Genomic DNA, 72,089 nt, shown 5'->3' with positions numbered 1-72,089 from the left:
AGGGATATCTATTGATTATAGCCGTGTAAGGGCATAAAATGGTAATATTGATTCAGGCTCCTAGATAAAAACACTACACCTACTCCACGATTTTATGTCCATCAATTACTAAAAACTAAGCAATAAAGATGCATGTGTATTCCAACCCACCCCAAAATACATTTTGCATTTGAAATGGTGTATGCGAAATACACGGAAGATTATAGGTACTGTATGTTTTTAAGCAGTGTAATCATTCAAAAAAATTGCATATATCTTTAGCTGAATGATTTGCGAAAATTACACATGAAATGTCTCTAATTACAGAAAAGAAGGTCAAGACTATTTCATCACATATAAATGAAATTGCTTGTGAGTGTGCTAGAGGCTGCGGTAACATAGATTAACTAAAAATAGAAGCTCTGTTCTTTATGAATAGTTCTACTGTAAGCAGAGTACATGTGCCAAAAAAAAAGGTAAATATTTTGGAATTTGGAAAAAAATAATTTTGTTTACAGGGGAAAAAATAGTTCCAAATGTTTTCAATAGCTTTTGTTTTTCAAAGCTGAAGGCTGAATTCAGAGTTCATGGGAACGCTGTGTGCCGGTTTGCTTAAAAGTTATTCTTTCGGTTCAGGGGAGAATATTACTTCAGATAGATGTGCAAAAAAACAGTCTACAGCTTCAGGTGAAAGTTCGACCAAGGATGATAATGCTGTAACTGGGCAGTCGTGAGAATGATTGCTGTCATCGGTGTCGGGATCAGCAATGCTCACAGAAGGTCGTACCTGGGTGATGTTGCTCTCATTTCTTGCTTCACTGCCACCACCTAATTGTAGTGGAGAAGTCTCAACGAATGCCGTCATCAGGATTGGTAACCGCTGGGGACAACACGATGCAGGAGCCATTACAGGACTTAGCAAAGTATCGATATCCATTGGTACTGCTGATTGTAGTGTAAGACAGGTGTCCAACACGCATTCTTCTCCGCATAGCATACATCGAAGCACAGGTAAGATGCAGTTCTGACATATAGGTCTGAAAGAAACCAGGTCATATTCAGATCTCTTAGCCGGGCTAATCCAAGGACTTTAGTTATGCGGTCCCGGTAGCCTATTGCTAGGATCGTTTCTTCCATTGTTGCTGGAGTCATGTCTGCGTTTTGGCTTGCCATATCGGAGCAGAAGGGTCAAAAATAATATTCCTGCCACGAGTCCCAAAAGTAGTGGTAGGCCGCTAAAGACCGAATGGACAAAATTGGGAAAGATGCCCAGGACTGCTTCAAAGGGTGTTAACAGTCCCGAAAAAATTGTCTTAAATACATTTGCGATACCACTGGCATCTGACATATTTAGGATTTGGCTTAGCATTTCTACAAAATGCACGGGGCAATTAGTTGATAAAAGTGTATGTATCTCTGCCGTTGTCCTTGCAACTTGAAGATCATACCATTTTTTTGATGACGAAATAGGCACAGTTGTCTGTAAAAGCACAGACTTCATTCTGCTTAAAGCATCAATTCGTATAGAAGAGATATTCAACGGAGGCCAAATCGTCGCCTCGGTATCAGTAGGGACGGTTGGATACAATGCTTGCATACAGCAAGTGACCATGGAACTAACGCTTACGAGATATGCTTTTCCTGGCACCATGCCAGAACAGCTGTGGTCCGTTATTAGAACGTAACTCCCGTTAGAAAGTTGTCTCAAGAATGGCTCTATTTGTGTTGCAGGTGTGCCATGCTGGTGGCATGAAAGTTTATTTGAAGTCCCCTCGCAGGCCCCATGTAAATTAATACCTTGGCACAGAAGTATACTGCTTAGTGATTGTTTACAATTATTACCACTAAATGCATTTTGGTTTTTGTCACTATAACATGTATGTGTATAAGGTAATTTCCATGATGACTTAATGTAGCCTTTACCCAACCTTTCATACTGGCCTGCTGGTATATACTCTTGGCATTTTTTAAATTGGAAAGTTGTTATCGGAATTGTGATAATTCCGTGTATTATCCATTCAATGACAGGTCTTTCTAACATTGTCAATGGTAATCTCTCAAGTTTTTCAATGCTCAGAATCGTATAGTCTGCTCCTTTTTGTGCCAAACTGATTTGTTTATCAGTAAGGTTAAAGATAGAGAACAATGACGTTGTGTTGATTAAACGCCAAGGCACATATCCTGAACGCAGATTTTGCAACGTCCAGCCTAGCTGTACAATAGAACGTAATTGGAACTGACCATGTTGTAACATTAGCAAGTCTTGATCTATTATATCTATAGCAGATGATACAATACTGTCCAGTGAATATATTCTGGAGGACAGAGTCATTAACCCATTGACCACAACAGAAAGTGATTTTTCCAAATTAATACGATCAATTTCTCGTATTTTCTCTGCAGTCTCAATTTGAGTCACTTTCCAAGCTTCGTTGTATGCAGCGTATATACTGGCCGCTATGAAACGTTTTTGACGCTGTTTGCGTGGTCCCATTATGAAATCGCACACGTCAGCACCATCTTTAAGTAAAGTCAGGTGTTGCTTAATTTCTGCCAGTGTGGATGTTTGTAGCCATTAAAGGCATAATTTCCCTACACTGTATGTTGTTACTATCCCTGGATGTTGTCTCTGGGAGTATCTAGGGTCTGGTCTGGTCATTTTTAACCCCTGTATTTTGTTCAGGAATCTATCTTGACATTTATTTGTGTCTGTTGGCCAGATTAACCACTTTTTTCAATCAGGATGTGTTCTATTTTGATGTAAAATCAGTGATACGTCTATCTCAATATCTGTGGTTGTGTTATAAGGTATTGGCTTTGGAATAGACGGTTTGTTTAAGTCTTTTATCTTGACTAGGCCAAGACAGGTAGTTTGTTGAATGGTGTCATTCAAGAACATTATTTGTTCTGGGATCATGCAGGCTCAAAATAGTGATTCTAGGCCTTGTACCTGCCATTCTTTTGTACCCCAGATGGTTTTTGTTTCAATGTTGTTTTTCCAAAAATCAAAACCAAATGTAATCATTTTTTCATAAAATGTTTCCGAATAAATCAATTTAGTATTTGTCAGCATGTTTTTGTCCCTGTTTTATCAAACAGTTTGTAATAAAATGTTACTGCATCACTTGTGTTAAACCCTGAGAAGTATAGTAATTTCTCATAAAATGTTTTTGAACTGCTTTTAGGTGGAGTTGCACAATGTTCCCATTGATTATATTTAAAAACATTTCTAGGTTGAGCAGATTTATGCAAATAGTGTCCTGCATAGTGGTTATAGCAATACATCTGTTCATAATTCGATGAAGCTTGTAAATAATCATGTTCTGTAAATTTTGCTTACATTACTAAATCTGACATCATATTATTTATGCTTTCAAAGTCCCAATCATCAGAGAATGTACTTGGTTTTACAAAATCACTTAATGAAACCTTAAACTGATGAGGATATTTCAAGAGTTCGACTGGTCCATATATTTCGTAATCCGTTTTGTCCCAAACTACCCCGCCGGGTATTGGAATTGCTGTTACATTCACTGATGACAGTTCTCTTTTCTCGATGTGAGATGATTTGTGTGGCTTTAGGACCAAGTTGATGTTCTGACTTGCTGTGTCCATTGTACTGTAATAAATTTTCCTAAAATTAGAACTAAAATTAGGCAGAGTAGGAGTATGAGTACCCCTAATTCAATCCAATATTCAATCAATGGTGCATTTAGATATGCTTCTTTGAGTTGATGAAAGAGTTCTGTTACTTTGTCTTTAAAGGTCTTTGTTGCTGGCGTTACTTCAGGGTCGCTTTGATCTTCAGAAAAGTTATCAAAATTGATGAAGTAGCCAGATGCAGTTCTGTCAATTGTTTGGATTGCTTTTTCAATTTGTCTTTCATTAGCACAGTCTGAGGCTACATCGTTGTAGACTGGTGTTTCGAGATGAACTGTTTCAATTTGTGTTTCAAGAAGCACTAGTTCCATGGCATTGTTGCATAGTCCTTTTGTATTCACTGCAGGTTTATCAAATGTGATTAGTCTCTCAGTTTGAACCTCTTGGATAGTAGCACATTTTGGTATTCTACTATTTCTTGGGAGTCCACTGGGCCTACTACTTATTATTGGCCACATGATTGTGGTTTTACCAGGTCGATGGATACAACTCGGTTCTCTTTTTTACCAGCAAGGGGCGGTAGTACAACTGATCTCGTTCCGTTGACTGCTAAGACAGGTACTGCTTTTCTGTAAGAAGGCCCAAATTCCTTCTTCACCAAATTCCTTCTTCACCGCTATTTTCTCTCTGACCAGATCCCCAATCTTTGGAATCCAGACAGGACTTGCTGGGACCGGTGGTGTGTCTTCAGTGGTTGTTGGCTGTTGTTTTAACTTTATGTTGCTCAGGGCTTTTCTTGTTTCATTTAAGTCCTGTAAAACAGCCAAACAATCTTTAATGTCAAAGCATTTTTTTTTACCTTCTACCACTGAAGTTATACTATCTAAATCCTGAACATACATTCTAGTTCCGAACAATAGTTCGTACGGGCTGAAACCTTTTAGAGAATTTCTTGGTAGATTATTAAGACTACGTTGGACACTTGTTAAATGCTGGACCCACCCATCACCCAAACCTAATACCTTTGCCGTTATAGATTGCTTTATGTCTCGGTTTTTTCTTTCCACAATCCCGTTTCCCTCAGAATGGAAGGGACAAGAGTACCACTACCCAATGCCCATGCTGGTCATGGTCTCCTTATACGCTCGAGAGCTAAAAGCAGGACCCTGGTCAGAATGTAGCATGGCAATTGCGTATGTGCCGATAAAGACTCGCAAATCTTTTATAACAGTTCTGGCGTCAGCCGAGCGCTTGGGCCACATCCAAATGAATCTCGTACAGGAATCCACTGCGACCATGATATATTTATAGTTACCATCCCTTTATAAGGGACCACAGTGGTCCAGGTAAACACATGCTAATGGTTTATCTGAGATTAGAAGGGGTGTCTGTGCCGGTCGTTTCACTGTTGATACTTTCATTCTTTGGCATATTTCGCATTCTAGCACATATTTCTTAGTTTGTATTCTCATGCGCGGCCACCAATATCTTTTTATAATGATATTGTGACAGAAACACCAGCGTGTGCAGAGGCAAGCCCTTCGTGTGCCGCTGTTATTAGTCCTAACCTGTGTTTCATGTTTGGAATTACTCTATCCCCCACTCCAGGGATTCGAGCAAAAGGAACATTATTCGTATCGGTTATGTATGAGTACTTTTCTGGAAAGCCTTTTGGGAGTGTTTTTCTATCATCTTTTACTGATGCACTGACAGCTTGTAGTATATCGCTGTCTATTTTTGTTTTTGACCAGGTGATAGCAGCTACGGAAGCTGTTTGCACAGCTGCCTTCACGGCTTCATCAGCCAATGAATTCCCCGCAACGTGAACGCCATCACGTTGATGACTCAGAGTGTGTATCACGTGAGTCTTTTGTAGTTCTTTCTGTAAAAGAACTACTTGTTCCCAAAGCCTTTTATGCTTGATTGTGCCACCTTTTGCATCTTTGAACCCGTTTTCAACCCAATTATGCAAGTACTCATTATAAGACTGAATGCAATAATATGAATCGCACACTATAAGTGTGGGGAATTCGCGATCGGTATTTTCAAGCGCCATCTTAAATGCTAGTAGTTCAGCTCGCTGAGCTGTACAATCTCCTACAGATTGGGTTTTAGTGACCAGTAGTCTAAATTTTCCTTTGTGCCAACGACCTTTAACAATCACGCACGCAGCACTGTAAGCTTGTTTACCCCCAACTGCGGGTTGTGCTGATCCATCTGTATATATTATACATCCGTAGTGTTCTAGAGGCAGGAGTTCGGTTGGCAGAGGACATTCATATTCATATTCTAAAAATTCTTGTGTTTTCAGATTAGGATCAAATTCATATACTACGTCTGTTGCAGCAAGAGAATTAACCCATTGGATCCATCTCGGATGTAGAGCTTTAGCATTTGGAATGCTCGCTTTTGTTACCGCTTCTAGGGCTGGTATCGGTGTAATGATTATTATTCGTTTACCTTGTGCTAGGGCCCTTTCTTTTGCTACAGCAGTCTGAACCGCAGTTAGAATTTTTTCCGTTGAACTGAATTTTATTTCAGCTTTTGTGAACAAGTGTGATTTGTAAATTATTGGTACCGTTTCTCCCTCATTAGAGGTCAGGTACGTGAATCCGCATCTTCCTGGGATGACTCAGATTACAAGGTTGCGTGTATTGTCACATGTTTCTAATTTTGTTTTAGCTAACATATCTGTTTGCAGTGATCTCAAAATTTCTGTGTGTTTCTGAGTCCAACTTATTGGTTTGAAATCAGGTTTTATTAATTCGTAGAGAGGTTTAACTCTCTCTGCATAATTTAGAATGTAAGTTCTTCCGAAATTCAGGAAGCCTAGAATCGATTGTAAGTTCTTCAGCGTTTTTGGTGCTTGGAGTACAGCGCACTTCTCTAAGAAGTTGTCTGTTAGGCTTTTGCCTTCACTTGATAATTCGTATCCTAAAAATAGGACAGTTAGATGGGCAATTCGTGATTTTTTAAAGTTGAATTTGTAACCCTCTGCTGCAAACCCAAGTATTATGGTGTTCACTCTTTCCAAGTGAGTATCCAAGTCGTCGTCTGTGAGATAGATGTCATCGACATAGGATAATGCCTCATCATCATACATTTGTAGTAACTCTGTTACTATTTCTGTTACTATTTCTGAGAATAAACCTGGGCTGTTCTTGAATCCCTGTGGAAGTCGACAGAAATTTTTCTGTGACCCCATTATTGAGAAAGCGGTTAAATACCTGCTTTCTGGTGCGATATTTTGACAAAAAAATCCATTAGAGATGTCTTATGTTGTTTTGTATTTTTTGCGAACTATGTTATTCATTAGTGCCGCACTGTGCGAATTTTGTACCGCAAATGTTTTGCAACATGAGTTAAGGTGTCTGTAGTCCAAGACTAGACAATATGAATCGTCTGGTTTGGAGACAGGAAACAAAGGATTGTTCATTTGAGAGGTGCATGTTTCAATCACCCCTTGGTATTCAAGTTGATCTAAGATTTCCCTGACCTGTTTTTTAGCTTCTTGCTTAATTGGGTACTGCCTTTGTGCAGTTGGTTGACTTTTTAACTGGATTTTGTGCGGAGGAGAGAGTCTTCATCCCACCCTACGTGATTCTTATATAATGCAGGTGCTTGAGCTACTGCCCATTTTCTGGCTTATATATATTTTCTATGTATCGAAATATGATTAGAGAAGGCAGACATAATCATTTCTTTGCCATGAGGGCACTCCCTGACAAACTCTGGGGGCCAATCTTTCTCGGCTAACAGGATGTCATAGCCTTTTGAGAGGTTATCCCAAAACAGACCCCTGTACCTTCCTAGTCTTATCTCCCTCTATACCCAATGTTATTTCGTATATTTTATGAGGTTCGCTAACTCTGGTATCTGCAGTTTCCACCTGCATGTATTCATTCGTGTCCACTGTCTCCAGATGATTCATCAGGATCTTGCGAGCTATGGTGATTTCTGCTGCGCTGTCTAGCATTGTCTATGCCCACTCTCCGTTTTTCAGCTGTGTCCTCAGTCTCCTCGGCATGTTCGATTATTTTAATACTGGCTACCTTCTTTTTTGGAAATTGTAATTTTTTACTTTGAGCAGGTTCCTTGTCTTTGGACTTGACGTGCTCTTCCCTGTGTTCTGACCGTCCTCTTCTTTCCGATTTCTGCGAAAAAGATCGAGAGGGACGTATATCAATATCTTCATATCTATCAGGCTTTTTCAAATTATCCCTATTTCTAAGGTTGTATCTTTTTTCAGAGGGCTCCTTTTGGGGAGACTGGTGTTCTCGGCTCGGAGCTATTTCTCTCCGCTGAGGAGAACTTCCTCTGGACTGGAAACCTTTTTCTTTGGGAGTGGATTGTTTATTTCCATCCCAGCTCTTTTTAGGAGTGTTTAGATTATTTTTAATAAATATATTTTCAGGATTTTCAAGTAGTTGGGGTTTTACTGGTTTCCCACCCAAACTATCTCTACCTAGTTCTTCATAGCATTTTTCTATGATTCTAGCAAGCTCAATTGGTTGATCTGTTATATCTGTTTCTTTTAATTTTTGGCGGATCGCCAGAGATGCTGCTTCTCCTTTTATGTTGGCTAATAATATAGCCGAGACCTGCTTGAAGTCTTTCAGTAATTTCATACCAAGGGTTAAAGCAGGTTCTGGACTGTATTCATTCTGAATTTATTTTAGCACATCTGGTATTACCGCCAGAGACGGAACACCATGTGTTTTTGTGTAAATGGAAGCAAAGACTGTGCCCCAAGTGTCACAGTCCTCCACATGTGGTGCGACCCCCAATGGAAGGCAGATGGTCAGAATTCTGTGTTTCTCAATAGGGGTAGTATTCGGGAATACTGCCTCTATTTGAGTTATTATCTGTGCTAGCCAGAATGGAATTTGTTCCCGTTTTGCGGGTGTTTTTCCCAGACATGATTGTATGTTCTGTGGTGTAATTTTATTTGTGGTCCCCTGATGAGGGGTCAGCTCTGGAATATTAACAGCCGGTTGGACTGTTGCAGTCCGCCTTACATATTGGACTAACTGTCTGTGAATTTTAATTAGTAATTTTAGCTGGGCTAAAAGTTCCTTGTCTGACATTTTATCGATGTCAGGATGTGGTGTGTAGCTGGCTAGAACCGGCCATGTTGCTCCTGGTCTATATAGTGGACCGAGCCTGGTGATGTGGTCATTATGTTTTAGGGCGCCTTTAAACCAGAGCAGGTGCTCTTGGTAATTTTGTGGTATTTCAATATCCTCGAAAGGTGTATATTCTTCCGGTGGTTCCTCTATTTTGTAATAGTGGAATTCGTGTGTTGTAGCGTTTGCTGCTGGAAAGTTTATCCATGTATAGAATACCTCTGTCTGCCGATATTCGTGTACCTCTATCACGAAAATGACTGTACCACCTCGTGATGACAGTCCGTTTTCTATAAGTTTTAGAGTTATAGTATCTCTTATGTTTGCCGGGATGATAATTGCACCCGGTTCATTAAACCCTGTAACATCGAACCCCGTTGATTCGCATCTACTGCGGCTTCACCGGTTTCGTTGTTATCGCCATTTTCTGACATTGTTTTAATAAAAGTTTGCAGAGCAGGTTTCCAAGGAAACAAAAGATTAGGTGCACAATATTTTGGAACACTGTATCCTTCAACGTTGACTAAACCAGAAACTCTACATAGGAATCTCTTCCTACTAAGTTCCGGTGGATTTTAACCTTTCACCCACTCCAGACGTCTGTTGGAGTAATTACGGGAGAAAGGGTCTGCGTGAAAAAGCACAAATGAGTTACTCTAACGTCTTGCGTTAGTTTTATCGCCTTACCAAACGTTGGGCACCATGTAATGTAGTTCCTAATTTCCCTATAGGCCCAGCGCATTGGAATAACATAAACAGCAGTGTAGACGTAGGACTGAGGTCATCTAGGTCTCTACTGACTATGTTAGACTTAATTTAGGTTTGTGCCAGCTAGCTCAGAGGTCACTGGAAACTTTCTTGACTGAATAGGAAGTGATCAGCTTCCCTGGCTCAGACAAGAAGGGATTCAGCTTCCGACAACCGCATAAACATGACAACTTTCCTCCCTCAGAATAAGAGTCAATCTCTAGAATCCTGTGAAACAATAGACAGCTATTTCACTCAGTCAGATGTGCATTTCTTAGTTTCACCAGAGTGCAGAGAATAGAGAGACTGGCGTTTTCAATAAAAGTTATTATTTAGTGAGCAGTCTTCCTTCTGATGCAAGAGAAATGAATTGCCAAAATTTCAATACTTAATGCAAAGTATAGTACGTACAGTAAAAGGAGTATTATGAAATAATACTGTAAAAGCATTGATATGGTTTCTTAGCCATAAGACACTTTAAAATGGATAAACTATATATACATATATACATAGGCTAACGTGCTCAACTGGTGCTTCTAAAATACGCCTACCCCGGTGTACCTGACCTAAGCCTAATACGTGGGAAGGAGTAAGTAAGTAGCAGTTTAAGTTAAGTAGGTTTTTGCCAAGAATCTGACTCAAGAATTCTCTCTAAGGGTAAGTAAGCACTGTACCTTGGGAATAGAATGTAGGAGGTCTGGTATCTCGGTCTCAGGACTCGATATCCCAGTCACCCGCAAGGGTAGGCTGGAAACGCCGGAGCTGGATTTTCTCGGCAGGAGAAAAGACAGCGTCTTTCTCAGCGCGTCAAAGAGGAGGGGCAGCGTCCGTGGGCTTCTGCATCTGCTGGGCTCTCGGCAAGTAGATTAGCTGCTCTGCTCCGAAACCACCACCGTGTGTTTGCTTAAGGCAACGTTGGTATATTTATACCTGAAAGGTGCCGAGTTTGACGTAAGGTTTGGACATAAGACGTCAATAAAGATGTCACTAAGAACTGGCCGTTCTTACAGTGCTCGCAGGAGTTCTATTACAAATCAAAACAAAGCAAGCCGGGATTTCCCAGGTTGCTGGAGGTTTGGTGTGTTGAAAGAACTCGTTGTGCTTTCTAGGAATCTAAGGAAGTAGCTTTTGCCATGCCTTGGGCTGCAAGGGCGATTTACTGAAATATGGATCTGCTTCTTATGCCTTTATAGGGATATCTATTGATTATAGCCATGCAAGGGCATAAAATGGTAATATTGATTCAGGTTCCTAGATAAAAACACTACAGTAATGTAATTGTAGACTTGTAGAGCACAACTATCACTCCAAGGAGCATCATAGCGCTGAGCGGATCTCAGAGGACGAACAGTACTGGGTGGCTATGCAAGCAGTAAGGTGTTTAGATAAGGGTTCTATATAGGGCATCGGGGGCAGAGAAAATCCAGGTCTTTAAGGATTTCCTGAAAAGTGTCTCGGACTGAACCTGTCGGAGCTGGTTAGAAGGCTTGTTCCATGCCCTGGAGCCAATCATTGCGACCACGACCAAGACCAAATTAAGCAGTTAACAAGTTCCAATATTAAATAATCCCACACAAGACGACATATAACGCAAGGAGAAGGATAAGAAAAGGAAGTCAGGATTTTGCCCCACTTTTTCACTTAATGCATTTCTTAACGGGATTGAGGATTTCAAAGGTCATCTCTAACAGAAAAGCCTTGTCAAGCATTTACAGTCCCTAAGATTCCAGACTGCAAAGAAGAAGGACAAGCAGATCCTTTGGAACATGTAGTCCTAGTATCCTTCTAATGTGACTAAGAAATTCCTTCAAGACATTTTAGATAAACAGGCATAGTAAATATTGTTCATGAGCCACCTTTTGCTATTACACCTCAAACAGACATCATACATGTTGGGTAAAACATGGTGAAGGCAAGACAGATTAAGATACCATTGCAACAAGACAATTTATGCTGATTATGGGTAGGGAATGCCTTGATAAATTCTTTGCATCTGCTTCAAGAAGGGTCGGCAAATCCATCTCATCTATGGGTCTCTTTGAGGTTTCTGCCTATCAGTAATGACAGGTCCATCTACACTTTTGCTGACTTTGAATCAGAATTTGAAGCACAATATATGTAGGGCTGGGAGTTACTCTCAGAATTTATTGGATCATAATTACAAAAAAATTAAAGCAAAAGTATTTGAGATTGCATAGAATTATGCAAGGAGCGTAATTAAGCCTTTATCATTATTTTCTTAGCAGAAAATTCACCCTTACATCTAAAATTAACCAGAGGATGCATTTTGAGCTTAGAAAATAGAGCTATATGCAATAGAACATGAACAGTAGCAGCCAGGAGCCATTCACGCTTGCTAACTTCATGGTTACTGTGTTTCTGTTGTAGGAATTTTGTACAAAATCTATACTACTGTTATAAAGGATGAACTTTGAACCTTTGAGGCGGGTAAACTCGGGAACCACAGCGCCAATCCACACACCGTTGTAATCAGCAGGGTGTGCAGATGGACATAGGCTATATAAATGTAATAAATATACGTTGTTTAAAAAATTTTCCACAAAAAAAAAGTAGTCCCTTGGAAGAAGCGCCGGCTGCGACGTGCGTGCTGACGTGAGGAGTGCGGGGAGGAGCAGCGTCCAGGAGCGCGAGGAGGACCGGCGGACATGGCACGGGGAGGAGTGGTGAGGAGCGGCGGACAGGCGGTTAGGAGCGGCGGACAGGCGGTGAGGACCGGTGGACAGGCGGTGAAGAGCGGCGGACAGGCGGTGAGGAGCGGCGGACAGGCGGGGAAAAGCGGTGAGCGGCGGATGAGGTAGCTTATTTATTTATTTATTTAGGAGCGGTGAGCGGCGGAAAAATGAAGCAAAAATGACAATCGTGAGCAAGAGGAAGCAAACGGAGCATTCCAAAAGTGAGTCAAACGGTGCATTTCAGGAGGAAAAAGTTATGTGTGCAGGTTACAAAAGCATACATCGTGAGCAAGAGGAAGCAAACGGAGCATTACAAAAGTGAGCCAAACGGTGCATTACAGGAGGAAAAAGTTACGTGTGCAGGTTACAAAAGCGTACAAAGTAAACATAGAGGTATAATACTGCATTACAGGAGGAGGACGTCTGCAGGTTACAAAAGCGTACAAAGTAAACATAGAGGTATAATACTGCAATATATGGAGGAAGGCTCCGGGGGACCCACGGACAACGTCTGGACGGACGGGGCCCTGAAGCCTAATTGCTCCCGGACAACGTCGGGACGGGCTGCTAGTTATCAATAATTATGCAATGGGCGTAACTTCTTTAATATTATCACCCATAATTCTGCAATACTGTGCCTCCAATTATCAAACCGCTGACTAAAATGCAATGGTTTATGGAGGAATGGAAAAGAAATCAAGAGGTATCTTTCCCCAATATGACTTCATACCTCCTGCTTCATTTGCACTGGGATTGTTAAATATGCACTATGGGGCACTGCCATTTCTTCAAACATGTCAGGTTCTATATTGACCGATTTTTTTTTCGAGTTCAAGGGCCAACTTTACCACCAGACACAAGGTACTTCCATGGGGAGTACTTTTGCTCCGAGTGTGGCATTCCTTTACGTGGCAGCATTCGAGGGCAAGCACATCTTCCACCACTCCAATCCATACCATGAGAACATCTGGTTGTGGAAGTGCTTCGTAGATGACATCCTGATTTTCTGGACAGGCGATAATGAGTCATACGGGGATTTTTTTCAGTGGATTAATAACCTTAATCCATATCTCAAGTTTACAATCACTGCATCCCCAACCCATATAGCCTTCCTTGACCGAACAATCAGAATTGAGGGCAGCAACCTCAAAACGACTATGTACAGGAAAAGCACTAACCACAATAGCCTCCTACATTTTAACAGCCATCATCCTAAAGCCCTGAGAGAAAACCTGCCCTTTGGACAGTTTTTAAGGGTGAGGAGCAATTGCAGCACCACTGGGGAATACAAGACTCAGTCCACAACCCTAGCAAATAATCTAACCGCTAGAGGCTACCCCCAAAGGAGTGTCTCTCTTGCTAGAAAACAAGTGTGCAACAACCATAGAGAAAGCCTCTTGGAACAGAATGCATGTGAACAAACTAACACTGAACCTATGACATGTGTAACAACCTTTACGCCAGCCTCTATTAAACTGAATAAAGTTCTGATGAGACACTGGCATATCCTAAATACAGGAGTCCTGAACTTTAAGCAACCACGCTTTGCATTCAAACGCTCAAAGAATATCAAGGACATGCTCGTTCAAACCAGACTAAAGAAAAAAATGACAGTCCATCAGACGACGCTATGGCAACTACCCGCGGTCAAGGGTCACTACCCTTGCGGTACATACACTGCATGTGCCTTCACCACAGTGCATAAAACTATCACACTGAACAATTCCTTCACTTGGGAAATGAGAGGGCACACAAACTGCAATACGAGCAATTGCATTTACCTGCTGACCTGTCCGTGTGGCCTCCACTATGTGGGGATGACGACCCGCTAAATCAATGTACGAATTGCAGAGCATCGCAGCAACATTAAATGCAAAAGAAGCAATACCAAAATGTGCGCTCACTACCTGGAAAAAAATCACTCTCCTGACTCTCCTGAAATGGCTAGTTCCAGAAGCCAACCCTAGAACATCTAAACAAAACCTTTTCACTAAGGAACAAAGATGGATAAATCACCTATCCACAGACAGCACTGGCCTTAACGAAGAAATCCCTTGGAGTTCCATTAAGACTTGAGATTTTATTTATTTATTTATTTATTGACATTTGTAGAGCGCGGCGAATACCCGTGGGCGTCTCGGCGCTAGTTAAGGGATGGATCAGCAACTGGGGTAAAGAAGATATACAAGGCTATTGGTCAAATAACCACGTCTTTAGCTGTTTGCGGAATGTGAACAGGGAGGGACTTGCTCGGATATGTGCAGGAAGGGTGTTCCAGAGTCTAGGGGCGGCAACCAGGAAACGCCTGTCGCCCCAGGTGACTGTTCTAGTGCAAGGCACAGCCAAGAAGTTCTGAATAGAGGAACGAAGAGATCGGGTTGGGACATGATGGAGAAGATTCTGTTTGAGAAAGTGGGGACCTTGATTATTGAGTGACTTGTAAACAATACACAGCGATTTGAATTTGATACGGCTGCGTATCGGGAGCCAATGGAGATCCCTAATGATGTCTGTAACTGGTGCGAACTTGGGGATCCCAGCCAGTATTCGTGCGGCTGCATTTTGGATTGACTGCATCTTATTTGTCACTCGGACTTGGGCATTTAAGAATAGAGCGTTACAATAGTCCAAGGAGGACAGGACTAGTGAGCTGACCAGTGTTTTCCCGGCCGTGTTCGGTAGGAAAGGTAGTATTTTCCTAATCATTCTCAATTTCATATGAGCTGAAGCCGCAGTTTTATTCGCATGTGCCATAAAATTGAGGCCAGCATCGAAGATGACGCCTAGATTTCTCACTTTGCTAGCTGGACTCGGCAGGGAACCGAAAGATGGTGGCCACCAGACAGGTGACCAGCCCGGGGAGAGGTGACCGAAGATGACCACTTCAGTTTTTTCTGAATTGAGTTTCAGACAATTCGTGGCCATCCAGTCACCTATTGCCATCATTCCTCTCGTGAATCGATTGGCCACTTCCTCCCCGTCCCCTTTGATAGCCAGTACCAATTGGGTGTCATCGGCGTAGGAGGTCAGGCTCATCCCAAATGCTTTGATGACATTTGCAAGGTCCGACACGTAGATATTAAATAGTGTCGGACTCAGGGATGAGCCTTGAGGGACCCCAAACCGCTACAGTCAGATCGCACATGTTGTATTCCCACATAACGTGCGAGTACTCCACGAACAGGGAACAATCATTTATTCTGGATTTTGCAGTTATGCAGATAACCTAGCTCATCCCTTGCCAGTGCAAGTCTTCTTTAATTTGCATGACTGACTACACAAACACTGTACTTCATGATGGCCAGGGGTAGTGCTCGTCTAACAAATATGCCCTTTGACAGCCCACTAAGCCAACAGAAGAAGAACCTACTAATACACTTTGTTACCCACTACAATACAAAGCCGGCACATTGACAAATAAATACTACACCACTGAGTCATGACCGCTTTACGTGCTTCACTTAATCAAGTGACCTTCATGCAATAGTCACTTAACACTCCCTTGTTGATGATCAATGATATTCTTGATACCTAATACCTAATCTGTCATCCAATAACTTTCGTATTAATAGAATGCATCTAACCAATACATTGCGACACACATTATTGCACACTGCCACAACAAATTATACACCACTCTGTAATGGACACCGTAAGCGCTTCACTAAATCACGTGACTTCCAGGCAGTACACAGTGGCCTGGTCAGTGACACACCCTAATGCAGAAAAACATGACCACCCGGCAACCCACCACCTCCCGGACCTCGTGGCGTGGGTAGGTCACTTCCTACTTAAATTCAAATTTACTTTCTCTAGTGCAAGCAAGAGAGAGACTGGCATGAGTAAGTTCCTTCGCCGGCTTGACAGCGCCACACGCATTGCGTGCAATAACTGCCCAAAGTAGCCAATCTAAAACATTTATTTTACCGAGGGACAAACTCACCGGCTTTACCACACCGGTTTATACTTCATTGTGGCAATTTTTAACTAACATCAGTGGGGTGCAGAGCATTGATTATACCCTAGTAAGCTAAAGCACACTAATCATGCCGATACTGATCTCACTTTGGCATGTTTGTATAAATCAAGTGACCTTATGCTCAGTCCACAACCCACAGTCTATGTCCGGAGCAAGTGGGTCACTTTGGTCATGTGTATATATAAATCAAGAGACTTTATGCTCAGCCCTCAGCCCACAATCTATGTTCCATGCAATCGAGTCACAGCAGACAGTTTAAGTTAACCCCTTATCTAACGGGTCAACTTTGTGTGGACACTGCTGTTGACACATGACATTATACATAGCGAGGGCTCCTTGAAGATCATTTCTCCTTTATAGTTAACAAACTGAGCTGCATCACTCAGAGAGCTACAGAGTGATTATATCATTGATCTTATATTTAAGTGATGCACTGGCTTCATTGGAACATGATACCTATGCCCATAATGTCATACCAAACGTCACTGAACACAGGACTAACATGTGTATGAACATTACAGTACACAACAATCTAAACAAGCGGTTTGTCTTATATACGATTCGTTACTGGTTTGCATTCATCCCTCTGTGTGTAGCCCAACATACATGGGAGCTTAAGCCTGATGTGTTGACCACCGGGTACTGTTGAAGCCTGGATACATGACACATTTAGGTGAGTCCACAATGTTTTTCAGCTGCTTTGTTTTAAAGTTTCCACAGGGGCATACAACCACCATAGCTCACTCTGGGTACCCACCACCTTGGTTTTATTGATTTTACTGTCCTCTAGCGTGGAAGCGCTCACCACTGATCATATTTAATTGAGTTTGAAGTCACCAAATGGCATTTTCTTATATTGTTTACCAATGTTTAAACCTGAAATGTATGCATCCTTGTCTCTCCAATACAGGTAGATCCAGTTTACCACAGGTATATTGACACACTAGACACTTTTTCTCCTGTGCTTTTGATTAACCTTCTTAGTTTTCACAGTGTAGATAGTTTTCTATCTCATGGTTCTGAAGAATCGCGAGTTAATTGACACTAACGCGAGAAACATGTTAACCGATATTTTCACTAACTGACACACAAGTAGGAGACATTACACTCCAACGAGTGCCGGTTTCACTGCTTTTAACTGGGGCAGGAGACCCCCAGAATAAAATTAATCAAGTACAGGTACTCCCAGCCCTATTTTTAACCCACTATCACATCTACACCTTTCTAGCCCCACACCCGCACTTCACCATACAGCTGTTGGATAAAAGATCTCCGTTAAAGTGCCACTCTTTGAGGTGAGCCCGTTGGGTATTGCACCGCTGAGCCAACGAGGAGCAGCCCATATGATGAAGCATGACACCTGAAAGGGTGTGTGAGGGCATTAAAATCCAACAAATGGATGCCCAACTGTGGATCTCTTTGAGACTCAGTAGTTTTGAGCCTTTGTTTGACCCCCCAAACTCTCCCTACTTGAGGAACAGCACAACACATCTTGCTAGGCATGTACACAGGGGCACCTGTTCATGCTGGACTTCCCAATCCTTGAGGGTGGTAATAGCCCATCATCCCCTTCTTTTGAATACAAAAAATCTATATTGAGCCTCTCACCAATGCATGGCAAACCATTTTTGTATGCTTCCCTAGCTCTTCATTTTAAAATAAATCCTAGGTTGGCAGCCTGATATCATTTCAAAATATCCAGACAAACCAAAGCTCATAGCTCATGTGGGGAATCAAGTTGCTTTTATTCCTCCCCAATAAAATCCATCAATTTTCTTTTCATAGTCCAAATCTCTTGTAGAGGAGCAATTAAAAAAACGTAACATTCAAGCAACTCATTCATCCTAACAACATAAATGTGCCTCAATAATGAGATATATAATGGTCTACATCACATTACATCCTCTTACAGTTGTCTATGTAGTTCTGGCCAATTAGTCCTCATCCCACAAATGAGTGTTTGCCAGGTTTAGACCCAAGTATGAAATTGAATTGGTTTCTGTTGTAGGTAACTGCAGACGCTTTCCTGTAGTTAAAAGGGTAATTTATTCCGGAGAACAACAACAGACAACCCAACACCTGCTGGCCAAGCTCTCACTGACTCTCACAGAATTCTAAGTTGAGTCAGAGCCATCAGCATTCTGGAAAGGGTGTACAGGGCATAGAGTAGGAAAGATCATAGAGTAATACACTGCAACAAGTTTAAAACATATCTTCCCTCTTTACAAAGAGAAAGAAACACAACACATAAACTGAGAAAAAAATAAGATATAAAATTACATAAAAAGATTAATTACAACAATAATCACATAAATATAAAGGTGGTCTACGATACCTTGAAATCCTGGAATTAACAGATAAGGAAACATTACAGGAATTAGAAGTATCAGAGGTGGTATTGGTCAGATCATTGGAACAAAGTGAAGCAGTAGCATCACCTCCACCATCACATCTTCTGTAAGCTGGACAAGTGGATGAAGTAGAATCTTCCGTAGAAGGAAACATATAGCCACTATTCCGATCATTGTAATGCAAACCAGACGGATTTTGTCAAACGCTATTATCACCAAACATACTTTTATTTCATTCTGATACAAAGCAACTCTCCTAATGTTTAATTTTTCCCCATTTGTAATAACAACATAGTGAGGAAATACTTCCTTAACACAATAAAAGCCTCTAAAATTTAGATAAACCTTTAGAGACCCTTTCTGGTTTCACCTTAACATAGTCCCCTTTGGATATGTTCGAGGTACATATTTTTCCTGCATCTTGTTCTTTCAATTGTCCATCTTTAGATAGCCATTCCTTTAACCATGAAGGAGTGAGTTTAGTGCTCAGAACTCTGCCCCGCATGATTTCAAAAGGTGACTTATCTTTTGAACCATGGATAGTAGTGGGGTAAGCATAAACCATCTCTTGAACTAGGTCATTGACAGAACTACCTTTTGAAAGAGCCATTTGAATTGCACCTTTTACAAGCCTATTAATCCTCTCACTTAGGCCATTTCCCTGTGGATTATAAAAGGAAGTACGATGGTGTGATACACCACAATTGGACAAGAAAGATTGCATTGTTTGTGACACCAACTGCGTTCCATTATCAGTAATATTGACATTTGGAAAACCCTCTTGTTGGAATAGAGACTTTAAGTGTTTTATGGTGCTTTCTATGGTAATATCCTTTAAAAACTCCACAGATAACCATTTACTGAATAAATCAATGGAAACAATTGCAAAGCGCTGAGAAACAGGTAGTTCCTCCATAGGTCCAATAAAGTCTATACAAATGGTATGCCAAGGAATGTCAGGAGAGTCCAATTTTCCCATAGAGGATCCAACACAACAGCAACTTCCTTCCTTGGACAAGCCTCAATCCACAAAGATACTTGAGAGTCAATTCCAGGCCACTAAAAGTTGGCTGTCAATCTCTGCTGTGTCAAGGTTTGTCCAAGATGTCCTTCATGTGCCATGCATATTAACGTAGACCTTAACTCAGAAGGTGGAAATAACTAATCTCCACACATTAATATATTGTCATCACAAGTACCTTCAAGAACGGACGAACAGAAACATGTAAGCAGCTTTCTTTTCTTGAACCTAACTTGTCCAATCGTATGACTTCTTGTAATACATTTTCATTGAGCATTGCTTTGACCCAATGATCATGTGAGAAAGACACCTCGCTTATAGAAATGATATCATCAATCCAAGCAATACTTTCCTCTTTACTTTCTAAACTAAAACACTCATCCATTATATCATTACCTTTAATTGAAAGTCTAGACAGACAATAAGCCTGGAAATTCCTCCATCCTTGAATATGAGAAATTTCAAAATGATAATCCTGTAGTTTTGCAGCTAGTCTTGCTAATCTTGGTGATCCTCTAATTGCACCACAAGGTGAGAGAATGCGAATTAGCAGTTTATGATCTGTTTTCAAGTGAAATTTAGTGCCCCAAAAGTAAGTACGGAAATAGTGTGCCCCACAATCTGCCACCAATGCTTCTTTTTCAATAACAGAATAGTTCTGTTCAGATGAGGAAAGTGTGCACAAGGCAAAAGCAATGGCACGTTCCCCTTCATTATGCTTTGTAGAAGCACAGCACCTAGCCCAGTGGCACTAGCATCGACCATCAGAGTCGAAACTTTTTTGTGTCAAATGGAGCAAGTACTTTAGCTTCACAAATGTCATTCTTGATTTTAATGAAACTTGATTCTTGATCAATACCCCATACAAATTTTCATCCTTTCTTGAGTAACGCTCCCAAGTGTATGGTCTTCTCTGAAAATGTTTCTACAAATTTCGAATAATACTCAATTAACCCCATGAACGACCGAAGCTGGTCTTTATCTACCGGACATGGGGCAAGACATATGGCTTCAAGAAGATCTTTCTTTGGTTTAACTCCACAAGCTGAAATCTCATAACCAAGATACTCGATGTTCTGCACCAAGAAGGAACACTCATTGCGTAAAGTAAGGCCAGCATCCCAAATCCTTTGCAAGACATCTCTAAGGACTCAATTGTGATCAGCTACCGAGTCACCAAAAATCGAGATGTCGTTTTGAAAAAACACTGCTTTCCATAGGCCTTTAAATATTTCAGTAACCATACGTTGAAACACACTGGCTGCTGATATTAGGTCAAACGGAAGCCGTGTACATTGAAAAATTCCCTCTGTGGTAGTGAAGGCAGGGAGATGCTTTGAGGTTTCGTGTAGTCTTACCTGGTGGTATGCACTCTTCAAGTTCAGCTTTGAGAAGAACTTGGCCCCCTGAAGAGTGGATACCAGTGCACCAATATTAGGCAGAGGAAAAGTATCTGCAACTACGCACTTGTTCAAGGATCTTAAATCAACTTACAAAACTTATTACCATCCGATTTCTTTGAAATCACGACCGGAGACACCCATGCAGATGCCTCTACAGGTTCAATTACCCCACTCTGAAGCATTTCATTTATCAAAGATTTCACTTCACCCTTATAGAGAGAGGAATCCTTCTCAATTAGTGTTGCACTGGCAAACTATTTTTTTAAAGTTTGATGAGACAAGGGGCATGTCGATCGGTAGAGATGCCACTAGACCAGGGAGTGCCTCAGGGCTCAGCTTTGAGCCTCACTCTTTTTAATCTGTACATGGCCTCCCTGGCGAAGGTGGTACAGGCATACGGGGTGGAATTGGTATCTTATGCCGACGACACCCAGCTGCTGATCTCTCTATCGCAGAACACCGCCAATGCCTCCACCAACTTTAAGGCTTGTATGCAGGCGTTAGCTGAGTGGATGGACTCCCACTGCCTAAAGCTCAACGGCTCTAAGACAGAGGTTCTGGTAGTGGGGGGAAAGAGTGACAGCTGGTCGGCTGAGTGGTGGCCTCCATGCCTTGGTCCTACTCCCACACCTTGTGAGGAGGCTAAGAACCTGGGAGTATGGGTTAACCCCACTCTCTCCTGTGAGGGCCATATAAGGCGTCTTGTGGGCAAGTGTTTCGGGGTATTGAAGACCCTAAACAAAACTTTAGACCTGCTACCCCTAGAGGCCAGAAGGACGTTGACGCAGGCGCTGGTGACCTCTCGGTTGGACTATGGAAACATTCTGTTCCTTGGGTCCACCGAGGGTAGCCTTGGTCGCCTGCAAGTCATCCAGAATGCCGCCGCCAGACTGGTGCTAAGGAGACCTAGGAGAGCAAATTCTCAGCAGGCACTGGATGCGCTTCACTGGTTGCCAGTGAAGAAACGCGTGCTGTTCAAATGCCTCCTCTTCTGTCACCGTATTGTCTGGGGCAGGTCGCCCGCCTATCTTAGAGACTTAGTCAGCCGCTACGAACCACCAAGGGCCCTCCGCTCGGAGGGCATTGAGCTGTTGACAGTCCCAAGGGTAAGGAAGGCCAGAATGGGCGGACGATCTTTTTCGCTCCAAGCTGCTCAGCACTGGAACAAACTCCCTCCTGCCCTGAGACTGGAGAGCAGTGAGACGGTGTTTCGGGCTAGGCTCAAAACTCTACTCTATACCTTGTAGGGCTAGGGGTTCTGTAGTGGGTGGTTGCGAGTAGCTCCATTCATCGCGGGGACACGCCGTGATGGCGTTACTGTGCGCTTTATAAGCTCTTTATTATTATTATTATTATTATTATTATTAAGATGGGAATAACTTTTAAGTTCTCCCAGTTCGTTTCTAAAAACGAAACTGAATTCTTTCAAAATATTCTCAACAGAGTCATCCTCAATAACCATCACTTGATTTTTAGCTCTTGGGTTAATAACAATATACAGATCATATTGATGTACCCATCCTAATATTGGTGAGCCATCAACAGATACATATATCTTACCAAAAGTGGATCTATTTTCAAATACAATTTCTGAATCAAAGTAACCAACAATGTCGATGCTTCACCCTGAAAACCTCTAGGTGAGATGTCACTATGTCCCAACGTTTTCTCTCTCCAGATACTATTAAAAATGGACTGAGGAATAATTGTATATCTAGATCCTGTATCAACCATTAGGGATACTTCGTTTCCATCAATTTTGAAAATCTCTTTCCATTTTACTTTCGTGAATGTAGTCTTCAACAACAGCAACTTTCTGTCTATTCTTAGTCTTGCATATTTTTTTAGAAATGTCCTAAACGACCACATTTAAGACACTCTTTGTTGGCTGCAAAACAGAACGTGGCTTCTGATGTATGACTATTGCTTCCACATCATGTAAAAAGCTTGTTAGGCGAAATGTTCTTTCTCCCAGTTGGCTTAAGTTTGTTCTTTACAACAGCCACAGATTCATCATCATAATGTTCAGACTCAGCACCGCATTTCTTTTCAGAAACTTCAGAAACATCTTGTTGTGAAGTGTTTCTCTTTTGCGAGTCTATAACCTTCATACAACTTTCAGACTCCTCAATGACTTTGGCTAAATCAATAGCAACTTTCAAAGAAGGGTTCTTTGCTGCCCATAACCTTTCTTGTATTTTCTTGTTATTGCATTGCACTAACAGTTGATCCTTAATAAGTTCATCATTCATCACCCCAAATTTACATTTTACTGACAGTTCTCTAAGGTGGTCTGCAAAATCATCTATTGGCGCTCCTTCTTTCTGGCGATGCGTATAAAACTTGTATCGATTCATTACAAGGTTTTCTTCCTTAGAGAATTGTACTTTGAGTCTAGAGCAGTTTATCTAATCAGTTTGCCTGCACTTTGGTAATTTTTAAAAATCATTATTCAGTAATGATTTTGACCTTAACACACGCACACTGTCATTACAGGCTGCATGTTTTGGTGCAGATGTCATGCCTGCAACCCACTGCCCATGGTATAGGTAAGCAAACACAAGGAGTTGATGACCATGTCATGAATGATGTAATATGTGACATCATCACCAGTGGATTGCGGATGCAAGTGTTACAGTTATTACAACTAAATATAACTAAGGAATTTCAATGGTTTTGTATGAGTGAAATGTCCAGATAACTATAACACTCCTGAAACCTATGGTTCTTTCAGTGAATATAGGTAGAGAGAGAAGGAAACATGAGTCCTATGATTATGCCACCTATACTGTCAGCCATGGTATCTCCTAACCTTGTGTAGTCTCAGTTGTTAAGGTGATGAAAGAGGAAACAGTAGTACGCTTGCAGGCCAATACTCTTACCATTCCTCCTAAGGTCAATGGTCTGGTTCCCCTCTGTAAGACCTAGAGGGTGTAGAGGTTTACCCGGCAAGAAAGTTGGCAAAATGAGGACAAAAAAACCAAATGTTTTACCCTTTCAAACTCTCTCTGACATACAAGTGACCAGCTAAATTTATTTTTCAGGAGTTGTCTGATGTGGTTCGTTTTACTTGAGAAATTCTCCATGAATTTCGAATAAGACTCCACCAGACCTAAGAAGGATCTGATTTCATCCTAATTAAGTACCCGGCACCAGAGAGTTTCTAACAGCCTTCACTCTTTATGTTTCAACAAATCCATTAGTTTTGTGACAGTTTGATTTTGTTCACTCTTTAATTTTCCCATAATCAAATTGTCATCTTGAAAAAAGCATAACACTTTTGATGCTTTTAGTCTGAATGGTACTCTTACAAATGTAAAACACCCAAATTCGGTAATAAGATGGACAGAGTCCTACTCCCTGGGTGCAAAGGAACTGGATGGTATGCCGCTGTAAGGCTGATTGTGTTGAATCATTCAATCTCTTTCGCCACAGACAACATTTCTGTTTTCAGCAGGGGGAACTGTCCACTAAGATGTTCTTGTTCAGTTCCCTCAAATCTTTGCATAATCTCAGTTTAACATTGGCCTTCCTCACAATAACCAATGGAGAGACCCATTCAGATGCTTCCACTCTCTCAATACCTCCTGGTGTGCACAACTTCTCTAACTTTCGCCCCACTTCCTCTCTCAAAGCTAGGGGTATGTGTTTTACTTTATGCACACAAGGTACAGCTACTGCTTTAAGGGTGATCCTGTGTTGGAAACCTTCCAACTCAACTATTGCTCCAGAAAAAACCTCTGGGTATGAACTTAATATCCCTTGTTCAAACATTCTACTTGACTACAGAGCCAACACTGGATCAGGACAGTTTGGATAAAACATGATACCCAACTCTCTTTGATCATGCCATCCTAACACAGAAGGTCCTGCAACAGACACATATACCTTTTTGTTTTTAAATTTAAAAAGCAATTCTCTCACACCTACCATATTTTTGTCTTCCCAGTAAATATTTTTGGAGCAATGTCAGTTGGATTCAACATGTTTCAAGAACTGGAGCAAATGTCTCCCTTCATGCATCTTTATTCATTATTGTTTACAGTGATCCAGAATCAGCTACAAAGGATAACACTATTCCCTCAGCTGACATTTCACACTGGCGCTTCTTCCTTTGTATATTCCCAGTCAATGCATCATCATCCACTCTCAACACACACATATTTAAATCATCCTCTTCTGTCCCATCTAATTCAGTATCAGAACTAGGTGTTAGCATATTCAAAGATTTGTTTTTTACTCCTACACACTTTGAAAATATGACGAACAAGAACACATCCTGAACATTTTAAATTATGGTTTGGACATCTTTTGTTATTTGCCAAGTGACCCTTGTTTCTATAACACCTCCCTTTAAATATGCCTTGACCAGTAACTTCTTTGTCTTTCTGCTTTATATCTTTCTTATACCCTGCACCTTGCTCACGATTGGTCCTTTTCTTCACGTGAACCTTGGCTACAACACCTTTGTTTTTGTCATCTTCAGTTTTATCTCTTTTTTCAGAAATGGCTGTTTTTACAAACCTTCCCGTCAACTTCAGCTTTTTTTTACTATATCTCCCACCTCCTGTAGTGTTGCCTCACCTTTGGCCCATAAATTGTACTGGATTAGCAAATCTACGCATTTAGTCTAAGTCCTTAAGTGCTGCTACGTAATCTTCAACTGGTACATCTTTCCTCTGTTTCCCTGGAAAAACATTATATCAGTCTATAGCAAGACATTCAGTTAGGTTGAAGTGCGTGTCTAAATCTTCCAATGTATTTTTAAACACATTGCCCTGATCTTGTGGTCTTTTTTTTTATACGATTGTAAACCTTTAACCCCCTGTATTGACCGGGTTTTTGGCTCTATTTCTGAGTAATGGTGACTTTAGCTTGCTACCATCCTAGATCCCTATTCTTAGCTTGTTTTGGTCCTTTTCAGGCCTCTTTTCGTACCTAGAAGCATAAACTAGAGGATAGCCGCTCTACATGATGATAGATCCCTTATTTCTGACTCTAATCAATCTATTGCCTATTGGCTTTGACATAATTATGTGTCCTTTCATAATTTTCAGGCCTGAAGACCTATAGTAGAGGGTGAATCCTGTAGTTCTGACTTTATATTACCTATTGGTAGGGTTTGTGTATGTACTTTGATAGAGCTATATGTCTATTTCATCCTTTTTGGGCCTACAAGGCCCAGAACCAGAGAGACTCCATTTTGCTTTCTGCCTCTGCAGACTGAGATGCTTGTAGGTCAAAGTGTGATGTTTTAGTTATGAGGTGTTGTTTGCTCTTTGCAAACTAGAGAGAACCGGCCGGAGCTGAATCTCATGAAGAAATGTCCCTGGGCTCAAGGCTCTAGACGAAACAAGCAGTTGATCACTGTGAGGGCGTCTGGAGCAGGGAGCCTGGTACATGGATTTGGTGGGAGGAGGCTACTGGCTGGAACTTTCCACTAGGGGAGAGCATTCCATATTAGCGAAGTGCAGAGAGGCAGAGTGTTCAGATGGTTTTTGGAGCTGAAGAGAGCGGTCAGATGAATCTTGGAATGGTAGAGTTCAGATGGTTTTTGGAGCTGGCGAAAGCAGTCAGAAGCAGTTACTTGTCAGAAGGAGTTGTGATCAGAGGGAGCTGGTCAGGATGAGATGCAGTCTGGAGAAGATGCAGTCAGAATAGGTTGCTTTGCAGTTGGAGTAAGATACTTTGGAGACAGAATGAAGTTACATCATGAGAGATCAGTTGGATCAGGCAGTTAACAGCTGGAGTTTTGAGTGATACCTTTTGGAAGAGACTGAAGTTATATCGTGGATTAGTCTGTGGGAGCAGCTGGAGTGAGTTGGACATTGGAGCTGGAACAATCAGACAGAGTGAAGAAGCTAGTGGAGCAGATGGTTATCAGAGCGGCAGAAACTATATCATTAGACTGAAGTTGGAAGGTGAAGACAGTTCGTGGGAGTGAGGAATCCAGTGCAGAATGATCGGCGCAGATGTGTGTCCAAGAGTGCAGGGGAGAATCTGAGATGAGCCAAGGCACACACGAGAGAGGGACCCAGATGACAGCTAGAACAAGACTTCATAATAATCAGGTGATATCTGTCCTGTTATATTAGTGCCCATATATATATATATATATATATATATATATATATATATATATATATATATATATATATATATATATATATATATATATATATATATATATATATATATATATATATTAATCCTTTCCTTTATTTCCTAGGCTATATTCCCTACTGTATTGCTGCACTGATTAATCCCTTTTCTTTCAGTGGTGTGCAGTGCTGTTATAATTCATTATTCAGCTATATGTGGATGTGTTAGTAATACAGCTTTCTTGTTTTCATTCTAATAAAGAGACCCCGCAGATCGGTGTATTCCTTAGATGTACCTATTTCCCTTTACTTTTCAGGCTATGTCTAGATTGCTAGTTATCGTGACATTATAATTTGCTATTGTGTAATAAAGGGACCCCAGTTCTTAGTGAACAGCTGTGCAAGTGGTGTTTCTTGATGAGACTAACCTTTCTTCTAGTCAGATGCTGTTATGTGGACGGATGTGTTTCCCGTCCGGGTAAGTGGTAACTGAGCAAGGGAGCACCTAAATCAGAGAATAACCTTTGCATGTTGTGATTTGGCCATTCTTGTGTGAGAGGATTGGATCTCCTATTTGTCACATAAGGGATAACAATTGTGTATGAGACATCCCCAGTAGATATTAGATATATAGAGAAACTTCCCAACAGAGAGAGAGAGAGCTGAAGATATTCATAGGACAGAGATTGCCGCTAGAGAGAGTGGCATTAGTGAGAGCATTGATTGTGATCAATGTGTATACCCGCATGATTGTGGCTTGTGAGAGCACCGGGAGGATACGGTGTGTAGTGAGATTGCTGCTAGAGAGGGTGGTATTAGTGAGAGCATTGATTGTGGTCAATGTGTATACCCGCTGGATTGCGGCTTGTGAGAGATTGCCGCTAGAGAGAGTGGCATTAGTGAGAGCATTGATTGTGGTCAGTGTATATCCGTACCAGATTGTGACGGAAGTGAGAGCACCGGGAGGATACGGTGTGTAGTGAGATTGCCGCTAGAGAGAGTGGCATTAATGAGAGCATTGATTGTGGTCAGTGTGTATACCCACCGGATTGTGGCTTGCATGAGCACTGATTGAGGTCAGTGTGTAATGGTAAATGATCAGAACTGCCCCCTTCACTATGAGGAGGAGTGTAGCATAGTCTGGGCCTGAGTTGCCGCGAGACTATAAGGTATGAGTGTGGTGTGGAATATGGAATTCCTTAGTAAATAGTGAGTATTCCTAGTAATCCTATAGATTTAGTGGTGTTTTTGATGATATGAGCTTGTATATTGCTAAATCCCCATCCCCAGGAAGGTACCTAGGTACTGTGGTAAGTAGGCTCACATTTCCAGATGCCATTATAACTTCCTACTGTGATATAGCCACTCTGTATATTTGTTATAGAGGATCACTATTAGTCCTAAATCTTACTGTGTACTTTTTCCTGCCTACTCATGCTGAAGACATAACTTTAATCACCAAATCTTCTATTTACCAATAAACAATGCATCTATCCACTTCAGCACCATCACACAACTGAAATACCTTTGAACTCTCAAAGGCACAACTCATGTGATCTATTCTCACAATTTAGAATCAACGCTAGGGTGCTTTGCGCAGAGAGGTAATGGAATTCCTGTGTAAATACTGATTCAAATATGCAGCAACTTGCTTTTACTATGTGTGATAACATGATGTGTGGGCTCGCACAACTCTTGCATTCCAGTATGCTTTCTTCATTGTCAGGTGCGACCACACCACGCGTCGGGAACAGCTTCAGTCACCTCTTGAGACAGCACTCGTGACAATAACAGCCCGCTTTCAAATCTCAACATCTAACAGTAAGTATATATTTGTTAAAACAATACCATGAAAGTAGAACTACTTAATCAATGCTTGCCTCACAAAAGAGGACTCGCTTAGGCAGTGCTGTGATCACAGATCTTGTCCTCTTCACATACTGTGCTGCCAGACAACATCAGCATATCGGTCCTTACACAGTTTCTGTATGCTTACAGGACACATAGGTTGTCCGTATCAGGATATAACTGTGCTAAATCTGTGAAGACTACGCTTAGCCTTAGTAGTAACTTTAATGATTTATTAAAATAAATACTGGTACACACATTATCGGGCATGGTGAGTCTCACAACAATCTATGCTAAATCCCATCTTAAAATGGCACCATATTTCATATAAAATAGTTATGTTCTATGTGACCTAGCAAGAAAATACTACGGTGTCCCTAGTGGCACAATACTATAATAACCTTATAGTACAGTACTCAATTATTATTTAAAATTTGGGACAGTTACAGTTGAGCATTCATAATGTTTGTTCTACCAAATATATCTAAGGCAAATATGTGTCCTTAGTTTCTACATGTTTGGAATTTCAAATATACGAAGAGTTTTTTAACTGGACTTTAGGGATATGTGAAAATGGCCAAAATAAGCCAACCTTTATGGGGGGGTTTTTGTTGCAAAATTAACAACATTCTATGCAGGAAAATGTGTGTTTATGTTTTTTTCATCCCAGCAATAACATGTTGAATGTGCCAAGCATGGTGTCTTCCCACATTTCACAAACAGGTAAAGTAGAAAAAAATCATATTTTCGACAGTTTCTGCTATTTTCTAAGTGGTGATCAATATTTTCTATCTTTAGGTTCATGTCCACTTGTAATTAGAGGGTATGAGAGGTGTAAGACCCATAGGTGAATGCAGAGAGCAATGCATGTCTAAAACTTCTGAAAGTGGTCATTTGTGTAGATGGCTCAAGGTTTTCTAAACATTGAAAAAATAGTCAAAGTAAATGGAAAAAAAAGAAATGCCCTGCAAATTTAAAAATTTGGTGATATCATGAAATGTTCCGACATTTCAGTGAGGAAAAGTTCTAGAATCTGCAAGGAACAACAAAAGTCCTCACACTCGTCATTCCCACAAATTCTCACAATAAAAAATAATATCCCACTTGTGTTATTGTGACTATCGGCCAGGACAGAAAAGGCCCAGAAACAATAGTGGAAATGCAGTATTGAGCTTAGGGTAGGCCGCCATCCAGTGAATGAAGGACAGCTCAGTGTCAGCCGGGCTGGCTCACTTTATTTATTTTTTTCTTACCTGGTGCCTAGAGGACTTTCTGCCGCCTGGTGCAAACAGATTGGTGCAACACCCCAATCTAATCTATACACCCCACAGTCCAGAAAGAGAATATGTGCCTTGGGTGTAGGGGGGGCCTTGGCCAATGCCGGGTGGCCACTCCCCTATGACATTATCACTGTGTTCCAGTAGTATGGACTCCTGCTCAATGATAGTCCTACTGCTGCAATCACTGGTCAGAAATTCACTAAGGGAAAGGGGAAATCTTCATCTTTCTAATGGTACCTCTATTAAACAAGTTGGTGCGAGCAGGACTGAGTCAATCAAACTGAAAGCAGATGGAGCATTTCCAGCTGCTTTTAGTTTCTTATTTGGTGATGTCAGAGGTGCATGGTGTACTGATCATCATTATAAAAAACCTCAAGTGAAACTTTTACTTTGTAGCAAGGGATGGGGCCAGAAAAGGCAATCCAAATAGGAGGAGTATTCCTAACTTTCCCCTTCCACAGGTTCTGATGAGTTGTGCTGAGGATAGAAGGGTGAATACATTTCATGTTCATTTTTTTGATCTGGCTTGAGAGTGCAGCTGCTGCCAGAAAAGTATGTGTTTAGGAAGTACAAGGCCATGTGGACGAGATAATTATGTGTTAAAAAGAACAATTGATCTGTGGGACTCATATATAGTTGGGAATTTTGTGATCACCTACAAGGGATTTCCTGGATCAATTCAATATATCTCTTATATCAAATCTGATTATAAAGGCACAAAACAACCAGAGAGGTTTCCACTTTGAATGCATTAAATAAGATCATACATTACAAAAACATTTGTGAAAGTAGTGCAGATGACACAGTGCTAATAGCATAAATTTTGGGACCCCATCTGTGGTTGAAATAATGACCAGGGAAAAGAGAGGACAACATTAAGGAAAAAATACTGAAATTCCCCCGTGGTCAATTTGTACTGTCTTATGTGGCAAAGCTCATAAAGTTAATCGGTTAGCCTTCATATTGACCCAGGCACAACAAGATTAGTTCTCTCATTTTACATATTTTATTAGTTTTTCTTTTTCTGTAGTTTATCAAAAATATTTTCTCTTCTTTTTAAATATTTTCCTTATGTATTCATCAATTCATAAACATGGGTTTTAATCCAATCAATATTAAAATACAGTGAGAAATACCATGATCTTTACAATATATTAAAAAACAAGTGTTTATACAGTGAAACACAACACCCTGTCTATCACACACCAACCAACATACACACTTACTCATTCATACATCTCTACACTCTTTCCAAACCCAAAAACAATTTCTAAGGTTGAGGTAACACAGATATTATTTGTGTATTTTCCACGCCAGGTCTACGCGAGTTTCGGTGGATTCTGACCACCTTCCTCAGGACCAGATCAGAAAGAGTTTTATTCTTCCCTCAGCGTGTGTGTGCAAGGTACCTAAAATTACAAACAAAATATAATGTACCTGTAGCTTAACCTTAGTCGAAGGACACGTGACTTAATCTACTGTGTTCAATCTATCAATTTCTTTATACACTTGCTATGAGATACCACATTGCACCCAAGATCAGCGACGCCAATTGAGGGAAAGTCACTATTTTTTGGGGAAATTGATACAGGGTCTGACAAGTAGAACTAAAATACACTGTGACTCAGTCACAGAAAATAGAGCAAATTGTCATATTCTTTTAAAGAAACTGGGGACCGCTCATTTAAGGCACATTATAACAGGTCCATATGAATTAGGATATCTTGTACGCTTTCAGCTCTGAGCTCTAAGCAGTAAAATTTTCTCAGTTTAGTCTCACCTTTAGTTTGGTGATACCCAGATGTGTCTAGTTCCTTCTGTGTATGGGTATTAACTTCTCTTTGACATAAATAAACAATCCCTGGAAGAAAGACATATATTTTAAGAACTTATTTTCGAGCTCTATGTACATAGTTAGCCACAGTATTAACAAAAAGTGCTCTTACCCCAGATCTACCATAAATACATCGCTTTGTGATTATTCATTATCTTAATTTGTGAAGCAGGAGGAGGTGTTTATTTTGCTGGAGCTCTTATTTATGGTCGCCCTGAACAAAATAAGGTCAGATTGCGTCACTTATCCTACATGTCACTCTATTAACTACACAGATCAAGATTGCATTTATTGACTAACCTTTATTTTTGACATAAAAATGCGGTCTTTAATCTTCATGTTTTTCACAATACATCATCCATGTTGAATTCCTTTCGGTTCCTCACTTTCATAGTAGGAAAGGTCTATAATTAAAGAGTTGCATTTTTAGTATAGGTCGTATTGTGTCTATGTGTTATTTGCTATGATGGTTCCTGTTTAAAGTGGTATTCTAAAATATAGGTCCATCTTCCGTTTACAATATGCTCGTAGAAGTGCACTATTGCCCCCGCATTTTTCAATGTGCATTTATTGAAGTGCATGTTTTGCCCTTTCAGATGTAATTTGGTTCTCTTTCCCTAATATTTGGACTACTTATACTTAGTGTGCTGAGGTCTGCTCCACATGACTGTTCATTTTTTTCGTTTGTTAAATCTAGGATATTTCATCATTATTTCTTTGCACAGGGCTATTACAATCTGTAGTATAATAGCTATGTTTTTTTGCAATGCAATTTTGGCACTATGTCATCATGTTTTCTTCATGATCTCTTGATCAGCATTGCTTTATGTGGTCTATTTTTGGCACTATGCCATTATTATGGTTGAAAAGAATCCTTTTTTCAGACTTCCACTTGCATTTTAAATGGTAGCTTTACTCATTGTACATAGTATATTTTCGAGTCCATGTGCATATTAATCTGATTTTTTTCCCCAATATTACGCTTATTTGTTTGTGACCTTGGTACCTCAGCATTTATTAATTATGTTCCGTGGTATTTTATTTTGTTATCATTTCAACACTTTTCATTTTTCAGTCTTTTCATTATTTCTATTATTCAGTGAAGGCGTGTGCTATTGGTTGTTTTCAATCGTCCTTTGTTTATGTTTATTATATATGCACTGTGTGTTCCTGGCGCGTTGTGTGAACAAGCTCTCTCGTAGAGTGAAACGCGTCATCTTTATTTCATTAAACGTCTTCCCTGTCTTACATTGTTGGATTCGTGATTTCTTTGAGGCTTCGGTGGTTTGCTGCGCGTGAGGCTTCTGAGGTCCCGATCTTCGGTTCCGTTTTACTTTTACGGGACCTGGACTGCTTTTATATATATATATATATATATATATATATATATATATATATATATATATATATATATATATATATATATATATATATATATATATATATATATATATTGTTTACCAATCCGATTTCCAAAGCGATGTAAGGAAGGCACTGACTCCATGAATTAAACTCAAGAAAAAGTATTTATTCCAACATGCTGCACAGATGCGTTTCGGCGGAAGCCTCCGCCTTGCTCACTTACTCTGCTGATAGTGACGCCAGTATATATAACACATAATATGCTGACACATCTAAACAAATGCTATGGCTTGACTGGTTGCCATAGTTACCATGAGTCATGAAAATAACAGAGATGGACATAGAAGAGTTTTTACATTTAAAACATGCTTCAAACACCATGTTAAATTATAACCAACTGAAAAGAGAATGATGATTTCTAATATTTGTGTTGCGAAAAGCATTACATTGTGTTATCCGTGTTTCTATATCACATACGTTAATGAACATAGTATTATTTCGCAACCGATTACACAATTACGCTCATTGTGAAGGCGGCAACATTCTCGAAAGAAAATCATGGTTGGCACATCTTAGAGACACTGTCCTATCACGGCTCAAAAGGTTGGTAATGTCATACTGCTCATGTGTTATCAGGTAACATTGAATGACATGTATATCATATCAGCTCCGGAACGGATTCATAGGTTGCTATGTGTGGCTAGCATACTATAATTATCTATGGAGTTAAGGCGTGGCATTATCAAGTTGTGTTTGCTAAGATATCATGATTAGTACACACTCTCTATAGCTATAGAATCTGCTATATTACAGTTTTTCGTCACTTATGAACAGAAACAACTCGTCTCCCAGTGGAGTAAGTGAGCCATAGCCATATATAAAAACACTTAGTTGGCGCTAACTTCAATCTATGAAATTTACATGACGCCTCTTGTTTGTTACCATTACCCTCATGTTGACTCTTTATTCCAATGTCTCTTACATATATTCATGGCATACTGATATTGAACATGCATCAGAAATATTCAAATAATAACATTAATCAAACGAAAGTATTTACAAATGTTGTTGAGCAGAGTTGTTCCTGGAATGGATTGTTAAGCGGGAAAAGCCTAACACTGGATTATAAATGTACTGTTAATGCTTCGTCCGAGTTAAGACCATTGGGAATCTTTGAATCTAACAAGATAATGTATCTTGATTCTAGGCGTCTTAAAGCCAGTCTGCGATTCCCTCCTCTAGGATTTTTGGGGACACTGTCTATCACATAGTAGGAGATATGTTTGATATTGCCTTCATGTAGTGTGTTGATATGCCTGGCCACTGGGTATGTTGGGTCATTATTGGTGATGGCGCGCAGGTGTTGAAGGATCCTAATGTGGGCTTAATGGATTGTGCTGCCCACATAGCGCTTTCCACAGCTACAGACCAGAACATATACGGCATACTCGGTCTTGCATGAGTAGCCACCCCTGATAATACAGGGTTTATTCCTGAATGGCACTGTGACCTCTTTCATGTTCATACCCTGTTTGCAGGCTTTGCACTTAGTGCATTTCCTAAACCCTTTTTGGGGTGGGGGCCACGTCGCAGGTTTAACCAATGTCGGTGCGTTACAGACTAATTGGCTGCGCGTTGACTTCGCCTTCCTAAATGTGATTGAAGGTTTGTTGCTGTTCAGGTCTCCTATCACTGGGTCATTTCTTATTAGTGGCCAGTGTTTTTGTAAGATTCTCCTCACATGGTTATGGTAAGTATTGTATCCCGTTATCTTCCTAGGGATGTTAGATGTGGGCTTGGATTGTTTGTCTTTATTTTCCAATTCTTTGGAGAATAACAAATCCTTCCTGTTCTTAGTTTTGCATTTTTGTTCTGCCTTTGCTAATTTTCGCAGTTTTAGCCTTTTCTGCGCCTACGTCTGTGCTGCAAATGCGTAGGCATTCTGCATAAGGGATAGACTCTTTCAGTTTTACTGGGTGAAAACTTAGTGCGTGAAGCACCGCGTTACCCGCTGTCTCTTTTCTGTAGGTTCTTGTCTCTATTTTGTTGTGCTCTACATAGAGTTCTATGTCTAAAAATTGGATCATCTCTTTGCTTGTGGAGCACGTGAATCTCAGGTTTAGAGCATTGTCATTTACATCTTTAGCAAAAGACTCTGCACTCGCTGTTGACCCTCTCCATAGAATGAAAATATCATCTATGTAGCGTTTATACAATACTACATTTTCTGACAGACTTAAAGCATGGGTGGTTGCAAGTACTTGCTCCTCCCACCAGCCCATATGCAGATTTGCATAGCTGGGGGAGAAGCAAGTACCCATAGCTGAACCTTGTAATTGTTTGTAATGCAGTTTGTCAAACAGGAATGTGCTATTGTTTAAACACCATTTCACCATTTGTAATATCATTAGTGAGTGTTGGTACAAAGCTATTGGTCTTTTGTTTAGATAGTATTCTAATGCTCTTAGACCGTCTATATGTCAGATGCTCGTGTATAGTGATTGGACATCTAACGTCATAAACACATACTCATCATTCCAATTAAGATCATACAGTTGTTTCAGAAAATCCCCACTGTCTTGTATGTAAGCGGGTAGGTCTTTTACAAAAGGCTGCAGGAAATAGTCCACATAGGTGCTGGTATTTTCAAACAGGCCGCCAATGGCGGATATAATCGGTCTCCCTGGTGGTCGGGTTAGGTCTTTATGTATCTTTGGTATCAAGTATAGTTGTGATGTGGTGGTATAGTCATTTTTCAAAAAGTTAAATTCTAGCTTCTTGATTAAGCCCATGTTTCTCCACCTGTATAGTTCCGCATGATACCGTTCTTGTATTCCAACGATTAGATTAGGGCTCACTCTGCAATAGCATTCCTGATCCTGCAGTTGTAACATTGCTTCCTCATTATACATTTTAAGTGGCCACAGTACTATATTCCCACCTTTGTCTGACCATCGTACCACAATATCAGATCTGGCTTGAATTTTTGCAATCAGAGCATTGTATTCCAGTCTTTGGTTATGGTTTTTGGTGCAAAGATTTCTTGTACTCAGAAGTGACAGTTCTTTTAATTCCTTTATCACATTTTCAGAAAAGAGATCTAGACCATCTTTCAACAAAACTGGCATAAACACAGATTTCGGTTTAAAATGTGTTTGTGCGGTTTGATGTGTATTCACATTGGCTTGGTTTGCTATCTCACCCGGTGTCCATTGGCTTAGTGATTCCTCATATTCTAGAGCATTCAAATCTCCTAGGGTATAAATAAACTATAGGTTTCAGGCAGGTTATTGTTAAGAATAAGCAAACCTTAGAAATTCACTGAAAAAACCATACGTTTCAGGGGTGTTATAGTTAGCTGGACATTTCACTCATACAAAACCATTGAAATTCCTCTGTTATAGTTATTTGTACTAACTGTAACTCTCATGCCCGCAATCCACTGGTGATGATGGCACATATCACATCATGAATGACATGGTCAGTGATATCACTGATGACATTCTTAATTATAATGTTCAATAAGCATATCTGTATTTTCCTATCTTTCTTAATTATCATCCTGTTCTCAATGTAGTAAAAACTGAAAATACTACCTCTCTTCAATGTATTCCTACCTCCGAGAAAATCGCTACAAACCAGAACCACAACTAACGTTAATAATATTCAAACTAGGCGTTCTCGTAGAAAAAAAACAAAAAAAACACCACTTCCCATACTTTCAACAACAAACCATAATCTACAATGCTACCTAAAAAAACAGGCGATAGTTCCATTTACCTCTAACAAATTAATATCAACATTTACCTAGTGTAAGGACGTCAACTATGTACTGGGGAAATTACATCCAACTCACACCCATATCTAAAGACAAATATGTAATAGAGATACTATTTATGCCCTTCCAACACCCAAAAAAATCACAAAACCTAGTGCCACCACCACTACAACCACCCCTGCTGACTCCTCCCCCTCTACTACCTCACAGGCAGCACAAAACAGGACAATGGACCTTCCCAAAATAATATATCCCCTCAATAGCACACTAGCCCAATGTTCAGAGATGTGGCAATCAACTATGTATAAGGGAAGGAACATCAACAATAATGTACACAATGCTAACACTACGGGAGATATGCTATACACAACTCACTATGGAAACCAAAAACTTTTCCGTGTGTAGATATACTATGGATACTTGTAGTGAACTGCACAGTGGATGCAACCATATAATCTTAGGGTCGGGGGAATAGCTCAGTCATGTAGCTGTGTTGTCCCCCCCCCTTGAAGCAGAAGCAGAATGGGCTGGTCCAACGTACGCACCTCCAGCGTAAGAGTATAAATAATTAGCCTACACCTTGGGCGTGGTTCACTTCTGCAAAGAGAAAAGACTCTGCCACAGCGAAGGTCCTCACTCTGCCATGTGGCTGCCACCATGACCACGTGCATCCTCGATACAGGCCCATTGCAAACTCAGCACCACAGCACCACAGACTTATGTCTGTATCGACTACTGACTTCGATCTACAAGGCGGACAGCAGGCTTCTCAACTTGAATTCAGCTTTGGATCTACGCTACGGACAACATTGAAGTTAGCCTTGCTTTATATAAGGCAGAGACAATTATACTCTATGTCCTCAGACTTTGTTAAAATAAGTGGCAAAAATTCGATATCTGTGCTGACTACTGCCTTCGATCCACAATGCGGTCAGTAGAATTAACAACCTGATACCAGTTTCGCATCAGCACTAAAGACAACATTGAATTCAGTGTGGATTTATTTAAGGCAGAGACAATTGTACTCAGTCCTCACATTTTCTTAAAGTATGCGACAAAAAAGATTCCTCAATATCTGTACTGACTACTGCCTTCGATCTACACTGCAGTCAGTAGAGTTTACAACTTGATACCAGTTTTGCATCAGCTCTACAGACAACATTGAATTCAGTCTCGATTTAATTAAGGCAGAGACAAGTGTACTCAGTTCTCAGATTTTGTTAAAGTATGTAACAAAAAGCATTCCTCGATGTTTGTGTTGACTACTGCCTTAGATCTACACTGCGGACAGCAGGGTTCCCAACTTGAATTCAGCTTTGCATCTATACTACGGATAGTAGGGAATTCAGCCTTGATTTGTTTAATGCAGAGACAATTGTACTGCATGTGTTCAGATTTTGTTAAAATAAGTGACAAAAATCATTTGTTGATATCTGTGCTGACTACTGCCTTCGATCTAAAGTGCTGACAGCAGGGTTCACAACTTGAATTCAGCTTTAGATCTATACTACAGACAGCATGAAATTTAGCCTTGATTTTTTTAAGGTAGAGATAATTGTACTTTACGTCCTCAGATTTTGTTACAGGATACGCATTATCGCAGAGTACGTACAAACTCAGCGCCAAAGATACTACTAACTCAGTGCATCATAAATCATCGCAAAGAAGAGTGAACAGTTTTATGTCAGCAATGAGGCATACTATCACTTTTCAATGGAATTCATTCAGAATTTAATTGACAAAAGGCATTACTCCAATTACTGTGCCCCCACCAACCACGCATCATCACAGGGTAAATACACGATTAGCGCCAAAGGTACTAGTAACTCAGTGCACCAAAAATCATCGCCACGTGGCCTTACTAAGACAGAATTCGCAAGACAAAAAACATTACTATCAGTCCGGCCTGCCCGGACCACGGATCATCGCAGGCTCCACAGAACCTTGTTGTTTCAGGTACCACTAACTCAGTGCAAAAAAAAAACTAAGTATAACACCTATCAAACCTACATATTATCCCTTTAGTATGCTTCCTTCAAAAACGTCTTTTATATCACTTGTAGATTTAGTTGAATAATAAAATTGACGCTGCAAGTGCAAAGGCACACTTAATGACAGTCTACACTGCACCCACACAGGTCACAATTTGAACTATAATGTCCCAGAAACATACATATTTTGACAATGTATTCCATACATGTTTCATCTGTTATTTCAATCGTGATTACACATGATGCAATCCAGCCTAATAGCTACACTGCGGATAACAGGGTTTACAAATTGAATTCAGCTTTGCATGTGCACTACAGACAGTAGGGAATTCAGCCTTGATTTACTTACTGCAGAGACAAGTGTACAGTATGTATTCAGATTTTGTTAAAATAAGTGAAAAAAGCTGCTAACTACTGCCTTCCATGTACATTATGGATAGTAGGGTTCACAACTTGAATTCAGCTTTGGATCTATACTACAGACAGCATTGAATTCAGCCTCAATTTATTTAAGGCAGAGACAAAAAATACTCCTGTGGCACTGCTAGTATGTGCAAGCACCTTCAATTCCTACATCCTGTGAACTATACTCACAAAGAATGTAGAAGACTGCACCAAAATGTACCTCCACTATGACAATACCAAGTACCTCTGGGGCATCACCTTCAACATCGCCACCACACGTAGGTCCCCATATTGAGAAAGTTAGAATGCACTGCGTGAAGTGCAATCACTTAATTTGTTATGGGGAGCAATCAGTACACCTAGTTTGCAGAGCAATTGGTAACCATCTATGGCAGTTTTCTTCCCCTCTACATTCATGCAGTCCAGTATGCAACAGTCAATGCTTTAAGTGCAGCCCGTTCAGATCACGCATAATAATAATCCACATTTGTAAAGCGCACACTCACCCGTAAGGGTCTCTAGGCGCTGGGGGCCGTCGGGAAGATTAAGCAAGCTATTGCCCAGAGTCACATGGTGCTGGGCTAATCTGCCGCCGGTGCCGGGGATTGCACCGTGATCCCCAGATTCCGGAGTCAGTCGCCCTAGCCGCGGTGCCACACCTCTTCCGCATCATTGCAGGGTGAGCACACGCTAAACACCAGATGAACCACTAACTTAGTACGCCATAAATAATCGCCACGGTGCCCTATTAAGGCAAAAATCAGTAGTCAAAAGACATTCTTACCACTGCGGAGTGCCTGGACCACACATCATTGCAGGCTCCACACAAACCACCCCTACCTCAGTGCACTACATCTCATGAACCCTTAACGATAGAATCTTCTGTGTATTATTTCACATATAGTGCTCCTACCTTTGTACAGCAGAAGTCATAAATCGTTTACGATTGAATATCTGTGCATTATATCATGATTACAATTCTAGTTGTCAGCAACAACAAAGTAATAAAATGGAGTCGAGCACACATGCCAGCACCCACTTCAACTATCTATGTTTGTGTATTTATTATGTTTGTAAAATGCTGCTCCTGGGCCCTACCACATTATATTGTGCTATAAATAGTGTAGGCAACCGTCTTACCTTTGCCAGTAACAAAAACTTTGATTATATAACTTTCTCTCGCTCATTCTACAAATACGAATGAACACACTGTACTGCAAACAAAGGGCCAGATGTAGGTAATTCTATTTTACCGATTCATAAATACCGAATTTTACCGATTCTGTATTTATGAATCTGTAAAATAGAAGGGGGGATATGTAGGTGAAATCGGTAATTGAATTACCGATTCTGTAACAATCGGTATTTACCGATTCGGTAATGTCCATTGATTCCTATGGGCATTGAAGCCCATAGGAATCAATGGGCATTACCGAATCGGTATTTACCGATTCGGTAAATACCGATTCCAGCAAGGGTGCAGGGGGTGTCACTTTGACACCCTCTAGCACCCCAAATACTGGCATGTGTGCCATATGGCACACAGACATGCCCTGAGGGCATGTCTGTCTGTCACATGGCATAGGTATGCATGCACACATGTGCATGCACACCTGGATTCGGTATTTTACCACCCAATTGGATTGGGTGGTAAAATACCGAATCTGTAAGGCCATTTGGGACTCAGAAGATCCCACCTACATTAGGAAGTTACAGAATCGGTAAATTTACCGAATCAGTAAAATAGGGCCCCTACATGCCAATTACTAAATACCGGTCGGTAACGGACGAAATCGTCCGTTACCGACTGGTATTTCGGCTCCTACATCTGGCCCAAAGTGTATAGTAAATTTATAAGTGTGTGCTATTGCTCCATTTATCTTTTAGCATATTTATATACCGCAAACTCGACCCAAAACGATTTCACCAATTTACATGAGCCCGTATTTACAGTACATTTTCAGGCACGAGTATATTACGTCATTTCACTACAATAACAGGATGTGGACGCGACTCCGAGCCTCGAACACTGATTTCCAGAACCAACTTCCACAGTACACCCGAATGACCACATACATATATACATTAGCTGCCCTTCATGTGACAAAAACTGCAACCTAAAGCTTTCACAGCCCTGTATTACTACATCTACAACAATGTACTCAATGTACAACAAACATTCATATTCGCAAAAATGGGTCATGTCCATCATCTTTTATGTGTGCAACTATGGATGAATGTAGAATTAGTGATTCCCAGTACCTTCCAAGTTGGCCATGTTGTGGGACTTTACAGACATAATGACACATTTACATGTAAGACCTGGCTGTTGAAGGCACTACAACACAGACACCCGAATCAGTTGATTTCTCATATAGGTCACGGCGGAACCACGCCCATGGCTCTGGAGTCATCGTTCACAGCCTTGCGCAGCACTGCCATACGTCAGTCCAGCCCACTCTGCTTACGCTTCCAGGAAAACACAACAACGCTACATGGCCCAGATTTCCCTTGTAGTGATTTCTTACTTCCAGGTCTAGTTGTCAGAACGGCACACACACACTCCCTCATGGGTGGTATACATCCACACCACACCCATCCAGCACGTGGGACCCTACCAATAAAAAAGACATGCTCTATGCAATTTTAGAGTTGCTTCCATTGCAAGAGCAGTGATGGCCCATCCTGATGGTTCGGACGCCGCATGTAGGCCCGAACTACCAAACAGGGGACCCACCACCACGTACGTGGCCTCTTTGGTCACTGAGTTAGTGGTACCGCAAGGACTGAGTGGGCGAGGAACCTGTGATAAAGATAGGTGCACAAGTATGTCCTTTGCCATAGTGATATCAACACTCAGCACCAAATCTGAGACTTCATGGTGGCAGAGCGGGACTGCATTATGTAGAACGTACCCTGTCTGCGAGAAGGTGAGCAGTGAGGCCTGGGTGTGCAGTGAAGAGAGTAGATGGGGTGTAGCAGACTGGATACAAAAAGGCGACGCAGCGATTTAGGTGTACTCAGTCCTATATACCTTATCTTATTGCATTTGTATTTTTTTTCTTATAGCAGGAAAGTTTTTATAGTCGGTCAAAAGTCTGTAGCTCGTGATGATTGAAACCACGTGGATCACTGCGCACCACTTGTTTTCTATATCCAGATGGAAAACATCACTACTTCACTAATTCTTCATAAATCGAAGCCCATTAAACAAGTTGGAACTGTACAAATAGTTGTATTTTTAATGCAGGAGGGAAGGTGTGTGAAAGGATGATGTTATTCTACTCCACATTAAGATTGTAACAATTACCAATCATAACATCTTTCTTTTACTATCTTTTAGATGTAGAGCTTCAAGGTGCACTATGTCCTGGTAAGTGGTGGAAGCACCGGTGACAGAAAGGTGAGCTGCGAATATTCTTTTCAGTCACTCTCTCACTTCCTCTCTCCTTTGATAAAGAAATGATGCACAATCTTATCTTCCTTTTTATCTAACAGGTTGTGTTTCACAAGTTGGCGTTCTCCCCCCAACACCTCCAAAGCTCAACGTTTGAGGATTCTGTGATGATGCATGGCCATCGTAATAACGGATAAGAAGGCTGCTTCGACACGTGGTGGACCCTCTTTGAATCATGCCAATGGCACAAGGTGAACAAAGAAGCATGTTTGCGAAGCAACGAGAAGTCACCTGTGGGGGGAGAGACTGGATAGTGTAAAGCTAATTGTCTGCGTACAAATGCACAATTACCTCCAGGCAGTGGGAGTGGATAGATTGGAACAGTGTAGAGTGCACAAGAAAGGGCACTCACCTCCGGACACTGGAAGTCAATGGAGTGCAATAGTCTGGGTACGTAGTACTGAGAACTCACCGCTATGCAGTGGGAGTGCATGGGTATAGTACTCTGGGAGAAAACAACCACACAGACACCTCCTTGCAGTGGAAGGTAATGTAATACAGTACCCTGAGTGTCCAAAGGCATAACGCAGAAATATACGTGTGCAGTTGTGTGTACTCTGCTATTACTAACACTATACTATCTTTCAGATCACTAAACTTGACGGTGAGCGATGAACCGGCACATGGTTGGACACACAATGGAGGTAAAAAGGTGAACTACGAAGATTTTCTCCAGTATTAACACTACCTTTCCTGCTCCATCTATTACTTTCTCTCTCTCACACTTTCAGTGTCGTTTTTTCTGTCTTTCTCTCTCTCTTTCTCTTTTCAAGTTATGGACACTGCTGTCCACTCTGCACATAAATAAATCGAGGCTGAATTTAATACAGTCTGCAGTATAGAACCAAAGCAGACTTCAAGTTGTGAACTCTGCTCAAAACAGTGTTTTCAAAAGGTAAGCAGAGCGGCCTAGATACACAATGCCTCCAAATAAATGTGTTGCAAATAAACCATATTGTCCTGCATAATGAGGTGATCTCTCACCTAATTCTGTCTCACTCTGAATCCTTGTAAAGACCTACTGGACCATACTGTAGATCAGACCCAGCAGGCACTTCCCTACAGACACCTCTTCAGCACGGACCTATGACAAGGGTGGGATGTATCAGGCACACTGCACACGTGCGAATAAGCAATATTGCCAAGTGTTATGTTCATTTGTGATCTTTGACCTTGTTCAGTCACATCGATCTAATTTTAAAGACTTATTTTCATTTTTGTTTTGCAGGTTACCTACCCTCCTACCATTGTAGTCCATCTCACATTTTGTTCATTATACTGTTATGTTAAAGTTACGTTTCTATTTATTTATTGTTGTTTTAATAAAAGTTAATTTAAAAAAAAAATGAGTGCATACGTCTTCTTTTTCTGACAACATTTCACTATTATTTAGTGTGATAATCATATGCTTAGAGAAGATTTAACAATTAAAAGTAGAATTGATGTTTATAACTAGAAGTATAATACTGAGGCTAACTCTTTACCAGCTCTTTACCAGTCAGTAGTTGCGATTAACGGTTCCTATGGAAAAAATTAAAAAGTCCAGCACACTTAATGTTTGGATTAGCATCATTGTGTGGCGAACTTATGGCCTGTGTGCTCAGTTAAGTGTTCCATGAACTGTTACTATGGTAACAGGCAGTAAGCAGTTTGGGGGTAGGGTTGAAAGGTACTGGCTGTACAGAAGCCGTTATATTTACCAAGGATCCTCTACAAGACAGAGGGGAAAGCAAACTGAGACAACATAACACTGTGGGGCAGATTTACAAGCCCCTTGCACCACTTTCGTGTCACTTTTCCCATGTTAAAAGTGATGCAATAGTGGCACAAGGGACTTGCAAATATGCCCCTATGTACATTACGAGCAAAAGAAGTACACAACTCTTCGAATTAACCTCAAGAGAGGGATCGGCGAATAGACACTGGCGTTACAAAACCCCATGTACAATTTACCTCCTCTGTACTCAACAATGGACAATTCTTGATCACAATTAGACAGTGTTGCTTCACGAATCACAGTGTGCACTTCACTAAATACTTTGTACCTATTTAAATGGGAGGCGGGATTGTCGACATTCCAAAACTTAGGGGCATGTTAAAATTATGCCACTTTAACGGCAGAAAACTACAGCTAAAACGGCGATAATGGACTTCAAAATCCTTTGTTGTCTTACCGAAAGATTTTTTCAACACTGCTGTTTGCTATGGCAGGTTGAGAGCTGAGGCTTCAGCCCTGCCATAGGAAACTTTGTTTGCATTTTGAAACAGAGAACACTAAAGCCTACTCTCTATTTTAAAATACAACGCAGAATGCTTTTCCCCAGTGGGAGCAGCATATTATCAGGTCCCCGTGTGGAAAAGTAATGGTGGCTTCCAAAAGATGCAGGGAGCTCACTGGCACGGAAGGGACATAGGGCCTCCACCCACAGTCCCAACGTTGAATATAGGCCCATGGGATGGGATTCCAAGGAAGAATAAAAATTAATAGTAGTTTATTTTTTTTTTTACGGTAAAATTAGCAGTCTGTAATGGGCATATTTACAAGGACAGAATTACAATGTTCTGGTGTAAACCTGGGCTTCTATTGGAATCCTCACACATTCTAAAAAACCTATTATTAAGCCCATTATGGCTGCTTTAACAGCACTTGCCTAACGCTAAAGCGACAATAATTTTAACGCTGTCCTTGTAAATATGCCCACAATATCATGAGAAATACAGCAATAAATTATGTTCGCAAGTCAAAAGCTTGTTAATATAACCCTGGGGACTTAACATATCAATCCACCTCGCATATTAAACATGCTTAAGTCTACTTCAGAACAGATGTTAGGATCCAACATAAATCGCAATTACCAAGAGTTTTGCTATCAATCCTGAAATCCAGAGCAGCCCTGTAAATACACCTACATTGCAACTCTTTGGAGATACGAGGCGAGCCGTTAGCAAACCGGCCGCTAACATGCGTTAATGTAAATGTAATTTGTACTTGTAAAGTGCGCTAATACCCCAACTGGGGTGTCCTGGCGCTGTAATGTATACCGGTGTGGAAACCTTCCTGGCTTTTTCCCTGTGAAATGTCCACTCCTGGGCACCCCCAAGGTGAAGCCAGGCATCCCAGCGCTGTTGGGGCTGTTGTGGAGATTAAGCAGGCTATTGCCCAGAGTTGCAGAGTGGGACCCATGATTAGAATAGGCACCAAGGCGAGAATTATCAGGTCTGAGGAAATTGAGCCCAAGACCAGCCGAGGCAGGAATTGAACCCTGGTCCCGACCCAGACCTCTGCATCAGGGTCTGCCGCTCTAACCCTTAAGCCACACTTCTCCTTAATGCATCTTAGCGTCGCCTAGTAAAAACGACGATATAATTTTCACCGCATTTTTGGCTTTTTTTTTTAAATTGCGGCAAAATGGCACTCCTTAATATGCCCTCAAGTTTGCTATGACAGAGCGGGAACCTCAACTCCCCTCCTGCCATACCAAACAGGAGTGTCCCAGGGATAGCCACCCCAAGACTCAGCAGGAGCCGCTCCTGGGGGGTGGTGTTCCCCAAGGCTTTTGACTGCTCCAGAATGGAGTCCACGTGGCCCCCTCCCACAATAAAAAAAAGCCCAGGAGGGTGGTAATCCCCGGGGCTTAGACAGACCTTTGAGCTCCCTCACACATTTATTTTGTAGCACAAAGGAATGGCAGTCCCCAGGCTACAGGGCCCCTCTGAACCCCCATCAAATGTAATATTTTAGACCCCGGGATTTGGCCCTCCCAGGTAGCTAATTTTTAAAGAAGCACAGGAGCCCGTGCTTTGTTTTTATTTTTTTACAGCGCATCCATGCGCCCAGTGCACATTTCTCAGTTTTTTCAACAAAAAAAACATTTTTGGGGGCCCTAGGGTTCATTGTGGGACTCCCTAAGCAGGTCTAGAGGGTCAAAATATGTCTTACCTGCCCTCTTTACATGTTTTGAACACTTGTTCCGCTGATTTCTAGATCCTCGCTTCTACCGAGGCACAAATGGCTGCCAACACTTCCTGGTTTCGAATGTTGACAACCACTTGACAGCCAATTAGAATTCAGCGAGTGATCAGGACGGTGTGCTTAGAGTGCGTGGATCCACCAAGGCCATAGATATATATGTACTTTTAATTGTAATTTTCTCAGAAACTAGTGAACGGATTTACACCATTAAAGCAAAAGGCATGAGTCTGAACCAAGGACTACCTCTTTGCCAAATTTGGTGTAATTCCGTTCAGCAGTTCGGGCTGAGCTTTTCCTATGGAAAATTGCATGGGGAAAACACGTTTTGGTACCCCCCTTTTTTCTCAGCCCCCGCTTCACGAATCACCCATAGACTTTCACGATAGGAGCGGACCGGAGTGCCCCACCAGTTTTGAAAATGTTGCAACCAGTGCCGAAGTAATTCCAAATAGAATGTTTCTGATTTCCTATGGAAAATCGGTCCTAACTATAACTACCTACTGGCGACCACCTGTAGGTAATATATATATATATATATATATATATATATATATATATATATATTTTTTTTTTTTTTTGCACAAAGTTGCCGGTAATCCCCGTGAGCAAGCCTAACGGCGAAACGCGTCGGCTTTGTTGAACCTTTGTGGTAAATAAACACCTTCAATATCTCGGAGTGTCCCGACCTTTTTCTGTGCCCTGGAGGGCAGGCAGGAAACGTGGAATATATATATATATATATATATATATATATATATATATATATATATATATATATATATATATATATATATATATATATATATATATATATATATATATATATATATATATATATATATGTATATATATATATATATATCTGCAATACCACGCAGCAGCTACGCTTTCCATCAGCGAAATACGAGGCAAGGACCACCTTTTCTTCAGCATACTTTATTCAGCCAACAGACAGATTGCCATGACGCGTTTCGGCCCCAGCGGCCTTGGTCACATGGCGTTGTAAAGTGCTTTAGCCTTTTTTAAAGTGCAAAGTGCAGTCACATGTCATTTTGATGGACATAGAAAAAACACTATTTGTACAAATACATATATTTTCTCATAATAGTAATGTCATTACTAACTGTATTAATACATAAAAAAACTTTGTATTATTTTTCAGACATTATAAATAACCATGTCTCTGATGTATTTTGGAAAAAGATTAGCGTAATACAATCAAATACCTGCATAAATGCTGGTTCCAACATCCAAAACACAACTTAATTATTGTAGCCTTATCCATCTGACATTGCATATCTAAAATTCAAATAATGGTGCTCACCAAAAGTGTACAAAATCATAACAACAAAATTATATAAATTTCTATTATTACATAATAATAGATAAAATCAAAAAAATAATCAACTGTATCATAAAACCATACAGAAGATGTACTTAACTGTGAAATATTGTCCAGTCACTAAGTATAATTAATCAAAAGTATTGCAGAAAATTATCAATTTCTCATTGTACATATAACTATATTCATTATTGCACATCCATTTGTTACCACGGGATTAACTTATATTATAAAGTGACCTCGTGCTTTAGTGCAATATATTCAAAAGTGACTTGTGCATTGAAGTATCAAGGACGTGATGGTGAGAGGGAGAAAGTTACCGGGATATATACAGGGAGGAGATAATTTCATAAATGTCAATAAAAATTATAAATCATTTATCTCAAGACTCACTTTGGAATACGAAATTCATACAGTACTAGATGAAATAAACAATACATTAGAATTCACTAAAATGGCGCACACCTAGTTACGTCATTAACATGAATTACAACAACACCATAAAATCAACCTATAAAAAAGGAAATCGGTGACATGACTAAAACCTGCTATCATAAAAAACACTAGGATTAAACTACCCCAGTATCTAAAAGACGGCTAAAATCAATCATATCATAAATATACATCACAATTATAAATATAAATATCCTTTCGTTAAAAAAAAGGACAATATATATTACACAGTATAAATACAAAAATGTGCAAATTGTGCAATGTATAATCCAACTCCTCCTTCCAATCCGAATAAAGTGCTGTTTAATGTAGGTCTATAATCCATATATCTTACTTGGGAGTGCCTGTTACTAATTTATAGATATGTATGGAGGTCCTCCATGGTATTGAGGCCACCAGGCCATTTGGAATTAAACTCAAGAATATATTTAGTTTCCAGCCTGCGCATACATGCCTCTCTATCACCCCCTCTTTTAGTTATCGGGACCGATTCAATAGCATAGTATTTAAGGCACTGAGGTCTACTATTATGACATGCCTCAAAGTGCCTGGCAACCGGGTAACTTTGATCTTTGTTGGTGATAGCGCGCAGGTGCTGCAAGATCCTCTTATGGATCTGCAGTTTGCTGCTTCCTATATACTTGAGTTTACAATCACATTCCAATATGTACACACAATACTCTGTTCTGAAGGTAAGATGTTGTTTTATTTCCCTAGTAGTCTTTGGAATTACAGTAGTATATTTCTTGGTGTTCACACCATGTTGGCACGCCTTGCATGCCAAACACTTGTAAAAACCCCTGCTGATTGGTCGCCATGGTTCCTTACCAAGATGTTCCTCACTATTTTTTGAGAGGATAGTGCCCATACTCAAACCTTTACGGTAAGTTATTGATGGATTTGGGGGCATCAATTCTCCAATTAGTGGATCATCTTGAACAAAATGCCAATTTCTTCTGACAATACTCCTAAGTTCTTTTTCTTGCTTTGAGTATGTCATTATTAATCTTACTGGATTGGCATTTCCACTTTGTGATATACTAGGTTTTTGTTTGTATATTAACAGTTCACCTCTTGCTTTAAGCCGTGACTTTCTTATGGTGGTTTGTATTATCTTAGTACTGTAACCCCTATCCACAAATCTTTTAAGGCTTTCTTGTTGCTTAATTATCATGTCTTCATTGTTGCTACAGATACGGCGGATGCGTAGCATCTCACCATACGGTATAGATTTGATCAAATGCTGTGGATGGGCACTCGTTGCATGTAAAAGAGTGTTCCCTGCCATCGGTTTTCTAAAAAGGGTAGTAGTAAGAACATTATTTGATAATAAAACCTGCACATCTAAGAATGTCACCAATTCCTTACTTATACTAGAGGTAAAATGCTAATTAAGATCATTTTCATTGATTTCCTGTATGAAATTTAAAATACTTTCTTCAGAACCATGCCACACAATAAAAAGATCATAAATAAAACGTAGCCAACAGGTTATATTTGAAGTGCAGTATTTTTCAAATTTGCGTTTGAGGACCAGTTCCTCCCACCACCCCATGAACAGGCACACATAACTTGGGGAGAAACTGGCCCCCATTGCCACACCCTGAACCTGTTGGAACATTTGTCCATTAAACATGAAGTAATTGTTCTCAAGGCAGAAAGTCAACATTTCCAAAAGCATCTTGGTGTGATGGGCTAATTCCATTGGCCTGCGGCTAAGATAGTATTCACATGCACGCAGGCCATCCCTATGCTTTATACATGTGTATAAGGAACTGACATCCAATGTGACTAGCAACAGGTCTGGTGTCCACACGATCTCCTCTATTTTACGCAAGAAATTACTTGAGTCCTGTACGTAAGATTTCAGGGATTTCATATGTGGCTGCAGAAAATAGTCGATATACCTAGAGAGGTTTTCCAGGGGACCGCCACAAGCCGCAATAATTGGCCTGCCTGGCGGTGCAGTGATGTTTTTATGGACTTTAGGTATAAAGTATATGTATGGAACCAGTGGGTGGTCCTTATTTAGATTCTTGAACTCATTCCCACTTAGCATACCAAGTCCTTTCCATGCCACCAGATTCCTGCATAGAATTTCCAACATAATCCTATATTCTGTGGGTTGCTTTTGTTGTAACATTGGATGTCATCCAATTGTCTGTGCGCCTCCTCAAGATAATGTGTGATAGGCCACAAGACAATATTTCTGCCTTTATCGGAGTTGCGTTCTATTACTTTAGCATCCTTTAACTTTGTTGACAATTGATTCAGTTTTCTCTCTATGTTCGTATATTGTCGCTTGTTTTCATTGTTATTTTGAGCCAATGTTTTAATTTGTCGTACAATCGCGTCACTGAAAGCATCAAGCCCATCCCTTGCAGCCAGGGGAATATACTTGGATTTAGGCTTGAATGGGGTGCTTGGCTTCTTCTGTCCACTGGACGCCACTATTTCTTGTGTCCCCATACTTTCCTCATTTCCCAACTGGCACATATCGTGGAACAGGTTTAAGTCGCTAACTGCCAGTTCAGAGGTGCTTGTCCCAGATTTAGGTGGTGCCGTATTTGGGCCAACTGTTTTGTGCACAAATTGTTTTTTTAGCTTTAATCTCCGTATGTATTGATAAATGTCAGCCCTTGTCCTTGTGTATGAGAAATTCGATTCAGGGCAGAAGCTTAGACCTAAGCTCAAAAGCTGCTGCTCTGCAGCTGATAGAACAATGGTGCTCAGGTTTATTATGGATTTAGCTTGTGTTTGTTCCCTGGCTTGCTGTGTTTCCAAGCTCTCACCACTTAGTAAATCCACTACAATACCTGATGCTAAGGCTGGGGTTTCCTGGTTCCTCCTCGGCCCCGGCCCCATCCGCGCTTGACCATCTCTCCTTTGTTTGGCGGCTTTTCTCCTGCCCCGCCTGCGCTGGGATTTGGTTGTGTTGTTTTTCCCTGGAAGCGCGGTCTTAGGGTAGCTTTTCTGCTGTCTTTTAAAACCGCCAACTCTTCCCCCAAAGTTAACACAACATTGCTCTTACTTCTTGCATTCTCATTGTCAGAACCACTCTCTGCGGCAGAGCTATATACCGATACATCATCAGTTTCTAGTAAAGCCAATCCTTTACTTGCTGCGCCTCGTTTGCTGGCTGTGGCTGCTCTCAGATTATCATACCGGCGTGCAAAAGTAAATATTTGGCCGTTTGCATAGTCGTCTCTGTCTCTTTTAAACTTATATATTTTCCTAGTCTTGAGTTTCTCCTCCTCCTTTGATAATCTCGTCACCATTTCATCCCTCATTTTAGTGGATTGTGGGGTTTCCTTGTCACCTAGTTGTGCTTTAATCTTCTCCTCAAGCGCATCTATCTTTTTTTGAAGCTCTTCCCCGTCCATCTCAGCAAATGTTACTAAGATTTGCATCAGTTTGCGCGAGGACTCTAGGTTGCACTGGCCCCACTCTACCATCATCAGGGGGTTGGGTGTCTCGTAGCTGGGGGCCAGCATAATGCGTAGCCCCCTAGGGACTCTACCAACATCGAGGTATCTTTTAAGGGAGCGGGCTTCCCACCATTTGGATTGCTCATTTCGTTTTAGCTTCTCCAGCTCTTTAAACAAGTCTCTGATGTTACTATTTTCAGCACCGCTTTGCCCTCCTTCCCCCACCTCCTTCTCAATATTAGTCTCATGTTCTATTTCATCTGAGAACATCTCCTGTGCGGCGAGCTCCCGGGCCCTCCGTAGATCGCCTGACATTTTCCGTCTGTTTTGGCTCCAACTTTAAGTGCTGAATACACGCTATTAACCGACTCCAATACACAAGAAGTCTCTGTCTGCACTATGCCAACAACGGGCGGTTAAGCACGTACCTCCTCTTTCCGTTGATCGTCACCGCATGTGTTTTTCATCCATACCTCGGGCTGCGTTTCAATTGGACGCACAGGGCGGTCTGCCGCTTGGTCTCTCAAACGACACCACAGGTCCTCACAGGTCCCACAGGTCCCGCTCACGGCGTCTCAGTTTGTTGCAGCCTCTTGGTCAGCGATTGCTTCCGGCGCTTACTCCTGCCGGGTGACGATTAATAGGATGGCTTCACTCCTTCCCTTGAATGGGATTCGAAAAGTGCCCCGGGGTCCCCGCCAACACTCCTCCACGCGGAATATATATATATATATATATATATATATATATATATATATATATATATATATATATATATATATATATATATCAGCATAATTCTTCAGACCTCCACTGCACAGCGGCGAGAGAAGAGACAGACCCCACGCTTTCCAGGCAAGATGTTTTATTAAGTTCTTGTGCCTTCCAAAAAATGTAACGTTTCGACTAACGATGTAGTCTTGTTCACACACCACATTACACAAAGTGGAAACTTTTTTTTATATGCTTTGCAGTGAAGACACACCCTTCCGGGTCCCACCTCCAAACGTGAGTCACATGGTAAAACATTTAAAACAACTTCGCCTTAGTTAAAGGCACAGTGCATGGTAGCCACATTGTAGTTGTATCAATGTTGCAATACAGAGTAAAAGATACATGCGTTAGTCTATTGACATATTTACATAAGTTACTCTGTATCAATATTTGCATAGACCATGACCTAGAAGCTGGATGTTTAAAATAACCGCATGAATTAACCAACTCCAATACACAAGAAGTCTCTGTCTGCACTATGCCAACAACGGGCGGTTAAGCACGTACCTCCTCTTTCCGTTGATCGTCACCGCATGTGTTTTTCATCCATACCTCGGGCTGCGTTTCAATTGGACGCACAGGGCGGTCTGCCGCTTGCTCTCTCAAACGACACCACAGGTCCTCACAGGTCCCACAGGTCCCGCTCACGGCGTCTCAGTTTGTTGCAGCCTCTGGGTCAGCGATTGCTTCCGGCGCTTACTCCTGCCGGGTGACGATTAATAGGATGGCTTCACTCCTTCCCTTGAATGGGATTCGAAAAGTGCCCCGGGGTCCCCGCCAACACTCCTCCACGCGGAATATATATATATATATATATATATATATATATATATATATATATATATATATATATTACCTACTGGCTATCGCCAGTAGGTATATATAGTTAGGATTTTTTCCCTATGGCATTTTTGAAAATTCTATGTCTAATAACTTTGGCGTTTGTGGACGGAATCGGCTGAAATTTTCAGGAAAATGGCACATTTTGTTTATGAGCAGCCCTTGAAAATTTGGGGGGGGTTCGTCAAGGGGGGGCCGAGAAAAAAGGGGGGTCCCAAAACGCGTTTTTCCCATGTTAATTTCCATAGGGCCTTTGGCCTCACTTTTAGCTCGAACGGCTGAATGGATTTGCACGAAACTTGGCAAAATTGTAGGGACTGTTAGCCCGATGTGCCTTTGCTAGGTCTCAATATATGTGCTTCAGTGGATTTTGAGAAATTAACGTTCAAAACAAGATATATATCTGTAACAGCGCTCTGGGCAGCGATCCGGTCCGCTTACTTTTCGCGAAACGGAACTTTGCACGCAGAAAGCTGATTGGCTCTCCGGTGTCTGTCAACATTCTAAACAGTCCGGAGCGGCCGCCATCTTGTCTCTCGGTAGGATCGAGAGAGAAGAAGAGGTGAAAAACGAAAGGGGAATTTAATGAAAGGGGGCAAGGTATCCCCCTCTTGACCCCCTAGGAATGTTGTTGGGGTTATTAAAGGGTCCCGTGGGGAAAAGAAAAAAAAATGATTTTTCACGGTAGAAGCGCTTCACGGGCCGCGAACTGGGCCGCAAACTGGTAGCGAAACGGGAATTCACCATTTTGTGCTTCGTTAATTAAATTATTAGGTATAAGGGGGTGCGGGAGACGTATCCTAATCCCCTATGTTTCCTGAGGGTGGCTGAGGAGGCTGATATATGTTGATACATCTCTTCCAGCGGCTGTGCGTGAGCTTTTTTTTTTTTGCTGCGTGACAGTCCGGAGCGGCCGCCATCTTGTCTCTCGGTAGGATCGAGAGAGAAGAAGAGGTGAAAAACGAAAGGGGAATTTAATGAAAGGGGGCAAGGTATCCCCCTCTTGACCCCCTAGGAATGTTGTTGGGGTTATTAAAGGGTCCCGTGGGGAAAAGAAAAAAAAAATGATTTTTCACGGTAGAAGCGCTTCACGGGCCGCGAACTGGGCCGCAAACTGGTAGCGAAACGGGAATTCGCCATTTTGTGCTTCGTTTTAATTGTTTAGAGATAAAAATTATCGCCGCACATCGGCCACAATGCATGAGTATCGTTGAAAAGTCAGCGATATTCATGCATTATCCAGCAAATGCTCTTAGCCGTGTTATCCACCTTCCATTGGATAACATGGTTAAAAACTGCTCTGTGCGTGAGCTTTTTTTTTTTTTTTTTTTTTTGCTGCGTGACGTTTGTTAACGTTCGATTCGATGGAAATCAGGAAGTGTTGACCACCATTTTGTCACTGCGAGTAAATATTTTGTTATAAATGAATCCTTATTGAAAAACATTGTCTGCGCCATCTTGCCTTTTTGTCCAATGCCACAATTTTGTCGTGCACGGCAGCCATTTTAGATGCCTTGACCAGGCCCACTCTCTGCACGCCGCCGATCCTCAGCATGGCTTCCCACCCTCGCAAGCATCTCCCCCACGCACTGGTCATCCCCGCTCTCTCTCTCATGCATGGGCCATATACTTCCCCCCATCTGCGCTGCTCTTCTCTGAGAATCACACCCTGTGCCCTCCCGACACCTCTCTTTCACCCTATTCACTACCGCACCCTCTGACACTCCTCTTCCTCTGTGTCCGATTGTCCAGGCCGGACCTAGGCTATCACCTACCCCTGCGGATGTAGTTTATGGCCCCAGCTGTAGAGAATTCAGACATGCCAACCCTCCCGATTCAGGCGTGAGACTACTGATTTCAGTGCTAGTCTCCCGCCTCCCGATTTCTGCAAACAAAAACTCGGGGGCATATTACGAACAACTAGCGATAATTTTTGTCTCTAACTTGTTTAGAGACAAAAATTATCGCCGCACATCGGCGATTTTTATCGCAGATAAACCTTGCTATTATCGCAGAAAAGTCAGCGATATTCATGTATTATCGAGCAAATGCTCTTAGCCATGTTATCCACCTCCAATTGGATAACATGGCTAAGAACTGCTCAGGGCAGGTGTTAGATTTTGGAGATATTCGCGCTTAGCGCGAATATCTCCAAAAGTTGGTAATAGGAGATAGCGATGTTAGGGACTGTTTCCAGTCGCTAACATCTTGGCACTCCCGCTTTGCATGTCATTAGTGATAAGTATCACTGACATGCAAAGCGGGGCCCAAGATGGTCGCTATCTCCTTTTAGCTGTCACTAACTGGTGTTAGCGACAGCTTGGTAATAGGGAGATATTTTTATCTCCGCTTTCTTGGCTTTTAAAGCCAAAAAAGCGGAGAGAAACCCCCTTGATAATATGCCCCACGATTCCTTGGGGGTTTCAGCTGACAGGGCTTGGTATTGTGTTACATGGTAATTTTTCCAGGAAACGTCAGAGGGTCGATGCAGGGGTTCTAGAAGAGGTGATAAACCATTTAAGCCTCATGAACAAGCGCATGGTCTTTTAAAGATTTGTGAAGTACTCGGTGCGGCGGTGTGTGTGTGTCCTCTTTCAGGAGCGGGCGGGGGGGGGCACTGCCAGCAACTTGCCAGGTCAGGTAGTGTTCAACACGTGCATCACCCTTTCTCTGCCTGCTATTGCGCTCCATGCTTCGGAAAGGTAAGAAAAAGAACGTGCATTTGAGTTTGAAATGTCCGATCCTGCAGCAGCACACTTCCAAAGCCCACACATGACAATAACCCGATTCAAGGCCCCATTCACCCGTTTTTAAAAAAATAGATAACACTCCAACAAAGTAAGATTATAAAACTTTATTAACTATTAACTATAACGAACGGAACAAAAACTAAAAACATTTAAACATTTTTCAACACAAAAAGCAACAATGGTTAGAAGCTGTCTTTTGTGCGAATAGTCCCAAGGCAGCACAACGTGCAGAGTTCTGGACGGCACCCAGGTGATGTCGCCTGGGTGCCGCACTGGTTTTGGGATCCTACAATGCAGCACAGAAAAACAGCGTGGGGCGTCCCGGGTGGTGCGGGGGGAGGCCTCGTCAGTAGCGGTCTGTTGTGCGAATAGTCCCAAGGCAGCAGAACGCGTTGAGATGTTGATGGGACTGTGTCCAGTGTCACATGGCTGACACAACATGTACGACAGGCACCCAGGTGATGTCCAGTAAACTGCCGCACTGGTTTTGGTATCCTACAATGCTGCTCCGAAAATTGGCGTGCGGCGGCCCGGGGGTGGGGGAGGCGGCGTGAACGGGCCTCCCCAGGTGGCGGCCATCTAGCTGAGTTGCGCTCGCTTTTGCGGCTACAGCGTCTCGCTCACCATGTTGTTGAGTTGCTTCCACTCTTGCAGTGCAGCGATAGGCGGCTGCCACATGGCTCTTAAAATGGCGGACGGCTCCTCGGTTTTGGGCCTGGTCCACTGAAATGGCCCTGGGACACCTTGGAACTCGGACGCTTGCCTGCTAGGGCTTGGGCTCCATTCTCGAAAAGCGTCCCCTCAGCCGTGAAGATTCTACAAAAGTCTTGGGGGCCCCCGACTCCCGCAGGCTTCCGGTGGGGAGCGGCTGCCATGATTGCTCGCGGAATGACCACGACGGAGCCACGAGATGGTGGTGCTCTCATGCTGACGCCAGCTTCAGTCTGAATGATCCAGAAACAAGGTGGGGCTTTCATCGTTTGGGAAAAAAAAATGTTCTAAACCAATGAAAAGTGTTATTTTTAGGTCATATGACCAAGCCTTCCATCTTTAGGAAACCAAAAGTAAAATGAACCAATGAAAAGTTTTATAAACAAGTCACATGACCTGTTATGCGGCATAGGGCTACAAAAAGCGTAGAAAATCCGTTGGCACGTGAGGCGGCGTCAGTAGCGGACCGATGTGCGAATAGGCCGAAGGCAGCACAACGCGCCGAGATCCGGATGGCACCGAGGTGGTGTCCAGCAAATTGCCGCACTGGTGTGGCCATCCTACAATGCTGCGCCGAAAGACGGCGTGTCCAGCTGAGTTGCGGTCACTGTTGCGGTACAGTGACTCGAACGCGCCGAGATCCGGATGGCACCGAGGTGGTGTCCAGCAAATTGCCGCACTGGTGTGGCCATCCTACAATGCTGCGCCGAAAGACGGCGTGTCCAGCTGAATTGCGGTCACTGTTGCGGTACAGTGACTCGAACGCGCCGAGATCCGGATGGCACCGAGGTGGTGTCCAGCAAATTGCCGCACTGGTGTGGCCATCCTACAATGCTGCGCCGAAAGACGGCGTGTCCAGCTGAGTTGCGGTCACTGTTGCGGTACAGTGAGTCGAACGCGCCGAGATCTGGATGGCCCCGATGTTGTGTCCAGCAAGTTGCCGCACTGGTGTGGCCATCCTACAATGCTGCGCCGAAAGTCGGCGTGGGGTGCCCCGTTGGCTTATGAGGTGATGTCAGTAGTGGACCGATGTGTGAATAGGTCGGAACCAGCACAAGGCGCCAAGATCCGAATGGCAAGTCCTGGATGTTGAGTGCCTCAGTTGAGAGTTCTGAGCAGTGCTTGTAAGACTATCTGAAGTTTATTATAAGAATCAGAGTAAGTTGAAGACTGTCTGAAGCTTATTTGCACCTTTTGCAGCTTCACTATTGCCCAAGGTGGTGTTCAGCGGAACTTTTTTCCTTTTCCTTTCTGCTTCTTTTCCTACAATCCGTTTCATCTGAAGACACGACCAGGTCCCTGAATGTGTGTAGGGGGACGCTATTGAGTGAATGAAAATGGCGGCTTGTCCAGCTGAATTGCGGTCACTGTTGCGGTACAGTGAGTCGAACGCGCCGAGATCCAGGACCGATGTGTGAATAGGTCGGAACCAGCACAAGGCGCCAAGATTCGAATGGCAAGTCCTGGATGTTGAGTGCCTCAGTTGAGATTTCTGAGCAGTGCTTGTAAGATTGTCTGAAGCTTATTTGCATCTGCTGCAGCTTCACTATTGCCCTTGTGTGGCCAAAGGTCGCACATGGCATAGGCGGCCGGCTCCCGAGGTCCGGCGGAACTTTTTGCCTTTTCCTTTCTGCTTCTTTTCCTACAATCCGTTTCATCTGAAGACACGACCAGGTCCCTGAATGTGTGCAGGGGGACGCTATTGATTGAATGAAAATGGCGGCTTGACACAAAGCTGACTCAAGCGTTACTGTTGATGCTATACAGACAAAAATTGGTTTTCAGTTTGTACATTCTTCATGTTTTTTTTTTCCATCCAAGTCTGATTGAGAGTTTGTAGAAAAATGGCTTCAGATTTTCCACATACTACTCTTCAACATTCTTCCTAAATGTAACAATGTGAAACTCACTAGGAGAACGGCTGTTTCTGTTTCCTTTCAAAATGCTGCCAACAATATTTTCTGAATGGAAGACACCATCTTGTAGCATAAAGGGCCGAAAGGGGTTCTGGTCTGGCCGATGGTTGGTGGAGACATTTTGACTATATCTTGGACCTGCCCGGCCTCGCCCAAAATGGCGCCGGTATAAATGGGACTCGTAACTCCTTGCCCGCAAATGTATATCTAGAAAATGTTATTGTAAGTGGCCCTGTCCTATTTTAATTACAAAATGTATGTCCACCGATTCCGCAACTGTTAGACACCTTAGTCCTTGCAACCTAATGGCCCGCTCGTTACGTTCCTCTACAGTGTAAATGTCTCCTCATCATATACGATTTCAGTTTGCTCCGTGGCCGGCCCACGTGGTTATAGGCCCGTATTTGTATACTGACATTTTCACAATAAAGGTTTTTAAAACAAAACACGGTAGTAGTATTTACATTGGTAAAGTTTTTACTTTTAGTCACTGTTTTCGAATCAGTAAAAGGCAAGTGAAATAAAGCAGTCCAATTACATGACGGATAAAAGGTATAATATGTAGGAACGCAGTAAAGATAAATGGTCAAGGGCAGTTGTGTTTTTCATGTCTGCAACATAAAGTGATCGATAAGAATCTGATAATCAGGCGTATCGGCGACTAAGACAGCAGGCCGAATCTCTTTTACTCAACGGTTCCGTCATGGAAGGAAGAAACGCCCTTTTTCTCGAAAAAGGAATATATTTTACTTGCAAGACAGTTGTAAATTTTCCGGGAAAGTACATTAGCCTGGAATATTATAACATATGTTTGAAAAAAAAATATTGTTCGAAAACAATAAAAAGCGTAATTTTTAGGTCATATGACCAAGCTTTTCATCATTAAATTAACAAAAGTAAAATGAACCAATGAAAAGTTTTATTAACAAGTCACATGACCTGTTATGCTTACGTTACGCGCTGCGCGCCGCGCCTCGGATCACTTCCGGGTGCGCTAACGCGGCGTGTCATATAACGATGTCATCAGTGATGTCATCAGTGATGTCACTAACCATGTCATGAATGATGTAATATGTGACATCATCAGCAGTGGATTGCGGGTGCGCGATATATAGTTAGCGCTTATAACTATATATGGAATTTCAATGGTTTTATGCAAGTAAAATAAGGTTTTGTAAATGCAAATCCCTAACTATATATGGCCTAAAACCAATGGTTTTTTCATTGAATTTTCAAGGTTTTGTAAATGCAAAGTCCTAACTATATATCCACTATAACCTATGGTTTTTTCTGTGAATATATATATATATATATATATATATATATATATATATATATATATATATATATATATATATATATATATTCACTGAAGAAACCATAGGTTTCACACCAGTTATAGTTAGCTGGAAATTTTACTGACATAAAACCATAGAAATTCCAAAGTTATAGTTAGTTGGACTCACTATAACAAGCGCACCTGCAATGCACTGCTGATGACGTCACATATTACTTCACTCATGACATCGTCAGTGACATAACTCATGACATCACTTATGACACCATCCTTGTGACAGAGTGACAGACCTCCTTTTAGTGTAATGTTACCCTTGAAATAGATATTCAAAAATAGAAACTAACATTTTCAAAAAAATGGAGATACCCAAACCAGTTACAGCAACCAATTCAGTAATTCCACCATCTATATACACATCCACTCATTTACCAACCAACTTAGCTAATTCCTAACTATAACTGGTGTGAAACCTATGGTTTTTTCAGTGAATTTCATAGGTTTTTAAAATGCTAATTCCTAACTATATATAAGGCCTCAAACCTATGAAATGTAATATTTTTTATAATGAATCCTATATTGTATATTTATATAATACTTTTTTTTTTGCCCTGGTGCGCTCCCGGTGCATGCCCCGGTGTGTGCACTGGAAAGCGCAGTTTTCCGGAGCGCCCCGGGTCGCGCACCGGTGAGCGTCCCGTTAGCGCTATTGTCACGAACGAAAACATCGTGACGTATCGCATAGCCGCTTCCGCGTGATACGCGCGGCGTAAGCGCACCCGGAAGTACTCGAGTGAATACGATCGCGCAACGTAAGCATTAGATGCGCTTACGCGACGCGCCTCGTGGCGCGCGTAAGTGCATCGGGTCATGTGACCTGAAAATAACACTTTTTATTGGTGCACAACAGTTTTGGCTTCCAAATGATGAAAGCCCGGGTAATGTGACCTGAAAATAACACTTTTCATTGGTTCAGGACAGTTTTTTTTCCAAATGATGAAAGCCCCCACCTTTTTTCCTTATTCTGACTTTGTCCTTTGACTGAGGAAGACCTGTTTGGAGATATAAGAGAAATATTTTGTACTTTAAAATGGCTACAGTAGCAGCAGCAGCTGGAGCATCTGCACCACCACCACCACCACCAAGAGGACCACCACAACATCACATTGGTGGTCAAGAAGAAGAGGAGGAGGAGGAGGAGGAGGAGGGGAGAAGGTGGCTGCCAGAAGACAATACCCCATACAGGCCAAGGCAGCACATTGTATGGGAGTTTTTTTTTATCCCAGAGGGCAAGAAGAAAGTCAATGCGCCAAAGGTGATTTGCCAAATCTGTGGAATTGAACTTTCAAAGGGGAACCCTAACAAAAAATATTCATTTGGTAATAATACCATGATTAGGCACATGCAGCGCAAGCATCCGAACAACTATGCTGCCACAGAGGTGAGAGAACTGGCCAGTAACCCTCCCCAATCTTCAACCAGCACCTCCAAAAGAAAGCAACCCACTCCATCGGGACCAGAGACAAGGGAGACGATCCCTAACATACAACCACGGTTTGGTGAATTCAGGATCACATGTATTTTTTGTGGTAAGATCATCTCCTATGGTGAGCAGAGCATAAAGCTCATCCTCCTTGCTGGTGACAAACACAATTGCCCCAAAAAACCCACATATTTTCCTGATTTTTTTTGCTCCAGTTGAGCCATTTTCAATTCCCTGTTTTTTGTTTCTCCCCATAAAAATAACAAAAAAAAATATAAAATAGTTCATAAAAGCCAAAAAAAAGTACCAAATGTTCAAAAAACATTAAAAAAATATAAAACAACAAAAAAAGGCTACATTTTTTAAAAACTCTATCATTCTTTTTCCCCATGGAACGCTCCCCGGTACGCTCCACGGTGCGCGTTGACCGGGCGCTCCCCCCGCGCAAATCAATTTTTTTTTATTTTTTTTGCCCCGCGGGGCCCTTTTATAGCCCCCACATCAAACCTAGGGGGTCAGCGGGGTCTACTCTGCCCCCTTATGGTCATTTCCCCCTTTGTTTTTGCCACGTCTTGTGTCTCGATCCTACCGAGACAATAGATGGCGGCCGCTCCGGACTGTTTGGAATGTTGACAGACACCCGAGAGCCAATCAGCTTTCCATGCGCGAACTCGCGTAGCGTGCTGGTTAGCGCCCTGGTGCGCGTACCGGGGAGCGCTTATAGATATATATATTTTTTTGACCCTAAATTACTCAAAATCCACTGGAGCACATATCTTGAGACATAGCTACCAGTCCCTACAATTTTGGCAAGTTTGGTGGAAATCCATTCAGCCGTTCGGGCTAAAAGTGAGGTCGACCGCCCTATGGAAATTAGCATGGGGAAACACGTTTTGGGACCCCCCTTTTATCTCGGCCCCCGCTTGACAAATCCCCCCAAAACTTTCAGGAAAGGACCGGGGCGCGGCGAGGCAAATTTGAGGACATTTTCAGGCAGATTCCTCAACCGGCGCCAAAGTTATTCACAATAGAATGTTGAGATTTTGTATTGAAAATAATCCTAACTATAACTACCTACTGGCGACCGCCAGTAGCAAATATATATATAAGCACTTTCATACAGCGTATTTGCACAGAATGTATAACGCAGCACTTTTGCACTTTATTTATAAAGGCGAAATGTGCACTGAATGTATAAGTTTACTACATGCATTTGCACTTTACAATGTGGTTTGACAAAATCTATGGATCATTTGTATCATAAGTAAGACAAAGTTTGAATCAAGTTTATTGTAAATAGTATTTGTACTTGCATACAACCCATGTTCGCAATGTTGTGTTTGGGAAGACTCTGACCATTTCAACATGGCCTCTACGGATGTTGTTGGGCCAAACTGAGTGTTGGCCTAAGTCCTTCGATTATGTTGATGAACCTAGTTAACATTGGGTGCGCTTTTTTGAAATTGCTGAACTAGTCCATTCTCCCGCTGACAGTGAGCAAGGGCGTTCACGCCCGAAACGCGTCTGTTCAGCGTTTTTTGCACCCTTGCACTTTATGCATGAAAAATAAAATCAAAAATATAACCTTATGGCTGAGATACCCGCCACCCCCTCTCAACACAATCCCCAAAGGAGGGAAACCGGAAACAGTTCTTGAAGTTTTTGGAAGAGGGAGGGAGTGACCCACCCCGGCCGTATTTATTAAAACAAAAATTAAACGTTAAACAGTTTCATATTAATGTACAATTTCATAACCACATTGCGATGTTTGGCTAACCTTAACAGATTCTCTAATACAGAAGTTCTCCTAGCCGAACTAACAACCTACAAAACATTTTCTTGAAATAATGAAATTGTACATCCTAACGTTTAAGGGCCAACGGCAAGGTCGTAACCGGTGTCAAGATCCCTAACCAGAAATACCCCCCCCACTTGGGAGGGGCGACAGCACTGAGGCGTACCCCAAGTGCAACTACCAATTTCCCTTGACTTGACGGGGGCCCCAATAAACTCGACGCCACTTAAAGGTCGTTCGAGGACTCGTGTGAGTATCTAGAAGGTAGCGTAGACCTCCCCCCAAACCCCACACAACTTACCACATCTGCCGTCGCAGACGTCACTGGCCCCGGGAAATTCCCCAGGAGGGGGCTGTAACCCCTCCTACACAGGAAGGGGCCTTGACCGCCTTTCCTTTCCTTCCGGCGGCCTCTCCTTAGACAGGACCGCCTCCCCGTTGAGGGGCCAAAGGCCACCTCTCCCGAGCGCTCCCATCCGTGTTGGGTGACGCCCACTCATAGGGATCTTCCAATTACTGCTCACCGATCATGACCTTACCGCCCGACCAAAATAAATACGACAATGCTAGCTAAACCAACAATACATTGGCCACTATGACCAGAATAAGCATGCTTATAAACGGACACTAAAAACCGAATATCTTTAATCACAAAACATACATAAAATCGACCAACTTTATTACACACTCAATATCAACATGATAATACCACAACCTGTAAACGAAAATAGAATTATCGATCTATTTTAAAACAACTGGCTGTCCTCAGGGGCTGGTGGGTGGGTCAAAATTGGCTCTTCGTTCCGTCTCGAGCTCACGTGCAGCGAGGAGGTGCAGCTTCAGAGCACAGGAACAAGAGGACGTCTTCCGGTCTTGCGTCCCTTTTTATCCGTCTTCAGGGCGGGCGTAAACCCGCCCCTGCCTGCCCCGAGGGCGTGGCCAGCCGCGTCAGTGTCTAGGCCAGCCCACTCTAGGGCGGGAAAGAGCGCGCCCCGGCTACGCCGCTTCGGGCATACCAGCCGAGACGCGCCTCCCGCCCAAAATGGCTTCCCGGGGGGATCGAGGTACTCTGCCATACGTTCGGGGGGACCGAGTGGTCGCCCCTTTCCATATGGCTGAGATACCCGCCACCCCCTCTCAACACAATCCCCAAAGGAGGGAAACCGGAAACAGTTCTTGAAGTTTTTGGAAGAGGGAGGGAGTGACCCTCCCCGGCCGTATTTATTAAAACAAAAATTAAACGTTAAACAGTTTCATATTAATGTACAATTTCATAACCACATTGCGATGTTTGGCTAACCTTAACAGATTCTCTAATACAGAAGTTCTCCTAGCCGAACTAACAACCTACAAAACATTTTCTTGAAATAATGAAATTGTACATCCTAACGTTTAAGGGCCAACGGCAAGGTCGTAACCGGTGTCAAGATCCCTAACCAGAAATACCCCCCCCACTTGGGAGGGGCGACAGCACTGAGGCGTACCCCAAGTGCAACTACCAATTTCCCTTGACTTGACGGGGGCCCCAATAAACTCGACGCCACTTAAAGGTCGTTCGAGGACTCGTGTGAGTATCTAGAAGGTAGCGTAGACCTCCCCCCAAACCCCACACAACTTACCACATATGCCGTCGCAGACGTCACTGGCCCCGGGAAATTCCCCAGGAGGGGGCTGTAACCCCTCCTACACAGGAAGGGGCCTTGACCGCCTTTCCTTTCCTTCCGGCGGCCTCTCCTTAGACAGGACCGCCTCCCCGTTGAGGGGCCAAAGGCCACCTCTCCCGAGCGCTCCCATCCGTGTTGGGTGACGCCCACTCATAGGGATCTTCCAATTACTGCTCACCGATCATGACCTTACCGCCACAGGTCCGGATAGTTGACCGGCTATCCGGACCCCCCACAAAGCTCCTACCTAAAGGTCATGCTTTAACGTTTTTAACCATGCTAAGAAGTCTCCTATGAGTAACTCATTCCCCACCCGAGACAAATGCACACCATCCCCCGAATACATACTGTCATCATTAATACAGCCATGCGAAATAGAATGCAATGTCCCGGAACGGAACAACCTACTCACTTTGTTATTAAGCTTTCTAACAGACCGGTTCAAAGCAGGAATAGAAATAGCCCCCCGCCACACCTTTCGTGGGATCATATGGGACCACGCAATTGTGCACCCCGGAACTCTCCTCGCCAACCAACTTACAGTGGAAAGCATTGCCTCCAGGAGAAGTCGTCTACCGGTGGTGACCAAATCATTGCCCCCTAAATGCACTATGACTATAGACGGCGGTGACCTCGTCCGCCCTAACAAATCCTCAAAATATGCTTGAAACTGGTCAATACAGAGACCGCCTCTTCCGTAGAAGGACACCCTGTACCCGTATTCCCCAGCTACATGAATCATGTCACCTGCTTTGAATACGTCCGCGGCACGCCTCACGTATGAGTGGCCTACGACCCACACCTCCTTTTTCACCGCCGGTGATGTCTGACCGCTGGCCCGGTGTTGGGTCGACTGCATAGTCCGCCCCACCTCGTAGGCTTGCGCAACTGAAAACCAAACAAAAAACAAGAGGCGTGAGTACGTCATTACAGCTTTACAACATGTGCAACCGCACATACCTCTTATAACAATTGGAGGACCAACGCCCCACTCGTTTCACTTGTTCAACATTAAGACCCCTGGCTGTAGCTTCCGTAGCAGCCCCTATCCGAAAGGAATGGGTCCCAAACTCGCCCGGGTTCAAGCCCGCAGCGGCAATTGACATCGCAAGCACCCGCTGAAACTGAAACTTCGTCAGTGGGGTGGCGTCCGCGTGTCTCAACAAGGTCCCCCCCCATGATGCCACCCTTCGTGCTAGGTAATCTTCTAAACACTTTACCGGGCACATGGAGGACCCGGGAATCCTGCGTATGATTATGCAGTCACCCATCCCGTCTTGATCGGTCTTGGACCTGACAAAGGAGACCGTCATTGCCTCTCCTCTGATCTGAACGTGTTCTTGGCACAACCCCCCTGCCACATCCTGTTTGTTCCTTGCCACCAGTTCGCTTACTCGCATCGCCCCGTGAAATGCTAGCGTAAAAGCGGCTCGGAACAACACCGCCTCAAACTGAGATGAACATGTGGCAGGGAGTGTAGCCAACAACTGGGCCAACCTATCCAAACCTATCGGGCGCCTCTCATCTACTCTGCGACCCTCAAGGCGTTGCCACCCACGCAGCGCTTTCTGTACAACGAAAGACGCTGTCGGGTCCTGGATACTATGAGCCCTGGCAACAAAGGAAATAGCAGCACGATGCCTCTGGGCCGTAGCCACAGATTTCCCAGCCCTACGTAAGGACATCAGAAAATTCACTACCCATTCCTCGTGGCCCCAAAGCCTCTCTCTATCAGTCCCCAAAAAGGCTAAATAGGACCTAAACGCCCCTTCATATGCTTTCCTCGTCCGTGGTGCTAGACTCTCTCCCACGAGGTGACGAAGTTCGGGGCACCGAGAGACCAGAGAGCTTCGGGGAAGGGTGCCGGCTCTGGGTCCGCTGAGGGAAGGAAACCCGAGAAAGCCTGCATATGAAAACGAGACAGTGCATCAGCCGCCTGATTCAGTACCCCTGGGACATGTTTTGCTCTGAACAGCACGTTCAGCTGCATACACAGTAAGACAATTTCTTTGAGCAGTCTTAAGATCAGTTTACATCGTGCTGCCTGACTATTGATGCACTCGACCACGGTCATATTGTCAGACCAAAATATCACAGAGTGATCTTTGAACCCTTCTGGCCAGGTTCTCAGGGCCACAAAAATGGGAAAAAGTTCCAGGAAAGCAATATTACTTGTCAGACCATTGTCATGCCACCATGTCGGCCACCTTTGTGCCGACCATTTTGTGCCGAAGATGGCACCAAAACCTATGCTACCTGCAGAATCTGTCCATAGCCCCAGCTCTTCAGAGGATACGGCTGGTTTGTTCCAGATGACTCGACCATTAAAGTCCGCCAGAAATGCTAACCAAATACGCACGTCCTGGCGGACCTCAGCCGATAGTCTCGTGCGATGATGGCCCTCCTTTAGGCCGACCATAGCTTGGGCAATTGAACGAGAAAAGGGGCGGGCCATCGGTATAACTCTCAGGGCAAAATTCAACTGTCCCACCAACTGCTGTAACTGATGTAGCGTAACTTTAGATCCATTTAGACACACTTGCAGGGCTGCCCTGAACTTCCACACTTTGTCAGGTGGCAAACGAAAACAACCTTCTCTGGAGTCTAACTCGATCCCCAGAAACTCAAGGCAAGTCGCAGGACCCACCGTCTTACCTGGTGCCAATGGCACACCAAACTGCTTCATCAATACACAAAATTCGGCCAAGGCCCGGCCACATTCGAGATCCCCGGCTGCCCCAAGGAACAGAAAATCATCAAGGTAATGCATTACATGTTGGAAACCCGTCTTCTTTGTGAAGACCCATTGTAGAAAACTACTGAATTTCTCGAAATAAGCACAAGATATAGAGCACCCCATCGGCATACACTTATCCATGTAATAATAACCCTGAAACATAAAACCTAGGAGACGCTGATCGTCCGGGTGTACCGGGAGCAACCGGAACGCTGACTCGATATCTGACTTCGCCATCAGCGCCCCGGGCCCCAGGCGATTCAAAATGGCTACGGCCTCATCGAAGGATGCGTACCGCACCGAACACACTTCTGGGTCTATTGCATCGTTTACAGAAAGACCACGTGGAGCTGACAAATTATGAATCAGTCGAAACTCACCCGGGTCCTTCTTGGGGACCACCCCTAAAGGAGAACAAACAAAATTCTGTACCGGGGGTACACTAAATGGGCCGGCGACCCGACCTCGAGTAACCTCTTTCCGGATCTTTTCCTGAACCACGGTCGTATGTTGCAGGACGGAAAGTTGATTTTTACACTTCTCCACGCCCTGAAAGTCCCCTACCGGGATGCGGAAACCATTCGAAAATCCGTTCCGCAGCACCCCAGCAGAAGTACCATCCGGGTATTCACTGAGCCAGGGAATCATCGCCAAGGTATCAATCGGGGTAGGTAAAGGCGCCCCTCGGACTACGTTAGACCTGTTTGGCGCCTCCTCTCCCCCCGTTATCACCCGTTTTGGCTCTGCACGTGGACTCAGGATGGGACGACCCGCACCCACTACATTCATGTTTAAATTTACACGATCCCTGGGGCCTGGTACATTTACCTTTGTTGAAATTGAAGCAGAACCCCCTTTTTCCTGTATTGCCGGCAGGTCTCGAGTAATCGTCGGTACTCGTACCTGACCGAAAGGGCGTCCCCCCATAATGGCGGGAGGATTCGCCAACATTACTTCCTACCAATGGCATTTTCAACATACCTGTCTCCTTCATTTTATCCCATGTCAAAGAATCATAACAATCCCAGGTTAAGCTTTTATTATGCTCTTTTGCCTTTCTGAAAAGATTATCGTAACAGAACCAATGGTTACCCTGGTGCGATGTCGAGTACCCCATGATTCTTGACTGATAGGTCGGCAACTCGGAAAGCAACTCGGGCCTACGTTCCCCCAAGATTGACGTAAAAATTCCCCATGCATTGCCCCAATTGCCGATAGTCTCATTTACTTTAAATGCGGCCATTTTTGCGCGCCAAACACTCGGATGCATAAGATCTTTCTGACTCTTAACATGCTCCACCTCATAATGATCAACAAGCAACGAGAATATGTTCACGTACTCCCCCGCCCAAATCTTCTCCTTAATTGCCAAAGGCACATGTTGACCCAACCTTTCTCTACGAGAGGGTGCTGACTCATCCCTCGCAACCGGCAATGGCCGCTTACCTGCACCGGATGCTGCATCTGCGGTCGCAATCGTCCCTTGCGGCTTGTCAACAACTGCAACCGGCGCGGACGCCTTGGCTGCATCCCGTTTCTCGCGTAATTGCTTCATCAGCGCCTGGGCCTCGGCAGCCGTGGCGCCCTCACTACTGTCGCCCAACCACGCTGCAAGTTGTGCTGCCAGCTCGGGTGGCATATCCTCGTTGGACACCGGGGTGACCACCACAGGAATCGGATTCCCCTCCACTGGTACTGGGGTTGGCGCTTCGAGCGGGGTACAGGGAACCGGGGCGTCTCCCCCAGCTGGTCCCCTCCTTGGCCTCTTGGCTCTTCCTCCCGGAGCTGCTCCAGCCGACGGACGCTCCGGCCCCCCTTCCCCGTCTCTCTCCGCTACCCGCTTCTTCAGCTCAGTCATCTCCTTCATGAGGACCCGAACCATCTGTTCGGTCGTCATTCTCTTTCCGCCTTTCTTGGGCATTTCTCCGACAGAGTATCTGTAAGACAAAAAAGAAAGATTACCACGCTCAAAATTGGCTCTTCGTTCCGTCTCGAGCTCACGTGCAGCGAGGAGGTGCAGCTTCAGAGCACAGGAACAAGAGGACGTCTTCCGGTCTTGCGTCCCTTTTTATCCGTCTTCAGGGCGGGCGTAAACCCGCCCCTGCCTGCCCCGAGGGCGTGGCCAGCCGCGTCAGTGTCTAGGCCAGCCCACTCTAGGGCGGGAAAGAGCGCGCCCCGGCTACGCCGCTTCGGGCATACCAGCCGAGACGCGCCTCCCGCCCAAAATGGCTTCCCGGGGGGATCGAGGTACTCTGCCATACGTTCGGGGGGACCGAGTGGTCGCCCCTTTCCAGAAGACTGGCTTTGGACGTATTTATCGTTGTCTGCGTACTGGATAACGTGCATGAGGCGTTGTTTGCACAGTGACCGGTTGGAGGTATGTATATACATATATATTATTTCCCCTTAATTACTGTTTCTAACATGGCGACTGGAAAGGGATTTAGCCTTTCGTAAGAAATAGTTTTAATTGACATGAATTATATTTATTATTTTAAATATGTTCAGTGGTACATTGAGAGCATGTAAATTCAAAGTCATATATTATGGCAATAGAAATATATTATATTTCTTTTTACATGTGCCAACAGTGAAATATGCCTATTGAAAACAGCGGCAAGGATAATATAGAAGAAAACTATACTAACAGGATTTTTTCTATGTTTTCTACACATGTGATCTGTGATGCAAACAGTGGGAGGGGCACTTTTGCACTTTAAATTTGAATGATGGTGTTTACAATCTGTGACACATGATCAAGGGCTTACGGGCTTGAAACGCGTTGTGTTGGGTCACTGAATAAAATACTGCCCACTTGAAAACCTCGGTCTGTGTCTCTTTCCTCGCCTGACTGCCATTGGGAGAACTCAGGAAGTGGTTTGAGGGTTTCCATATATATATATATATATATATATATATATATATATATATATATATTTTTTTTTTTTTTTTTTTTTTTTTTTTTAAATGTATATAGGTCCTTCAAAGCCCTGGCGCTGCAGATATGCACTCACCGATGCTCAGACCATTTGGCCAGTGTTAGCCTCGATGCAGCTCGCTTCCCCATAGTCCAAAATTAAAATCTGATACTCGACGCGTTTCGAGGCCAACGCCTCTTCATCATGAGTTCACAGATGCTTAGAGAACTCGCCTGTTTGTTGTACTCTTAATTTATTCCAAGAGACTGCCCATAGTGGGTGTGGCTTATCGTAAGTGTCTCTCTTTGCATGCTGGTACTTGCAGTTATTCAGGCGAGTTATCGTCTTGATCCTTTGTAGGTTCCAGGCATCTCTGTGCATTCAACTTGTAAGTGACAGCCTTTAGTACTGAAAGGCTGGGGGAGACAGTATGGCTTTCCAGAAGCACGATGTTCATTTGCGCAGGATAGCGCGCAGCCCCTGAAGTCCTTACCTACTATGAAAACCAAACGGTTTTATGATAATCTTGAGATCGGAGTGTGCATTGTTCATATTTGCAAATATCATTAACTGTGCTGCTTTTCACAATGTTTTTTGGCTTTCCATCATCATGTCTGCCATTTCGTTGTTTCTTTGTCTTCATTTATTTTGATTATGATGCAGAAGGTTCCGTTAGGCTTTGACAGTCCAGACAGCTGTCTTAGGGCAGCCATTGCATTTCACTTTATGATTTCATGTTGTAGTCATGGATGATAATCATGTATTAACATGTATGCATTTTCCTTTCATGTATACTAACTCAACATTATCTTTAGCTGCAATGGGTAACACTCCATCCTGGTGACCCAGGCGGGAGTGCTCTGGTATGCACTGTCCTCAAATTGGGAGACCAGAAGATATTGGTATTCTGTGGAAAGGTGATTGAATCATCTGCAATGTCCATAATCCTTCGAGTCTCCGTTCTTTCACTCTAGAATTATTATTCAATGGACAAAGGTGTTTGCTAACATTGTCCACTTGCATTAAGTATGGTATGTTATTCCTGCTCTGTATCGA

Source organism: Lissotriton vulgaris, chromosome 3_1 (genome assembly GCF_964263255.1).
Source record: "Lissotriton vulgaris chromosome 3_1, aLisVul1.2, whole genome shotgun sequence".
Classification (NCBI taxonomy): domain Eukaryota; kingdom Metazoa; phylum Chordata; class Amphibia; order Caudata; family Salamandridae; genus Lissotriton; species Lissotriton vulgaris.
This window is presented reverse-complemented; position numbering follows the sequence as displayed.